Source organism: Neoarius graeffei, chromosome 26 (assembly GCF_027579695.1).
Source record: "Neoarius graeffei isolate fNeoGra1 chromosome 26, fNeoGra1.pri, whole genome shotgun sequence".
NCBI classification, from domain to species: Eukaryota; Metazoa; Chordata; class Actinopteri; order Siluriformes; family Ariidae; genus Neoarius; species Neoarius graeffei.
In genome coordinates, this window is record NC_083594.1 from 51,984,710 (window position 1) to 52,048,905 (window position 64,196).

Here is a 64,196-nt window from a genome sequence, read left to right on the forward strand (position 1 = left end):
TGCATGTCCCGTATTACCATATGTCCCATCGTACCCAAGGCCACCCTGTCTGATGACAGAGTGTCTCGACTGATACAGTAGATTAGATTTAATAGCTGCGTATCTGAGCTGCTTTAGAACATCTAAACATCTCAACGTCCTCTTACAAACCTCAGCGCTCAAAGACTAAAGATGTGTCTGAGTTTTCTATTTCAGCATGAATGTAACATGAAAACCAATCAAAAATCTGACTACACCTGAACACCGTGGGTTTTATACCTCGCCGACATGGGGCTTGTTTTCGTTTCAGGACCACGGACAGCAGCAGCCCAGTCACAAGTTCAACTTAATGACGATATTTCATGATATCATCACGCACTGCAGCAGGAGCATGTCTCTTTGGAGCGCTTGAACTGTTAAAAAACTTCACAGAGCTTCTCAGGCCTTTTGAACAGGTCCACGTTCTCCAATTTGAGAACCTTTGGTCTCGAACATCTGATTGATCAGATAAATTATAGGCTGAGTGGTGCATCTAGACTTAATGAGCAGGATTAGCGTGTTACAGCTGGGAAAAAAAATTCACTCATCTGTGTCGGATATTGGACGAAAGATGTCGAAGATCACAAATACACTTGGATGTTCTCAGAAGACTGCACAGTAAGTGTGATTGATCCTTTCTTCGGAAATTAATTGGCGTAAATCATTAATGTGAACAGCTCCAAGACGACCGTCGTGATTAACAGTGCAGCTTAATATCCTTTACATATAGACGTGTCATAATAAAAGCATTAGAAGAAGATGAAAGGGTCAGGCGGATGCTGAGAGGAAAGCACTGAAATCATTTTTATAAGTTTTGTCATGTTGGACAAGAAATAATTTCATTGCTGCATGATGCTCCTGAAACTGAAGACTGTTTAGTGGATTAAATCACATCCTGCATGTTTCTCTCATAAAAAGAGCGAAATAAACAGCCTGCAGTGTCGATCAGTCCAATCTTGCTGACCATCACGTGATTCATTGTTATGACATCATAACACTGCGCTTTCTTTCAAATCAGGAGGATGGAAGTTGTTAGAGCATTGATAAATCAGCCTCATTAAAGGCCACCAAAGGGAAAAAACTAAACCCAAGAAGCATTTGTTTGTTGATCTCAAATCAAATCAATATTTCCACATGTCTGAAAAGCGGATGTTTTTTCCACGCCGTGGCTCTGTAAGCCGAGCCCATGGGTTGAGCTGCTTGATTTTCCGCACGGCGCTGAAGAATATTCCTCTCTTTATGAAATGAGATTAGATGAAGGCGTGGATAAATACACACAGGATAACGCAGGATAGCATATGTTATTGCATAAATAGAAACACAATAAGGCAATAAGGCATGAGATGGAGAAGATGATGGTGGGGAATGAAGAGAAAGGAAAAAGTTAAATCAGCAGTGAACTTCAGATCAGCTAGAAATAATTTCTTCTCATATTGATACGCAGGCGGAGGATCAAAGTGAGCAAAGCTGAGTGGTTCAGTTAGGCCACAGAGAGAGACAGAGAGAGAGCGAGAGAGAGAGAGAGAAGACTGATGCGTCCTTTTTGACTGATTCGAGCAATAAAACAAGCTGCAGGTTTTATTCAGTACAGCATTGTAAAGCAGCGTCGTCCTCATGTCTCATCCTGGCAGCACACAGTAGGGACATTTATAATATTCAAAAACACATTTTGGGGAGATTTTGCCTTTTTTTATTATTATTTTTATTATTTTATCAGAACTCTGGGATGAGAAAAGATTTTTCAATAATAGATGATGCAGATGTAAAATTTAGGCTTGCCAACAAAACAGTAATGTCTGTTAAGACACTTTCTTAGCCATGAATTATTGAGTGAAAAATGACTCAGAAAGAGATTTGAACAGCCAAACTACTGCTGGACTGATGGCACTGGCAGAAACGATCTACAAAGGACTGTAATCTTCTTCAAAAATCGTACTGAGGTGTAATATATCATCATTTCAGGATCATCAAATTGTCCGACACTAAAGTGGATTTGCCAAGGGGTTTAAAATAATGGCACCCTTGACACGCATTTCTGGTATAAACACTCATTCATGAAAACATACTCTAATACAAAAACCAAAGAAAGATATAAATACAGGGTGTGTGTTTTATTGGGATGAAGGATGGAGTTTGTCATTCATTTTTACACAAAATTTTTCCATGAATTTTTTTATAAAGTTTTTCCATGAAGCTGACTGAGCTTAATAATGTTGAAAAAAAAAAATCACTAGTGCAAGTGTAACCTGAACACCAAACGGCTCTCAATATCAAATAAGTCTACTTGACTGAAAATAACATGGACACTATGCCCACAAAAAAAAAAAAGAGTCCAGGCAAAGTGTATAAATCAGCACGTCCTGTTCAGTGATTTTTCCCTCATACACATTTTAATATTTCTCCAACATTTTGTTTCAACATGAGTCTTAAATCAGACAATAAAACTGTCTGATCTCAGAGCTCACTCGTGGTCTTTGACTGCCATCTAGTGCACTAAGAGGGTCACAAGGGGGGAAAAAATCTAAAACTGAAGATAAAGGGGAAAAAATGGTGGCACATTTTTAAGGTCAGGCAGATTAATGATGGTGACAGTAAGGGCTGGACTGGTGCCCTTTGTGGTGCACTCATAGCTCATATCGAGCAGAGAAAGTAATGCGATGCCGAATGGGATTGCAAGCAGAAGCAGTCCAATTAATAATTTTAGAAATTACACACACACACACACACACACACACACGAAGCAGAAAACTTTTCTGCCTTGAGATCAGCTTGCTCTGTCTGAAAGTATTGATCTGCTCACTGGTAAACATTTTTCAAGGTGAGAAAATGAGTAAACAACAGAAACTCTTTTTTTTTTAAATAAGTTCATTTCAAGTTTTCAACACATTCATATGCATATTTTGCAAAAAAATTAAATATGGTTATCAAAGGAAAAGGTTTCAAGTTACATTCAGTCAAAAGAAATGTAAAATACTGACACTCTTTAAAAGGGAAAGCTGCAGTGTTTGGAAGCCAAGCAGCACAAAATCAAGTTTCTCATCAGGGATGTGAACACTATTTAAAGTCAATAATACTCCAGCATTTTTCAATATAATCTCCATCAACACTCTGAGAATTCAAGGCACCGGATTGTCCCTTTCGTTGCCGCTGATGTTTTGTACCTTTATTGTGCAAATATGAATTTTAAAAAGGTTCAGGTACATCACTAAAGCTTTAGTCTTTAAAAAAAAAAAGACACACACTAAAGGTACAAAACGAGGTAGTGTTGACAGCACGACCCCAGCAACAAGGAAAAGTCCCAAGTACGATTCCCACAGACACTAATTTTTCACACTTCGCTCAAAGAATTCACTTATGCACTGTAAATAAAGACCTTAATCAGTGAACGGAGCTTCAAGACAAAAAGTACTGAATATTTCTCATGATGAAATGATTTGAGAACCCGAACAGTCCTGTGCAAAAGTCTTCAGCACATCCAAAGAAATCCTGGAGAGCAAAGATGCCTTTGAAAATAATGAAATTAAATGTTTCTGTATTTTAAAAAAAAAATGATAAAGAACAGGAAAACGTAATAAATGAAATAAAATCTGCATTTTCTATAACGACACTTTGCTTAAAAATAGTCGTCTCAAGTAGAAAGAGTGCAGTTTTATGCAGAAATGATCTGTAGGTTTTACTGAGCATCTCGCAGAACCAGCCACAGTTCTTCTGGACACTTTGACCGTCACACTCACTTCTTCATTTTGCACCAAAAATTTTCCAGTCACCTTCATGATGTTTTCTTTTTTTTTAACCTAGACAGCTTTTCAGATTTTTCAAGTGTAGGTCATAAAAAGAATTTTCCCGACACCTAATTATTTTTGTTGAGTGACCTACTGAATTCGAATCAGAGACTTCCAATTTTATTAGTTTTTTTTAAATAGAACAATTAATGAATTTATCTCCACATGGCTCTGAATTCTCCGCTATTTTTTCCTGCTTCACCATGACGCAATACAAGATACTACATCACGCATCACGTGGTGGGCTTTCCCCGTTTGCACAAGGCAAACAATTGTGGGATACAAATTTGAAACAGGAGAGAAAAATGGAGGACGCGAGTGTGCGAATGAAACGTGAAAGAGCGACTACAGTAACAGAAAGAAAGCGAGAAGAAAAGACGTTATGTTATATACGAAGGAAAGGAAACGCAGGACCAAACTAATAAATATCGGCGCTCAGCGAGCACCTCGGTGTGATCAGCTGTTCGTTTAGCGACAGAATGATGGAACTGTCAGTGCACACTCAAAGGTAAATCTGCACACGCACACACACGGACTTCCTCTGTCTGCTTGACTGCGCGAAGCGAGCGATTTCATGCACATTATTTGCTTTAATCCCCTCAAATTAAATAACTTCCCAGCCACAGAATGGCCTGATATTTTTAGATCTTCCAAAAATAAACATATTTCTCAATGACCAAATTTCAGAGGGAACTAAATTTCACCGATTTTATGAACTCAAAAAGCCGTCTAGTTTTAATCTGAAAAGTGCTCCCTTATGGAATATACTGCTTTCTTTACTGACACTGAAACATTTTTTTTTCTGCAACACGTCTTTTTTTTTTTGCTAGAAAACGTCTCAAATATTTTTGACTCGACAATGTAGAAGTCATGAAATAACCATCGATAACAAAGTATATACGAAAAAAGTGTTTAAAAATGAAAAGGGTGCCAAGACTTTTGCACAGCACTCGAAGTCCATTCAGCCCATTTCTTCAGTTTACTCATTTCAAGTTTATTCTATGTGCTGGCAGATAGTTTTGTGTCCAAATAAAAGAAGAAAACTGATCTGCCAATTGAATAAGACCATTTCAAGCTTGAAACTGAAAATAATAAAAATAGGCTTAATAACCGAAGATTTGTTTCAAAACAAATTAATCACGAGGAAATGTTTGTTTAATTTGCCTGTATTTCAGACATTTTTATTGATATCTTTTTTTGCAGTGTAATAGAACTCAAAGTGAAGTCGTTGAACTCAAGATATTTATTTGATATTCATTTTTCAGTCAAACTTTCTTCAGTCAGAAGCAATAAAATCGGTCATGTGGATAATTTGTTTATCGATGGGGGAGTGTTTGAGAACAGGGTGACCTATAAGACAATCCAACCTGTTCATAGAACAGAAAATGACATTTCAAGGTCTCATGTTCAAGCTTGAAAGTGTCGTCTATTATTGGCAGTTTCTGGAACGAAGCAAATTAAAAGCCAAGATGATTTCAAGGATAAAAGTCAAAAAGGGAAGCTGTTTGTTGAATTGTGTCAATAAAATAAAACATATAACATATTTCTGTCGAGCGCGCATGAATTTTGCAAAGTGTTTGTAATCTCGGCAGTAAACCTTGTCTTCTCTGGGTGAAAAATACGAGCCCATGTCCATGTGTAAGCTTGACTAGAGCTACCGTAAAATAAATAATAACCATATTAAAACAAATCTACCTAATAAAATCGCAAAAAAAAAAGTCTCATTTCTGCATGACACAGCACAGACAAAATCATCCAGCTTGATGTGTGTATACACACGTACAGTATGCATGCAAACCCAACAGCACAATAATAACACAATAAATACACACACCTTCTTCTTCTTCTCCTTCTATTCCTAAATTGCACTCGCGGCTAAACACTCAGCACACGCTGCGTTTCATTTGCAGGTCCTGTCAAAATCCCTATCACGGATTGCAATACAGCTATATTTATATCGACGGCTAAAATATTCCTCGGTCGGAGGAGATTTAAAGCTGCGCACAGCTGTCAAACATAAAAACTTTCTTTTTTTTATCATCACAGGAGCACAAAACAAAAACACGAAAATACTGTTCCAGTGCGCGCACACACCTCTCTGCGATTACAAACACTAAATATGAAGCGGATGTGTCGATTCAGAAGAAATCAGATTCTCGAGAACAGCTTTCACACAAAAAAGTGAAAAAACAACAACAAAAAACCCCTAGAATTTAAGATTGTGTGTTTGAGATTGTCAAAACATACCACACAATGTGTCTAAAATATTCTTAGATTATATAATATACTTATGTTAATGATTTTTGCAATATTCGCCACTGATAATTAGATTTTTTTTACTCTTTCCATCGGCAAAATGTAGCTATTTTTTTTCTCGTTAAGAGACGCTAACAAAACAAATGTACGATTACGAAGCCTATCGTTCGGCCTTTTGTCTCTTTCCAACCTTCAAATTGTCTTCTTGTGTTGGCGGAGAAATTTACACAATTTCTAAATCAGCAAATCAAGCAAATTAAAAACAAATTTCCGACTCAAAATGAGACAAAATGTCTTAGAAATATCTAGAAACTCTATGTCGGAATGTCCATAAATAACCTCACATTCATCATCATGCGAAAAATCACTTCATGTTTCATTTCATCGAAGATGATGACGTCAGTGCTACTGAGAAGATGATCAGAGAACTTTCTGGAACATCTTGTCCTTTTTCAGTGAACGAACTCTGTGTGTTCTGATCACAGACCACAGCGAACCTTTTCAATCAAACCCTGTCTTCAACCACACAACTCCAAAATCCATCATATCGCTCCGAAATGAGGAATAAATAAGAGTTGTGTTTGGTTTGGTTTTGTTATCCGAGTCCTGATCTCAGATCAGTTCACAAGTCCATAGTATTATTAGGTGTGAAGGTGAAAAACTGATCCAGGGTCAGTATTCTGTAGTACGGCACTTTTTACAGTGTTTTGTTCTGAGTGTCTGAGTCTTTTGTGTGTGTGTGTGTGTGTGCGCGCGTGCGCACGCTACAGCTCATCTCGTCCCTGGGTGGAAGGCCACGCCCGGTGTCTCCTCACGTGATCTGCAGCCAGCATGACCAAGCGCATGAACTCCTCAGGGTCGAAGGTGTAGTTGGTGAATTTCGGGTGATCTCCGAGTGTCGGGTGATGTCCCTGCAACAGACACACACACACACACACACACACACACATATCTATCAATGAAATGACGTGTAAATATAATTACACTCTTAGTGAATCATTATCATAATATTTGGATAGATAAATATGCAAATGAGAGCTCTAACAAGACAAAACAAACCACATTATGTTTGAACAACCTCAGAGATGTAAATAAAATGTTCTATTAACTTGATACTTGAATAAATAATTAATGTTAGCCATCATACAATCCGAGTGATGCAACATTTATAATGATGACGTAAGACTGGGCAATGTCATGATAATATTGAAATCATGATAAATGATGTCACGGTACATGTTTAGAAAATATTGTGATTTCTTTTTATGACATATTTAAAATGTTTTAGTTTTTCAAATCATTACTGACTAGAAGCAGCTAATGTGGTGTTTGTTTTTTACTTAATTTTCTCTTTTCAGTTAAATAATTCTTTTTTATGAAAACAAAAAATGCTTAATAGAAAAAAACAAAAAATGTTAATATAAATACAAAAACTAAAATATTTTAAAAATACATATAAATAATTTTAAAAAGAAAATGAATGTATTGTATTTTTTGTCAGAATTTACAATTATTAATTTATTAATAACTACATATTTTTTAAAAAAACACACGTGTGTATTTTTTTTTACTGTATTTCAGCTGTCCAGAAGATACGGACGACAAAAAGAGTCATTGTAAATTGACATGACAGCAGGATTGACTGTGTGTGTGTGTGTGTGTGTGTGTGTGTGTGTGTGTGTGTGTGTGTGTGTGTGTGTGTGTCTCTCTCTCTCTCTGCATGATCATACCTTATCCTGAGGGAACACTTTGTCTGCTCTGTGCCAGGTCAGGTAGTGAACGCCCCGGAGCCGAGCCAGATCACGGTAGCAGCTTTCATCCTGACAGTTATAGCTGTGAGAAAGTGAGAGAGAAACACCGCAACGTCACCTCCTGAACCCAAGGAGCACTATATTCAAACATATTTCACTTTTCCCCACTTTTTTTTTTGACACGAGCCTTGCGACACCCTAAATGGTATCCGATGGTGTCAGTTATCACACCGTTTTTTGATCTAGTGTGTAATTACATATGCAATTCTGTTTAACATAATGTAAAGTGATAAGACATGTCTGTAAGTCCCATAGTTAAGAATTTCCAACACTCTGATTGATTTTTACTGGTTATTTCCCAGTATGTTACACTACATGTCGTGAACTGAAAGCAATTTTTGAAAGAAGCCAAAGAAGGCAGATTTTTTTTTTGTATCCAGGATCAATACAGGAAATGCAAAATTTAAAAAAATACATCAACACCATGAAGCAGTCATGTGTAAAATTTCACGTACAGCTCAAATATGACGGCCCAGTCCGGGAGGAAGAGCAGGTGGGTGAGGCCAGCTCCATGCATCCCAATAAAGATGTCCGAGTTATGGGTCACCCTGATCTGCTCCAGGAATGGCATCTCTCTGCAACACACACACACACACAGAAAGAAATACCCAGAAAGACGTGCAATCAATCAGCTGTCACTCAGCGTCACGACAGAGATGAGAAGCAGAAGGATTCTGTCACTCACTTGTACTTGTAATCCACCAGCTTGACCTCAAATAAAGCCACAGTCTTCAGGGCGTTTATGAGCTACACACACACACACACACACACACACACACACAGAGTAGAGGATCAGGAGGTGATTAATGAGAACTGACTGTCTTATGGACAGAAGCCAAACCAAATCAGGGATATATTCCAAGAGCCAACTGCAAATAAGTGTTTAAATGCACAGTTAAGGAACTGGAGTGATAAATCAATGAGAGCGAGACAGAGACAGATAGAGATCGTGTGTGTGTGTGTGTGTGTGTGTGTGTGTGTGTGTGTGCGTGCGTACTCTCTCTCTCTCACCTCCTGCTGGTTTAATATCCTGCGATAGTCCGTGCTCCGAGCCAGCAGTGTGACCCGGATTCGGTCCTCCTGCAACGCAACACAGTCAGGACAGAGTTTACTGACAATTTGAAATTATTATTATTTCTTTTTCTTTTTTACACAGTGGGTTAGTTCACAATTCAACAGTGTCAATCACTAAAAAGACATGGTTTTTTGTAATGTTTAACCAATTTGCAACAACTTTTGCCTGGTTCTAAACACCTGAATTATTAAAGGGGAAACTCTCGTATTAATCAGGAATGTTCCAGGACACTGTCTGATTGACGATGTTCACTCAGGGAAAGTGCGCCTCCATTTCTCAGAGTTACTCAAATCATGCTGCAGTCATGCCTGAGTGAATATCCTGCCTGGCTCAGTCAATGATGTGGCCCACTCGGGCTCACACCCGGAGTTTTGTTATCCAGTGCTGCCCTCTAGTGGCAATTTATTGATGATGCGATTAAATTAAACCATCACCATGAGATTTTCGACACCCACAGCTGTGGGATGTTTTAAGATTCGATGTTGATTTGTGTGTGTAATTATAGAGTTTGATGTGGTACAGAAAAGAAGATGATGTTTGCACAGGAAGAGCAGAAGCCTGAGAGAGCAGAGTTTCACAGTGTCTTTCATTCCAGAATATTCTACACTCTGCTTACAGACCAGGTCACAAGATAGCTGGATAGATAAATGAATGGGGGCGGCACGGTGGTGTAGTGGTTAGCGCTGTCGCCTCACAGCAAGAAGGTCCTGGGTTCGAGCCCCGGGGCCGGCGAGGGCCTTTCTGTGTGGAGTTTGCATGTTCTCCCCGTGTCCGCGTGGGTTTCCTCCGGGTGCTCCGGTTTCCCCCACAGTCCAAAGACATGCAGGTTAGGTTAACTGGTGACTCTAAATTGAGCGTAGGTGTGAATGTGAGTGTGAATGGTTGTCTGTGTCTATGTGTCAGCCCTGTGATGACCTGGCGACTTGTCCAGGGTGTACCCTGCCTTTCGCCCGTAATCAGCTGGGATAGGCTCCAGCTTGCCTGCAACCCTGTAGAAGGATAAAGCGGCTAGAGATAATGAGATGAGATGAGATAAATGAATGGGCAGGTGGATGGATGGACTCCAGTATGGTTGAATGGATTAATATCTGTATGGAATCTTGAGTCAAATCATGGATGGATGGATAGACGGATGGGCAGATGGACGGATGGACAAACAGCAACATTGAAAAAATGAATGTCTGAAGAGAAACTTGAGTCGACCAATGGATGGGTGGATGGATGGATGGATGGATTACAGAAACATGGAATGAATGAATGAATGAATGAATATCTGGATGGTCACTTGAGTCTACCAATGGATGGATGGATAGATAGATAGATAGATATATGGACAGATGGATGGATAGATGAAGGGATTACAGCAAGGTTGAATGGATGAATATCTGGATCAAAGCTTGAGTCTACCAATGGATGGATACATGACTAGATGGATGGATGGACTGACAACAGCACCATGGAATGAATGAATTTCTGAATGGAACTTTGAGTCAACCAATGGATGGATACATGGATGGATACATGGATGGATGGATGGATGGACGGACAGACAGACTACAACAAGACTGAATGAAATGAATATTTGAAGAGAAGCTTGAGTCAACCAATGGATGGGTGCATGGATGGATGGACTACAGAAACACTGAATAAATGAATATCTGGATAGAAACTTGAGTCTACCAATGGATGGATACATGGCTACATGGATGGATGGATGGATGGATGGATGGATGGATGGACTACAGTAACGTTGAATGAATGAATTTCTGGGTAGAAGCTTGAGTCAAACAATGGATGGATGGATGGATGGATGGATGGATGGATTACAGCAAGGTTGAATGGACAAATATCTGGATAGAAGCTTGAGTCTACCAATGGATGGATACATGGATGGATGGATGGATGGATGGATGGATGGATGGATGGATGGACTAACAGCAAAATGGAATGAATGAATATCTGAATGGAAGTTTGGATGGCTGGACGGACAGTTTGACAGACAGACTACAAGACTGAATGAATGAATATCTGAAGAGAAACTTGAGTCGACCAATGGATGGGTGCATGGATGGATGGATGGATGGATGGATGGGGTTACAGAAACACTGAATAAATGAATATCTGGATAGAAACTTGAGTCTACCAACGGATGGATAGATGGATGGAGTACACCAAGGTTGTCTGGATGACTATCTGGATGGAAGCACAAGTCGACCAACGGATGGATGGATGGATGGATGGATGGATGGATGGATGGTTTAAAGCTGTGTTAGAAAGATAGATGAGTGGATGGATGGTACCTCTTCCTGTCAGATCTTTTGAGGATCTGATTTTGTCATATATCATTCATTCCTTTCACTAAGCTCTCTCTCTCTGTGTGTGTGTGTGTGTGTGTGTGTGTGTGTGTGTGTGTGTGTGTGTTACTTTGGGTTCCTCCTGTGGGATGTTGAGTCGATGAAGGACATGCTGAGAAAATGCTCTGAACATCCCCTCACTGTGGCAGTTTGAGATCTGTCAATCACACACACACACACTAGCATAGTCTCTTCAACTCCTACACTGAAGTTTCAAACACATTACCTGTAAATTATTTGTAGCTTCAACTCTGATGCCCAGGGCCATGAATATAAAGACCCTTTTTGTCTGATCGAGACAGATCTATCAGGACATTTCACATGAGCGTGGTAAGAAAACACACATCTAAATTTTACGCTTCAAGGCACAAAAAGACTATACATCAACAAACAGCTGTGTATATGGAGAGCACACACAGACGAGAGCGAAGCGGAACAGCTCTCAAAGCCATGACTTTAATACATATCAAACAAACACGATTTATGATTCAGAATTTCCAGGTCATGTGACACCAAACCAGTCAGAAGATGAGATTTCTTTATGAAGGCATTTTTTAACAGGTTCTCACCAGGGGTGTGTTGTAGAAGAGGCCGTATCTCATCCGTGGTAGCAGAGAGAAAAATGCATCCCTGAAACACACCTGTGATGGAAAAAAGACATTAAAAACACCAGCAGCCTTCAACACAAACTGCTATAACCACTTTAAAGCTTCATGAGAGAATTTCTCTTGGTGATATTCACTGCCATACACACCCTGAGTTTCTTCTGTTTTATTACCTGTTTAATCATTGTTATTGCCTCAGACTGAACAGAATGAAAACGCTAAATCAGTGTGGAACTCCTCACTCTCAGATCCTAATGAGACTCGACATGATCACGGTATTAAAAGCAGGTGCACATTGACAGGAACGCCGTGAAACCTCCAGATAAAATAGTGAGAGTCACTAAACACTTCATAATCAATCGTTCTCAATTCACATTTGTCTTGTGAACATATGCAGTAAAAGGAGGTCACGGAAACAAAAATGCTGATGGATGGATGAACAGGCTGGGGTTAATGGATGAACAAGCTGGTTGATGGATGGATGGATGGATGGATGGATGGATGGATGGATGGATGGATGGATGGACAGCTTGGGTTGATGGATGGGCAGCTTGGTGGATGGATGGATGGATGGATGGATGGATGGATGGATGGATGGATGGATGGACAGCTTGGTTGATGGATGGACAGACGGATGGATGGATGATAGATGGATGGACAGCTTGGTTGATGGATGAACAGGCTGGTTGATGGATGGGCAGCTTGGTGGATGGATGGATGGATGGATGGATGGATGGATGGATGGATGGATGGATGGATGGATGGACAGCTTGGTTGATGGATGGACAGATGGATGGATGGATGATAGATGGATGGATGGACAGCTTGGTTGATGGATGAACAGGCTGGTTGATGGATGGATGGAACAATCGATGAATAGATGGGTGGATGGAAGGACCGATCGATAAATAGGTGGATAGATGGATGGATGGACAGCTTGGTTGATGGATGGATGGATGGATGGATGGATGGATGGATGGATGGATGGATAGCTTGGGTTGTTGGATAAACAGCTTGGGTTGATGGATGAACAGGCTGGTTGATGGATGGGCAGCTTGATGGATGGATGGATGGATGGATGGATGGATGGATGGATGGATGGATGGATGGATAGCTTGGGTTGATGGATGAACAGCTTGGGTTGATGGATGAACAGGCTGGTTGATGGATGGGCAGCTTGGTGGATGGATGGATGGATGGATGGATGGATGGATGGATGGATGGATGGATGGATGGATGGATGGATGGATGGACAGCTTGGTTGATGGATGGACAGACAGATGGACGGATGATAGATGGATGGACAGCTTGGTTGATGGATGAACAGGCTGGTTGATGGATGGGCAGCTTGGTGGATGGATGGATGGATGGATGGATGGATGGATGGATGGATGGATGGATGGATGGACAGCTTGGTTGATGGATGGATGGATGGATGGATGGATGGATGGATGATAGATGGATGGATGGACAGCTTGGTTGATGGATGAACAGGCTGGTTGATGGATGGATGGAACAATCGATGAATAGATGGGTGGATGGATGGACCGATCGATAAATAGGTGGATAGATGGATGGATGGACAGCTTGGTTGATGGATGGATGGATGGATGGATGGATGGATGGATGGATGGATGGATAGCTTGGGTTGATGGATGAACAGCTTGGGTTGATGGATGAACAGGCTGGTTGATGGATGGGCAGCTTGATGGATGGATGGATGGATGGATGGATGGATGGATGGATGGATGGACAGCTTGGTTGATGGATGGACAGATGGATGGATGGATGGATGGATGGATGGATGGATGATAGATGGATGGATGGACAGCTTGGTTGATGGATGAACAGGCTGGTTGATGGATGGATGGAACAATCGAATAGATGGGTGGATGGATGGACCGATCGATAAATAGGTGGATAGATGGATGGATGGACAGCTTGGTTGATGGATGGATGGATGGATGGATGGATGGATGGATGGATGGATGGACAGCTTGATTGATGCATAGACATGTTGGTTGATGGATGGATGGACAGATGGATGGATGGATGGATGGATGGATGGATGGATGGATGGACAGGTTGGTTGATGGATGGATGGATGCATGGATGGATGAACAGTTTGATTGATGGATGAATGGATGGATGGAGGGACAGTTTGATTGATGGATGAATGGATGGATGGAGGGACAGTTTGATGAATGCACAGGTTAGTTGATGGATGGATGGATGGATGAACAGGCTGGTTGATGGATGGAGGAATGAATAGATGAATGGACTGATGGACAAATCAAAAGCTGAATGGATGGATGGACAGGTTAGTTGAAGGATGGATGATGGATGATGGATGGATGGATGGATGGATGGATAGATAGATGGACAGTTTGATGAATGTACAGGTTAGTTGATGGATGGATGATGGATGGATGGACAGATGGATGGATGGATGGATGGATGGATGGATGGATGGACAGACAGCTTGGTTGATGAATGGGTGGATGAGGCGACAGCGCTAACCACTACACCACCATGCCGCCCATAATTGAATATAATAATAGAATTATAATTAATATAATACATAATTCAATTAAAGAAATATAATTCAATTAAAATAAATTTATTCTAATAAAAAAAAAGTCTTGTCAAAAACTCTACATCTATATTGTTTGGGGGTGTTTTTCTGAAATAAAAACCATGTGTCACAATTTTTGTCACCCCTTCATTGAGGATTTTGTGCAACCTTCCTTTCCCAACATAACAGTCTTCTTTTTTAATGCTTAGTGAAACTGAAAAGATTGAAAAGGAGCTAACAGTAGATGGATGGATGGACAGACAGACAAATTTGTACAGTAAAACACCACGTGTATTGAATTCTTCATTTTCTTTCGAGGCAGAAGGAATTCAACAGATTGAATCTTACAGTCCAGAGACTGCAGTTGATAATATCTTTATCCATGGATTTATCGTTATCCATGATTATGACGTGATTTATTAGATGTGATTAGTTTGTCAAGCACTGAAGGATCTTACTCTTTTTGTGTCGTAGGTTTTGAGGTGTATGATGTCGTAATCGGAGAAAGCTTGCCAGACTTCGCTGAACAGATCTCCATAACCATAAAAACTCTAAAATACAAAAACAAATAAATAAAATCACAAAAAAGAAAATTAAAAAGAGAGAGTGCTGAATGCAGGTGAACATTTCCATAGGCTTCATACTTTCATTTCATTTAATCAACTTATTTGCAGTGATTATAATCAACTATAAATTTATATAAAACTCGTTGTGCTTGAGTTCTAGAAGCTCAATTAATTAAATATGCATCTAATATGAAAAAAAGATCCCAGTTAGCTGTCACTTAGATTAGGATTAAAGCTACTCGTGTTGCATCGTGGAAACTATGTACATTTCACTTTTCCTTGAATATTCTTCCACTCATGATAGTATTATCAGTTGAGCAACAGTGTTTTGTTAGAAAGGAACTCTTTCCTCCTGATGATTCTTTAACCTCTTCCTCAAACAGCGAAAACAGCTTCAGGAAAAGCCGCCAGGATAAGGTTTCTCCATAAGTCATGTAGTTTTACGCCCCTTGTTTCCTCTCGACCCTTACAGCGACTCGAGATGAGGCTGAGATTCAGCACAAAGCTCAGAATCATATGCACAAGCCTGTTGTTTGCGACTCAAATATAAAGAATAATAAGTCTGATGAAAGACGGATTTCACTCAGAGGCGGCTGATCGGCCCGATTTCTGAACTGCGTCTCGGTTTCGTTTAGCACGTGACCATACTTTCATATTGAGGTTTTTCACCTGACGTCACAGGGTCACGTGACGCCCCGGTGTCTGCCATTTTGAAGGTCAACAACATCATAGCTGGTATGTTACTGTAGCAATGTTTACGTTCAGTCATTTGGACGACTGTTAAAACCTTTCAGTCTCAAGTTTTTCCTTTACTGTATTTACTAGTTTACTGTAATTATGATCCGGCAGCTATTTACACCGGATCCAGTGTAAATAGCTGCCGGCGCGCGCTCCGGCTTGCTCCCGGAGCGCGCTGCTTAATTTGAGGGGGAGCAAGCTGGAGCGCACTCCGGAACCTCGGCCGGAGCACTCCGGGAGCAAGCTGGAGCGCGCTGCTTAATTTGAGGGGGAGCAAGCCAGAGCGCGCTCCGGCAGCTATTTACACTGGATCCGGTGTAAATAGCTGCCGGATCATAATTACAGTAAACTAGTAAATACAGTAAAGGAAAAACTTGAGACTGAAAGGTTTTAACAGTCATCCAAATGACTGAACGTAAACATTGCTACAGTAACATACCAGCTATGATGTTGTTGACATTAGCTAGTGCTAACAGCTAGCTGCTAGTGCACTGCTACAACACAGACACCGACCCTAATAATACAGTTCTTGGTCATTGCCTGGTAACAGCAAATTTATAACGGGCCATGTCTCAACAGACTAAGAAGTTATTTCAATGACATTTAATAACATTTTGTTTATCCTGAGGACCGAAAGTAAATGAAAATGTGAACAAACCTTAGCTGTAATAAGATGGCGACCACCGGCTCCAGGGACGACCCGCTGATGTAGGCATGTTACCCAGCCTGACACAAAATATTTGTAGGTATCCAAACTCTTATACGCTTTCAGATCAATACCTGTGTATGGCGATGGGTTTTTAACGACATAGGTATACAGATCATGTGGGCCGAAGTCAGGTAAAGACGAGGGCTTCGTGTACTTCCGTACGTCACTGAACAATCCTGGTGGAAGCAGGTAAACGTCGTTCTCTAAGCCTGCTAACCTCAATTTTTGCAAATACCTCTCCCTCTGCTCGCCCTGTAAATGCCCTACGTCACTGGATAGTGAAGGTGTTTTCTGCATCTCGCTCCTTTTTCTTTTATGTTTTTCGTTTGTTGCCTTCCTCGCATTCAAACTGATTCGAGCCGTGACGTCCAAAATGGCAGCCTCACATGACTTGGTCAAGTGGGTGAAAAACCTCAATACCTGCTGAAATACTGGGCATACTTATAAATTCTGGGTTCTTCTTAATGGTTAAATGTTTTTCTTTCCTTTCAGCCAGCAAACTTCCATGACTACGAGAATAGCACACCTTCAAAGTATCAACATTTGGCTTCTGTTTCTATGTCACAAGCTGAGCACATTAAAATTATCCCACATCCTCATTTGCATATGTATAAGTATCTCCACTCATGGCTTGAGAACTGCCTTTTGCAAATGAATATTCATGAGTAAAGCACTGCCTGATTGCCTAACGGAAAAGGGGGTGGGGTGAGTAGAGTCTCATTATCATTTAAAGGAACAGGCACTCAAACCGGCCGTTTTGAACAGGGCTGTTGAGACAGGGAGAGAAAGGAGTTGTGGTGCTTTAATCCTTGTGGTATTTTCAACAAAGCATGTCATGGACATTTTATTATGACCTCAGGGAACTGTCAGCTTGTGGAACAGGAGTATAATACGTCACCTTTAATCCACAAGGTGTCATCAAAGATACACGATCAGTCTTTGCTAGTTAGTCAAGCTTTCTTTTTTTTTTAAACACTGTAAGGTTTTATTCATTTGTAAGGATAAATAATTGTAAGTATTTATTCTTGTCCAAGAAGGCAGTAATTTATTTTGTGACAAAATTGTAAGGATTTATTCTTAATATTGTTCTGTTCTGTTCTGTTCTGTTCTATTTTACTATTTCAGCTAGAAGGCATTGAATTCTTCTGTGACCTTCTGTTTCCTGTGTAACTGTGTACCAAGTTACTGTGTGACCTTCCTCCAGTGGAGAAGACACACACTTCTTTGCTAGACTAGACATAAACATGTCTTTGTTTAAAATTGTCGTAAAAAACATCTCGCGCTTTGACGTGCGTAAATGCTGAGTTGCTAAGAAACATCCGTTGATATGAAATATATTGCTTATGATTGATCCAAGGTTTCACTCACACACACACATATAAAACCCCTTGTATACTCTCGTCTCAGGGGGGACTTGCGAATAAAGATTGCGAACTACTTTGTGGGGTTCCTGTCTTTCTTTCGCGACTCACCCCCAGACGTCTGGGTGACACGGGGGGACTGATCTCGAGATGGTGAGGGCCAGAGGTGAAAAAACCTTTCAAACACTTTTTCCTTTCTTTTCGTCATGTTTTATGACAGTTTAATAAACCGTGTTCGTGCTTAAGACACACCGGTAAAGGCACCAAATTAAAGGAGAACTATTTAGCAGGTTTTGCATTCGAAGATCCAAATCTTTGTATTTAATAAGGACGTCTTAATTGGCTACTCTCACGTCCTAATGGGAATCTAAACAGTGATTAAACCTACAGGTAAAGACTCTTGAATCGTGCGAGAATTCGTGACAGGAAATCTACACTGTCTGGTCGCAACTTATGGTAGCTGAATTAGAGGGAAGTATGAGCTTTCTTTCATGAAATGTAGATTGTCTCCAATCAAAATAAATGCACCAATCAGAAAAAAAATCAGAATCAGAAAAAGCTTTATTGCCAAGTAATTATTGCAACTACAACCCCGATTCCAAAAAAGTTGGGACAAAGTACAAATTGTAAATAAAAATGGAATTCAATAATTTACAAATTTCAAAAACTGATATTGTATTTGCAATAGAACATAGACAACATATCAAATGTCGAAAGTGAGACATTTTGAAATTTCATGCCAAATATTGGCTCATTTGAAATTTCATGACAGCAACACATTTCAAAAAAGTTGGGACAGGGGCAATAAGAGGCTGGAAAAGTTAAAGGTACAAAAAAGGAACAGCTGGAGGACCAAATTGCAACTCATTAGGTCAATTGGCAATAGGTCATTAACATGACTGGGTATAAAAAGAGCATCTCGGAGTGGCAGCGGCTCTCAGAAGTAAAGATGGGAAGAGGATCACCAATCCCCCTAATTCTGCGCCGACAAATAGTGGAGCAATATCAGAAAGGAGTTCGACAGTGTAAAATTGCAAAGAGTTTGAACATGTCATCATCTACAGTGCATAATATCATCAAAAGATTCAGAGAACCTGGAAGAATCTCTGTGCGTAAGGGTCAAGGCCGGAAAACCATACCGGGTGCCCGTGATCTTCGGGCCCTTAGACGGCACTGCACCACATACAGGCATGCTTCTGTATTGGAAATCACAAAATGGGCTCAGGAATATTTCCAGAGAACATTATCTGTGAACACAATTCACCGTGCCATCTGCCGTTGCCAGCTAAAACTCTATAGTTCAAAGAAGAAGCCGTATCTAAACGTGATCCAGAAGCGCAGACGTCTTCTCTGGGCCAAGGCTCATTTAAAATGGACTGTGGCAAAGTAGAAAACTGCTCTGTGGTCAGACGAATCAAAACTTGAAGTTCTTTGTGGAAATCAGGGACGCCGTGTCATTCGGACTAAAGAGGAGAAGGACGACCCAAGTTGTTATCAGCGCTCAGTTCAGAAGCCTGCATCTCTGATGGTATGGGGTTGCATTAGTGCGTGTGGCATGGGCAGCTTACACATCTGGAAAGACACCATCAATGCTGAAAGGTATATCCAGGTTCTAGAGCAACATATGCTCCCATCCAGACGACGTCTCTTTCAGGGAAGACCTTGCATTTTCCAACATGACAATGCCAAACCACATACTGCATCAATTACAGCATCATGGCTGCGTAGAAGAAGGGTCCGGGTACTGAACTGGCCAGCCTGCAGTCCAGATCTTTCACCCATAGAAAACATTTGGCGCATCATAAAACGGAAGATACGACAAAAAAAGACCTAAGACAGTTGAGCAACTAGAATCCTAGATTAGACAAGAATGGGTTAACATTCCATTCCCTAAACTTGAGCAACTTGTCTCCTCAGTCCCCAGACGTTTACAGACTGTTGTAAAGAGAAAAGGGGATGTCTCACAGTGGTAAACATGGCCTTGTCCCAACTTTTTTGAGATGTGTTGTTGTCATGAAATTTAAAATCACCTAATTTTTCTCTTTAAATGATACATTTTCTCAGTTTAAACATTTGATATGTCATCTATGTTCTATTGTGAATAAAATATGGAATTTTGAAACTTCCACATCATTGCATTCCGTTTTTATTTACTATTTGTACTTTATCCCAACTTTTTTGGAATCGGGGTTGTACAAGGAATTTGGCTTGGAGTTAAGGTGCTCAATAAATGAACGCTAAATAAAGACAGTCTATTCTAATAAAGGAGCTACATAAAAATAGTCTATTCTGAGATATTAAGAAATAAGTAAACAAGATAAAAATAAGATAAAATAAATAAACAACTGCGCAGGTAAACAAATGTGTAAATTAGGTAAAAAAATATGTTGGACTCGGCATATAATTCACAATTCAGTTATATCTGGTTATCATGTCCATTTTTGAGGACATTTTAAAGTATTTCAAATGAGCTGTTTGTTTGAAAATACTAGAATATGATGCGTTTTTAACAGTTCTCACTTTGTGGGGACATTTGGCCAGTCCCAATGGGAAGAAAACTTTTATTTATTTTTACAAAACGGCACTAAAAGAGCCAAAAGATGTCCTTTTTACTGAAGTTAAGGTTGTAGCATACCTTTAATGTTCGGATATAAGAAGGTATAAGGGTATAAAAAAGTTTGTATGTATGTGTGTCTCGAATACCGTGTCCCACATGACGATGTTGATGTCTCTGCTGAACGAGTTGTTGACATGCTGAGAGATGTACAGGTTGACAAAATCGCAGAAGTGATGGTACATGTTCACTCCTGAAAAGAAAACAGATTTGAAGATTAAAGATTATTGATAAACTAAACATCATAACTGTTTAAAATTTAAATCATGTGTTAAATAGTGTGTTTATGGAATTCGGTCAATAAAGGTTTCTGTGAGAAGTATTTCAGAAATGAAACTCAAATCTGGATCGTTTGTGCTTCTCCTGAAGGACGAATTAGAGCCCTGCACTCCCGCAGGAGTCCCGCGGGACTCGCGGGACCCGCCGCAAAGCAGTGTGGCGCGGGACAAATTTTGAAAGCTCATTGCGGGCGCGGGCAGGACCGGAAGTGCACATATGCGCGCGGGCGGGAGCGGGAGTGCACATATGCGCGCGGGCGGGAGCGGGAGTGCACATATGCGGCGCGGGCGGGAGCGGTGATAAGCTGCAGTCCCGCTAACTAAAAACGTGTTTGAAATAAAATATATGAAACTATTAATTTATGTCTATCATATATAATTTGTGCTGGATATTTTATTTGGCATTAATAAAAACATTTTAAGATGCCTAAATTTGCAGAGAGAGTCAGATTGCCAGATTGAGTGAGGAATAGCATCTTAAATTTGCCATTGATCACCCTAACGGGAAATCCTTTGATCACTCTAATGACTCGCAGTTCACACCCAGCTAGCAAGAGAACCATGAGTGAAGTGATTTCCTGCTTGCGTTAAGGCCAATTTATGCTGACAACCCAGTCCTCGCAGACGGTGTCGCAGATAGCGTCTGCGTAGCCCCCCCACCTTCACAGACGCTCTGCGCGCACCTCCCAAAAATTGTGACCACCGCAGAAGCCTCGCAGACAGCGTCGCAGACAAGAGGGCTCTGATTGGTCCACTCTACATCCGCTGTACACGAACTTCCGCTTCCCTACTTTCCCGGTTTGTTTTGTTTTCACGACCGGCATTTTTAAAAACACGAGCGAAGATGGAGCAGCACGAAGAGCGGTTGATTGAGGAAGTGAGGAAGTACGTACATCTATACGACTCCGGTTCTAGTCATTATAAAAATTAAAAAAAAAGTTCTAGTCATTATAAGTAACCGGAGGATAAACACTCCACTAACCACACCCACCAACTACTCCTAGCGACTTCGCGCCCCCTTGCGTTGTGCCGAAGAATAACATCGCGCACGCATAAACTCCCTGCTCAAAAATAAATGACAACTGTCTGCGAAAAGCTATCTGCGAAAGCCTTGTCGCAAGAGCATGCAGAGGCCTTTAGTCTACAACTCTAATCAGAGAGACAGGTTACACAGTGACGGTAGGCTTGACTCAATGCTATCCCAGAAATCCTTCCTATAATATGCAAATTTGGCTGTCCAATCAGAGGCGGCCAAATTTGCATATTACAGGAAGGATTTCTGGGATAGCATTGAGTCAAGCCTACCGTCACTGTGTAACCTGTCTCTCTGATTAGAGTTGTAGACTAACTCAAGCAGTAAATCAATTCACTTCTCTTACTAGCTCTGCTTTGCAAAAAAAAAAACACCATTGGTACAAAGCAAGCCCATTCACTTTTTTATGCTGATCAGAGAATTACAATGGTTTCTCATGTGATAAAAATGTGCGATTCGCGATTAAATATTTTAATCACTTGACAGCACTAATTATTATTATTATTATTATTAGAGACACTACATGCTGAATTCAGAAATAAGGTAAATAATAACAAACGTGAACGTGAGCTGTAGATATTTATGCTCAAATCCACTCAAAGTAGGGGGCGGGGCACCATCACGCTGTGTCAAGACAAGAACCTTCCTGAGAAATAACGCGAACGTCTGCATCATGCAGGATTTGCGGGCGGGAGCGGGACAAAATATGGCAGGCGCGGGCGGGAGCGGGACTGAAAATCATAATTTTTTTGTAGGCGCGGGCGGGAGCGGGACTGAAAATCATAATTCTTTGCGGGCGCGGGTGGGAGCGGGACTGCACAATGTGGGCGGGAGCGGGACTGAAAAATCCGACCCGCGCAGGCCTCTAGGACGAATTGCCGGCTTTCCCAAAATCACCAGCATGTCTGTGTGGTAAACCTTCTGGAAAGGTCTGAGTCACTGGAACTACTTCTGACACCCATGTTAAAAGTCTCATTCTTACCTCCTTATTGATCCAGTGTAACGTCTGTAGTTTAAAATTCACTTTGTATTCACATCGTATGTTAAACAGTAATCAGATTATTCAGCGACACATACAGCAGGCAGACTTCATGTTGAAAATGTATCTCTTTAAACAATTCACAATACACATTGTGTTTCTGAGAATGCTGTAGAACATCGTTTCTAATCCTATCATGAAAACGACAAACCCCACCTGCATCCAGCTTCATGAAGACCGTGGGTCGCTCGATGATGACGTCACAGTGCCCATCGTCTATGGGGTGGAAGTCGAGCTCCGTGTATGTCTGCAGCTCGGCAAACCTGGGGAAAGAAGGTCAAGGGTCATCCAAGATGGCTGCCTGGGCTTGCACTAAGTAAATGGTAGAGCTTTATTCTACAATATATTTCTGAAGAGGATAACACTGGACTCGGTGTGGTGATTATATTTTGGACAGCATCATACTAACCAGGACTGCAGAGGGCTCTTGTGCTGCCCCTCTGCCCTCAACGCTCCGCTGTCCAGTCTGCAGTGACCCCCAACCTCCCCTTTCTGCAGGAAATCCTCAGAATATCTGCACACACACACACAGAGCAAGAATACGACAGATAGTTTATTATACTATAATTATCTTGTACTAAACAAGACTCAAATTGAGGAAAGGTTGGCATGGTGTTGGTTTTAGTCCCCTAAGGAGGTGTGGCCTGTGTCAGTCTCAGTAAAGGAGGTGTGGTCTTGGTATTTGTCAGTCTCGGTGAGGGGGGTGTGGCCTCTGTGTCTGTCTCAGTAAAGGAGGTGTGGTCTCTGTGTTGTCAGTATCAATTAAGTCAGTGTTACGTCTGTCACAGTCAGTCCCAATGAAGGAGGTGTGGCTTCTGTGTCTGTCTCAGTGAAGGAGGTGTGGCTTCTGTGACTGCCTCAGTAAAGGAGGTGTGGCCTCTGAGTTAGTTAGTCTGTGTAAAGGAGGCATGGTCTCTGTGTCTGTCTCAGTAAAGGAGGCGTGGTCTCTGTGTCTGTCTCAGTAAAGGAGGCGTGGTCTCTGTGTCTGTCTCAGTAAAGGAGGCGTGGTCTCTGTGTCTGTCTCAGTAAAGGAGGCGTGGTCTCTGTGTCTGTCTCAGTAAAGGAGGTGTGGTCTCTTAGTTTGTCTCAGTAAAGGGGGTGTGGCCTCTGTGTCTGTCTCAGTCAAGGAGGCGTGGTCTCTATGTCTGTCTCAGTAAATGAGGTGTGGACTCTGTCTGTCTCACTCAAGGAGGCGTGGTCTCTGAGTTAGTTAGTCTCAGTAAAGGGGGTGTGGCCTCTGTGTCTGTCTCAGTCAAGGAGGCATGGTCTCTGTGTCTGTCTCACTCAAGGAGGTGTGGTCTCTGAGTTAGTCTCAGTAAACGGGGTGTGGCCTCTGTGTCTGTCTCAGTAAAGGAGGCATGGTCTCTGTGTCTGTCTCAGTAAAGGAGGTGTGGTCTCTGTGTCTGTCTCAGTACAGGAGGTGTGGTCTCTGTGTCTGTCTCAGTAAAGGAGGTGTGGTCTCTGTGTCTGTCTCAGTAAAGGAGGTGTGGTCTCTGTGTCTGTCTCAGTAAGGGAGGTGTGGTCTCTGTGTCTGTCTCAGTAAGGGAGGTGTGGCCTCTAAGTTAGTTAGTCTTAGTAAACGAGGCATGGTCTCTGTGTCTGTCTCAGTAAAGGAATTGTGGTCTCTATGTGTATCTCAGTAAAGGAGGTGTGGCCTCTGCATGTGTCTCAGTAAAGGAGGTGCGGCCTCTGAGTTAGTTAGTCTCAGTAAAGGAGGCGTGGTCTCTGTGTCTGTCTCAGGAAAGGAGGCATGGTCTTTGTCAGTCTCAGTAAAGGAGGTGTGGTCTCTATGTGTATCTCAGTAAAGGAGGTGTGGCCTCTGCATGTGTCTCAGTAAAGGAGGTGTGGCCTCTGAGTTAGTTAGTCTCAGTAAAGGAGGCGTGGTCTCTGTGTCTGTCTCAGGAAAGGAGGCGTGGTCTCTGTGTCTGGCTCAGTAAAGGAGGTGTGGTCTCTGTGTCTGGCTCAGTAAAGGAGGTGTGGTCTCTGTGTCTGGCTCAGTAAAGGAGGTGTGGTCTCTGTGTCTGGCTCAGTAAAGGAGGTGTGGTCTGTCAGTCAGTCTCAGTAATGAAGGCGTGGCCTATGAGTTTGTCAGTTCCAATGAAGGAGGTGTCGGTCCTTCAAATTGTACTGCGTTTAATAGTTAGCTGCTTTAAATGCATCTTTTATGCAGCAGATATAAAGGATGCACATTGCATTGTCTTTCTGAGCTTTACAGACAGACAGACAGCTTCTTCACACTGTCCGTTTCCTTCTCACCACCTTGTTGACTCTCATTGTGGTCACTGACCTCTCATGACCCCTGCGGGGCTTCCGGAGGTCTAGATAGAGGTTGGTAGCTCTGCAGTAGCGCAGGTGACTCGTGCACTTCAGAGAGGATTCCCCCTGAGACAGGAAAAGAGCGAAGGACACAGAACTGTGTGTCACATTTCAGTCGAAATTCTACCGGCCGTAAGAAATAATAACAGTTTCTTCAGAGCCGAAGAAGAAGGAAATCACAAGACCACAGAACTGAGAATGAGAGGAAATCTGTTTACTGGAGTTAAAGGCTGGCAGAGAGTCTTAATCTCACTCAGACGCTCTTTAACATAGCCAAAGTCGGCCTGCTTCCAGAAGATTTCCTGAGCTGCTCGCACCGAGTGGGCCCTAACACACACACACACACACAAAGAAACAGACATCAGTAATAACATGCTTCACTACATGACTAATAATGGCATAGTTTATTCTGAGTTTCCTTCCATAAATGATCAAAAATGTAAAAAAATAAATAGATTCTCTCCTCAGGTCACTGTATTTTTGTGGGCTTCCCCCCAAGATGAAATAATTTCAGGAAATGTATTACACTGTCCAGCTGTTATTGCATCATAATATAAGAGCCAATCATATCCTAATATGCAAATATAAGCCATGTAACCCTGGTTTCCAATTTGAATATTCATATGAGCTACATTTCTGTGGTATAATGTAATTTTTGTAGAATTGCCAAGTCAAGCACTTTAGTCTTCAATATACACTCACCGGCCACTTTATTAGGAACACCCATCCACCTGCTGTTTGATGCAGTGCGCTGATCAGTCAATCCTTCGACAGCAGCACAATGCATCAAATCACGTAGATACAAACCAAGAGCTTCAGTTAATGTTCAGAATGTTCAAACAACAGAACAGGAAAAATTTTGATCTCACAGTGAAGTGTGACTTTCTTTCTTTCACTGTGGCATGGGTGTTGGTTTGAGCCAGATGAGTATTTTTGGTTTGAATATTTCAGAAACTGCTGATCTCTTCCTGGGGTTTTCACACACAACAGTCTCAACACAGAATGGTGCGAAAAACAAAAAACACTGAGTGAGTGAGGGACAGTTCTGTGGGTGGAAACAAACGCCTTGTTGAGAAGAGAGGTCAGAGGAAAATGGAAAGATTTGTGGTTGGAGCTTTTTTTGCCAGGAAGGATATAGTAACTCATATAATCACTTTTTACAACCGTGGTGAGCAGAAAAGCATCTCAGCATGCAACAGCAGAAGAACACGTTGGGTTCCAGTCCTGCAGCCAAGAACAGGGATCTTAGAATCAACAACAAGTTCCTGTTAAAGTGGCGGTGAGGGTAGAAAAAAGGTATGGTCTTCAAAACAAACCTTTTTGTCATCTCATCTCATCTCATTATCTCTAGCCGCTTTATCCTTCTACAGGGTCACAGGCAAGCTGGAGCCTATCCCAGCTGACTACGGGCGAAAGGCGGGGTACACCCTGTACAAGTCACCAGGTCATCACAGGGCTGACACATAGACACAGACAACCATTCACACTCACATTCACACCTACGCTCAATTTAGAGTCACCAGTTAACCTAACCTGCATGTCTTTGGACTGTGGGGGAAACCGGAGCACCCGGAGGAAACCCACGCGGACACGGGGAGAACATGCAAACTCCGCACAGAAAGGCCCTCGCCGGCCACGGGGCTCGAACCCAGGACCTTCTTGCTGTGAGGCGACAGCGCTAACCACTACACCACCGTGCCGCCCCCTTTTTGTCATATTCACCAATAATTATTTTATTTCAAGAAAGTTTGCGCAACATGAAATCGCCGGTTCTCGTGCTGTTCCTGTTCTGTTAAACTGTTTTCGTAGCATTTACGTATTTAGCTTTCAGAGTGTTAAATTATCTCCTGCTGTGTTCATGTGCATCAGTAGCATTGGAAGCCTCATGCACCCTGGCTGACTCAAAGGTAAAGACACAACCAGCAGGTTTCTCTCACCATGCCGAGTCCACGCTGGTGCAGATCGGGAAGCTGAACCTGTGCTCGGGAGAACAGTTCTTCTCGTAACCCCAACACGACTTTTGGGACAGAGCATCCTCCAGACAGCATGGAGAAAACACACAGTTACAAAGCCTCTGGGAAATATTCTGTTATTTATAATAATGTGTGAAAAAAAAGCACAAAGAATTTCATATAGGAGCTTTTCCGGGTGATGTTATTTCACAAGCTTTACACTAAGATCGACTGAGGAAGTTTAAGGTTTGTTGAAAAGTCAAACTGGAAAATTCTTCGGGTCTGTCGTGCCAAGTTACATCCAGGAGCTTTGTTGTGTTTTCTTCGACTTTAATCAGGATTATTGTTGCAGTCAGAATTAAAGCAGCTCATTGCTTAATTTTTTTTTAAAAAGGATAAAGTAGCTTTGAATATTTCTCTATTCCCTGGTTAGATATTTAAAAATTCGAGGACATTTAATAATACAAAAATGGTAAAATACAGTATAGAGGGTTCAAAAACTGTGCATGTACGAAAACTGTACACAAACAACAAGAAACATATAATGAGAGCGAGGAAAATTCCTTTATTTACCATTAAGGCTGGGCGATATGACGATATCAGATTGATATCATGATAAATCACATCACGATACACTTTTCTGAGATATCGTCGGTATAATGATTTAATTTAAATAATTATAAACTGAATGGAACTGAATAGAAGAAACTGATTTGATGGATTTTAATTAATCTTTCAAATTGTGCCCTTTTTACAGATTTCTTTATATTTTTAATGTGTCTTCAAACTTCAAAAGCTTTATTACTTTGTCATCAAAGATTTCGTAGTACAGGAACCCACAGTTTAGAATTTATTGAACTATCAAAGATTTAAAAAACACACACACACACACACACAGATACACAATTTCTTACTTTAAACGGGCAGAGCGGGTCGTCTTGGCAAACTCTGGCCACGTGTGTGTTGCTGTGCAGGAAGTAGGGGACGTGGAGATCCGGTAGTGTCAGAGAGCTATAGTTTAGCAGTGGCTGAGGATCACCGACAGCACCAGAGCAAGTGCAGAGAGTGAAAAGCAGCAATAACGGCATACTCACACACTCACACACAGACAGACACAAAGATCCAGCTGTCTGCACCACCACTGATTCTCTCTCCTTCCTGAGAGAGACAGAGACAGGTTTGAGAGACTCCAGGGTCCAACTCCAGCGAGGGTCTGAGTCGGGCTGCACCGTGGGAACCTGTGAATGAACGGATCTAACTCGCTCTGCTCATAACACAGGATGCATTAGTGACCTTTTTCCTACCATTGTTTAGATCTTCAGGGCTGCAACTCAGGGAAATTCATCAAAAAAAAAATTCTCTCACCAGATGTTCTGCATCCCAAACCCACACAGTACTACCTTCATAAATATTGTGTGTGTGTGATCAGGTACCGTACAGCAATGTTGCTGAGGTTTGAAACGCTGTCTCCATTCAATGTACCTTGAGACACCCTGACTTGCTCAGGTCACCCTGAAACACATCAAATACACATCAGTGACTTCATACAATGCTCATACAATGAGTATTTCAGAAAAACTCCTGAATTCCTGACACAGCGGTTTCTCGAGTTTATACACAGAGGAGAATATCCAGGGTACAGTAACTGAAATAATCACTATTTACAAACATGATGAGCAGAAAAGCATCTCACAAGGCAGACTCAAGAATCGAGACTTTTAGTGTCATTTGTGAAGCAGTGAAATTCTGACTTTGTCACCTGGACAGGTGAAGATTGGGTGGGGAGGAGGGACGTCACCTGGGCGTTTTCCTGTCGCAAAAGTGAGGTGTTTACAGACACTGCTATGTTTGTACTATGATTATGCCTGTTGTTCTTGGTATAATGGCCTTACTAGGTATTTCAAGAACAAGCTCCAGACCTCACAAAATAAATTAGTAAGGACCATTTTGGATCTGCCCCCAAGAACTCACCTTGATCCTCATCATTTTAAGAGGCTGGGATGGTTGAGGGTAGAGGACAGAGTCTCTCAAATTGAATTGAGCATGGTATATAAGATTGTAAATGGAGATGTCCCTAAATATTTAAATAATTTCTTTAGTAGAGTGATGGACGTTCATAGTTACTTCACGAGGGGGTCTTCCACAGATTTTGTTCCTCCAAGAGTGCAAACTAAAATAGGGAAGGACTCCTTTTTATATGTTGCAACTAGTCTGTGGAATAAGTTACCAGGTAATATTAAGGTAATCATTAGTTTGGATGGGTTTAAACGTGCTGTGAAAACATGGCTTAGAGATCAGATAGTGTAGGGCTTGTACTTATATAGTATGTATACAATGTTAATCTGATGTGTATACTGTCTATGTAATTTTGTTTTACAATTTTAGTAACGTCACAGCGCCACTCTTGTCATTTTTACATCTGCTGCCATCCAACATCAAAGGACCACAATGGAAATAAGCTTTCGAGCTTTATTGTGTTATCCTGACTCTCTGTTTTTAGTTTAAGTATGTGGTGTGGTTTATTTGAAACTAAATCATGTATTTATTTTTTTATACAAGAACTCATCTCATCTCATTATCTCTAGCCGCTTTATCCTTCTACAGGGTCGCAGGCGAGCTGGAGCCTATCCCAGCTGACTACGGGCGAAAGGCGGGGTACACCCTGGACAAGTCGCCAGGTCATCACAGGGCTGACACATAGATACAGACAACCATTCACACTCACATTCACACCTACGCTCAATTTAGAGTCACCAGTTAACCTAACCTGCATGTCTTTGGACTGTGGGGGAAACCGGAGCACCCGGAGGAAACCCACGCGGACACGGGGAGAACATGCAAACTCCGCACAGAAAGGCCCTCGCCGGCCCCGGGGCTCGAACCCAGGACCTTCTTGCTGTGAGGCGACAGCGCTAACCACTACACCACCGTGCCGCCCTTATACAAGAACTGAGAATGTTAAATAAAATCAATCAATCAATGCTGCTTCTTGATACACTCCTATCACTCACTCACACACTCACTCACACATGAGTGCCAGTGCTGTCCTGAGAATAAACCAACACTCAAATAACATCTGATTAGTGATGATGCTGTGGATGGATAGAAAGATGGAGTGATAGTGTCAGGGTTTATGTACATAGTCAGGATTTGTATCTCCTGCTTACACTGTGTCATGATGTGGTACATTGACATCATGTCTGTGTGTTAAATCATTGCACTGTCTATTAGGGAAGTGTGTGTTCCGTTTCTTCTTTTTTTTCAGTTGTAGCTTTCAATAAGGGAATAAAGAAGTTGCACAAGTTCCTACTGCAGTGTTGAAATTTCCTAAAAGCTTCTCTGGCAGCTCATTTTCCTCTCACAAGGAAAGCACCACTTGTTTTCCTTCAATCACTACTTGGATTACTACTATTCTTGTTATTGGTTTGCTGTCACTATTCCAATAACTCGATTTGTTTGCTATCTAGTGAACCTACTAGAGCATACAGTGTTATTTAGACGCCCTACATAGCACACTAGGGTGTCATTTTGGACGCGACCATTGTGTTCAAGTCAGTGCACGCGGGCTGGGTTTAAAAACCGCCACCATGGCGACGGTTGCCAGTAGCTGCGGCTCTCCACCACAACCGCCTGCTTTCCGGTTTAACTTCTCCACCGGGATATTTTATAACCTCCAACACAAAAACAGTCATTCGCGGGCTATAAATGTATTTAAAACATCACCAAAGCATAAAAAGGGATATAAACGGACAGGAATGAGCACTACACAAATAAAAACTTACCTCTTTTTACCCAAGAAACTTGAAGTCAAGCAAGCAGGTCGCCATCATACCGGAAGCAGCCGGCATGCAGGACGCTGGATTCACCACAGGGGGCGCCAGAGAGGCTTTTAATTTTTATTATTATTGAAAATCATTTATTGAGCACCTTCATGTCGAGTTTGGTTGTTTTTAGCTAAATATAAAGATGTAAAATCACCTCCAAATCACTTCTTGTCATTTAATATTAATTACCATCCAGATTGATGTTGCTTTATTTATAATTTGCTTAACAAACCAAATTTAAAAATACTCTTTATCTGAACAAACATCTCAATTTTTTTTTTTATTTGAACTGAAAATATTTTACCTTCAAAATCTGTTCCAGTCCTCAACCGTGGACATTTTTATCCGTCAAGAAGAATATCTTTCACAATAATTAAAAAAAAAAATCCTCTACATGAACAATTAATATAATACAAGCAGTATTTATTTTCTTTAAAAATAAATCTAAATTCATATGACATGGAGTTTTAAGTTCTTTTTTTTTTAATTCTAAAACCTCTGGGTGCATGAAGGGGGTATCAAGTTGTTGTTTTTTCCACTGTAAGTGAGCAAAAATAAATCCAACACAAACATGGCAATATTCATTTTATTTACAGATTTACACTAAAAGTGGATCCCTCTTATCCATGACTATTAACACACACCTACACAATATGTGAATTAAAAAAAAAAATCTACAAATTAAAATAAAAACAAAAAACAGGTAGCTCTGTTATTGTTATAATGAAAAGGGTAGGGGCATTTATTTTTGTTTCTGGCATGGCTTGAGTTCACGGAGTTCTTCTGTGATGAAATGTTTCTCTCCTCACGGGTGTGGTCACATCCAGGATGGCTCCACCCCTCTACACACAGGGTAGGAGGGGTTACAGAATGGTTTTGTGATGAAACATGATGGAAATCAGCTCCTTGAGCTTTCACACCCCCAGATGAACACCAGCGAGCGATGTTGGAGTGATGTACGAGACGTCAATACCAAAACACCAACCGAGGGATCGGTCTTTTAGAAGCACGCTGATCATCACTCCATTACATTTCCAGAAACATGCAGAATTAATGCCAAGGTGGATTGAAGCTGTTCTGGTGGGCCGCAAGTAAACGAGAAGAACAGGCAGGCGAAGAGTTTAGTGCAAGCGCTAACCTTCACCAATCTACTCGAGTTGACTGTAAACCCCACTCAGAGTTTTACTTCTTCACACTAGTGATCATTACATAGGAAGGTATTAATGAGACAGCAATTTTACTTCACATAAATATTATTATATATGCATTTTAAAAGCACAAAGCTTTTTTTTTATATAAAGAGGCTGCCAGTGTGTTTCTTCATTCCTTGAAATTAGCTGATTATGACTGAGCAGGGTATCATCTGAAGTGTTTAAAAGGTGCAGTATGGAATTCTTAAAGTGTTTCTTGGCCTGGAATAATCATCCAATTAAAAAAAAAAAACCTTCAAAAAACAAAGATTATCAACCTTATTGTGCAAAGAATCTAGCTCCAGTATTTATCTAAGGCTTCTTTTTTTTTTTTGTTTAGAGTTTTCTCTCCCAGAAAATAACTGCACCTCCAGACAAAAGAAGAAGTCTTTTGAAGATTAAAAAGATTAATTTTGCCCCCGGCGCATAGGGTCGGCTAAACTGAAAGTTTGTCCATATTTTCATTGCTTAATAAAAAATAACAAATTGCTCCTTTAACCGGGGTGGTATTCAATATTGAACATTGCAAGATGAAAAGGCTTAAAGGTTAAATCTTATCTTAAAAGTGCAAATCGATGTGCATCTCAGAGACAAACGCTTGTCCGTTTCAAGTCTGCAAATTTTGAGGAAAACAAAAATCACATTTAAGATGTCTGCTCCCACAACTCCATAAATAACTACAGATTAAACATTTGATCAAGAAAAACAGAGCACAAATGAGGAAAAACGTACATGTTCACGGACCAACCGTGAGTCTCTTGCACACCCCAGAGCTTCTGTTTTCCTGCACTATCAGCAAGTTTGTCTGTTTACAGTAAATGCACGTCGACGTCAGTCAGCAAGATCACGTGCGCGCGCACAGAGAGTATGAGAGAGAGGTTATTTCTTGTTCTTGAGCAGCTCATCGATTTGCGACTTGTACATGATCTTGACGTCCTCCAGGTCGAGCCGCAGCTCCTCGGCCTCTTCCGCTTTCTCTCCGTACATCTGCAGGATGGTGTTGTGTCTCTGCTCCAGGTCCTGAGGAGAGGAACGTGCCCAAGAACAGCACAAGTCTAATTATCGGAGGTATGACATTGAAAAATAAAATCACATCTTTGTGAGGTTACGAGTCAGAGACCATCACGATAAAAATCCTGCTGAGGAGGTGAGGACAGTATTTTGAGTTTCTAAGACTTGCACAATACATCTGAAACAGACAATCATTCTTCATTATGTGCCCTAAGAGTAAAGGGGTGTTCACACGGCAACTTTTACTCCGGTGTAGCACCGGGGCTGCCCCGGTAGAGCGTTCACACGGTACAAAGTTATACCGGTGTAGCCCCTGAAAGCTGCTTAAACCGGTGCAAATCTAACCCTGCTCGGGAGATGGTTTAAGAAATTTACTCCGGAGTAAATGCTAGTTTACGGGGCAGCACCGATATAAAATGGGACGTCTGAACGCTACAAGGGTAGACTCGCTTACATACGGGCATTGCATAATTTGCATCCTGGTATTTTGCGCTTCCAAAATGGCGAATATCAACAACAGAACTGCGTGTCTTCCAGTGTTGCCAGATTGGGTGGTTTTAAGTGCATTTTGGTGGATTTGAACATATTTTGGGCTGGAAAACGTCAGCAGTATCTGGCAACACTGGTGTCTTCATCCACGTTGTTTTCCCGGCGCTTGGTGATGCCATGACAACCGGGAAAAGGAAGTACATTTTCACGCATGCGCATATTTCATTTCCGCATTATTACTATCGTATAGCACGGTCGCAAAAACTGCCGCATGAACGCAAGTGGGGCTGCACCGGTGCTAACACGCTTCTCTCTAGTAAGCAGGTTTGTGACGTGTGAACGCTCCACAAAATTTACACCGGTGTAAGATATATCGCAACAAAATACAATCGATGCAGCATCGATGCAAATATGTGCCGTGTGAACACCCCTCAAGATTACGTGCACGTTTTAATTTCCAACAGGTACTAATTAGAGTTTCAGTCTCAAATACCGTTCTACTGAACACATGCACTATGTAGTGAACACATCGTGAATAAGGAGCCATTTGGGATGGAGCCTGTCTGTTTCAACTTCCTGCCATTCACATTCACATAAAGCCGTGTCGTTTTGCAGATCAGTGAAAAAAAAAAAACGGCTCAAACCCTCAAACTCTTCATACTTCTTCACTTCGAGCTCACCTTGAGCTGCACTCTGAGCCTCGGGATCTCCTTCACTTTGGTCTCCAGATCATCGTTCTGATTTGTCAGGCGCACCAGTTCTTCCGCCATCGCCGAGCGAGTCCGTTCCAGGTTTGAGATCTCCACCTACATCATGAGGAGGGTAAGGAAAAACATGGGATTCACACACAGTGAACAAATATCCAGGAATTTCTGTCAACGGGAAATTATACTTGAAGCACATATACAGGAAAAGCGTTTATGGCAACTGCTGTCAGAGAGAAAGAGTGAGAGTGTGTGTGTGTAGCTGGAGGTTACCTGGAGCTGTGCGATTTCTCCTTCCCGTAGTTTGAGCTGCGACTGTAGGTTCTCGATGATGCTGGAGCCTCCGCTGAGACGCGCCGCCTCGTACAGGCTGCTCCCACTGAGGGTCACGGAGGCAAACGAGTGATCTGGAGAGTCGTCCTACTTTCACAACAGCAAAGGAAAAAAATAAAATAATAAATAAAATGTGTGTGGGGGTGTTTTTAGAAAGGAAATGGCCCTATAACAGAGTTAAAGGTGAACTGATACTAACATGATGCTAACACTCCTTAGACTTAAAATAAAAGACAGCAAAATTGTCAGAAAATTGATTTTCCCTCGCTAACCATCTCTCTGCAACTGCATGTTTACTGCTTCCTGAAAATCTCTGCTCAACACTTATCACACAACAATGCTCGTCGTTAAAATGCTTCAAAAAAAAAAAAAAGGCTACTCTGTTCTATATAAAAATGAACAAATATATAAATATTGCTAAAAAACATGGCATGTGAATTAATTAGAAAATGCAAAAGGAAACAGGGATTTGCACTCCCACTTCCCTGGTCTGTGAAAATACAACTGTGAAGGTGTTGCAATGTGCGAAAAATGACAAAGTGTAACAGCTACACGAAAATTTCACTGTACTCCAAGATGCATCGACTATAAAAGTATTTGACAGGACAATATTCTCATTCGTGGAAGGAATGCTATCGCTATTAAAACATGGCAGAATTCGATCTGTTTCAACAGTGAAAATGAAACTGGTCACAAATTACTTCCGATCTTGTTTGAATTTGAGTAAAGTTGCTCCAAATAAATCAATCCAACACCACGTCTCGCTCCTTTCCGATTCATTATGTGCATTTTTTTTTTTAGACACGCCCCTTCACGTCTTCATAAATCATTACAAGGAGAGGTTACATGCTTCTATGCAGAGTTTTAACTTTACTTTCAAGCAGCTGAATGTCTGAGTGCATGTGAAAAGGATATGAGAGATAATGGTCAAGCTTTAAGGACACGGGGGGGGGGGGGGGGGGCATTCACATGTGACTCAACTCCATCCATTAACCAGAACCTCATCTTAACTAAACTAGCTACTGATGGTAGAGACGGCTCAATTTATTACACATGGATTAAAGTAAAAAAAAAAAAAATCAATCATCTGACTGAAAAAAAAAAGCTCCATGTCGTTGGCCCCTACCACGTCAGCGATGCGTCAAATTTTAAACACCGTGTTGTCCATTATCTCCTCGGCCCCTATTTATAGTACATTTACGTAATTTTAACAATGACTAAAGCTAAGGCAAGACTTTACCATTGTCATTACTGGCTATTCATAACGAAACATCAAGTTTTCAGCGCAAAGTGCAAATTTATTTCAACAATACTTTAGTAATGCACAACAGTGGTTCAGAGAAAAGTGCAAGTGCAGTCGAACTTGAACCATGCTTTCAAAAGAGAACAGAAAGAAAAATAAGAAAATCTGTTGAAATAAAGCCAGGAAACAAGAAAAGTAAAGTGAAAGAAAGTTCACTTTTTCTGCTTCTTCGCAGTGAAGCCAAAGGCATCTAGTTTGGCAACACCTGATGCCTGTTTGTTTCTTTTTCCTTGGCACAGCAGCAGGAGCTTGCCATTATCGCCCATTTCATTTCGCCAAGCCCATCTCCACTTATTCTTTACCGTTTTGTCGATGTCTGACACATCTGTGCCTTTATTTAAAAGAAGCGCGTCCATGCTGGCAAAACTGAAAGTAATTTGACGCACTCTAGTGATGGAAATCGAAGGGCCTATGTCAGGTGGCCTTATACGCAGTACTCGAGTTGAGGGGGATGTGGGGGGAGGCATCCCCCTTCTGAAATAAAAATCTCAAATCATCCCCCTTATAAAACGGCCATCCCCCCCCCCATCACATCCCTTGGGCCATTTTACCAATTAATGTGGAAATTAGCCTACTATTATTTTAACAAATATTACTACCATTTCAACATTAGAGGCTTTGCGCAGTGATAGCCTACATGTAACCGGATAAAAAAGACGCATATTTATTTATTCGGTTGCACCTCTCATTCACACCTACAGTACCAGTCAAAAGTTTGGAAACGCCTCTAATTCAGTGGTTTTTCATTATTTTAAAATTTTCTGAATCGTAGATTAATACTAAAGTCATGGACATTATGAAGAAATATATATATGGAATTATTTGGTAAACAAAAAAAAGTGTTAATCAAACCAGAATATGTTTTAGATTCTTCAAAGTAGGCACCTTCTGCTTAGATGACAGCTTTGCACATCTTGGCATTTTCTCAGTCAGCTTTACGAGGTAGTCACCTGGAATGGCTTTCAGTTTACAGCTGTGCCTTATCAAGAGTTAATTTCTTGACCTCTGAATGTGTTTGAGACCATCAGTTGTGTTGTGAAGAGGTAGAGTTGGTATACAGTGAATGGCCCTATTTGAGTCCTGCTCTAATCCATATTATGCCAAGAACTACTCAACTAAGTAAAGAAAAACAACAGTCCATCATTACTTTAAGAAATGAAGGTCAGTCAGTCCGAAAAAGTTTGGGACGAGTTGGACCGCAGAGTGAAGGCAAAGCAGCCAACGAGTGCTCAGCACCTCTGGGAACTCCTTCAAGACTGTTGGAAAACCATTTTGAGTGATGACCTCATGAAGCTGACTGAGAGAATGTCAAGAGTGTGCAAAGCTGTAATCAAAGCAAAAGGTGCCTACTTTAAGAATCTAAAATCTAAAACATATTTTGGTTTGATTAATATTTTAAAAAGTTTACTAATGGCCCTTTTCCACTACCCTTTTTCAGCTCACTTCAGCCCGACACGGCTCGCGTTTCGACTATCTAAGAACAGCACGACTCAGCTCGCTTCAGCCCTGCTCAGCCCCCAAAACTCGCATGGTTTTGGAGTAGGGCTGAAGCGAGCCAAACCGAGCCGATTGAGGCTGGGGGCGTGAGCAGACACTCCCCTGTGCACTGATTGGTGAGGAGGAGTGTCCTCACACTCCCACACACGCCCCGCGAGCACGCTGGGATCTGTAAACACCATAAACCCGGAAGAAGGAGAATTACGAGAATTTCTGAAGCCTTATGCGCCTCGCCTCATCTATACGCTCTTGCCAGTATCTGTTGACGTTGTCGGTGACAACAAGCCACAGCACCAAGACCAGCAACACTAACGACTCCATGTCCTCCATGTTTATTGTTTACTCTCCGGGTTGTGAGACTACCGCTTAAAAGGCCACTGATGTCACTGTTTGCGCCGCCTAACGACATCACCTGACGTCCACCCACTTTCGCTAACTCCACCCAACGTGTCCACCCACTTCCAGCCAGCACGGTTCAGCGCGATTGTAGTCGAAATGCAACTCCAACAGCCCCACTCAGCTCGACTCAGCCCAACTCAGCACGGCACGGCTCAGCCTGACTCAGCCGCGTTGGTAGTGGAAAAGCGGCATAAATTATTCCTTCCTTTGACTGGTACTGTATACGGAGGTTTCAGTCACTGAAAACAGCTACTTTCGCAAACTCTGGGCAGAGTGGAGATTTCTGAAAACTCCATCTTCAGACACTCGTGTAAATCGGGAAAACGAAGCAGCAGTGGGCGAGAGGGCGCGCGCGAATATAATGAGTCATAGGTGTGAATCTTTCACCGAATGCCAATTGTCCCGGTTCTTCATGAAATCGCACGCGCACGCACAAATTCATCAGGTTAACTTTCAAATAACTGTTCTTGTGCACTTGCGACACCGGAGCCACTTTCCTGAATTTTGAGCTTCGGAGTATTGGCTTCCACTGTTTTCTGACCTTTTGTGCTTAGTGAATGAGACACTTCATTACACTCCACTGACTGACTTCCAATTCCAGACTTTTTTGAAAATGTAAAATATAGGCCTACGAGATGGTTTTTTTTGGGACTTAATTCACGTTGGTCCTTCACTATTAATTTTTGAGACTGATGAGGCACTAAATACTGTGGAATTATTTTCTCCTGACTATGAAGCTTGGCATCTTAAACAAGTGTCAGGAAATCTTGCAGCCCGACTCTGCAGCCTCCAATGTTTAAGCGAACTGCTGAAACCATAATGTTTAAAGATTAAATCGTAGGCTAATCAAACCAAAGAAAAATATAGCCTTTCCAGAACGTTGTCTGCCGAAGCCTGTTTAACCTACAAAAGGCTTAATAGCATAGGTCTCGCTGCGGCTTCAACAGGGCTGTTTAGATTTTTCACCTGATCACCTTTCAATAGGCAAATCATTATTATTACTACTACAACAATAGGCCTAGTATTAGTAGTAGGCAAGTAGTTGCCTAGTAGTAGGACAGCCAGATTGTTTCATCAGTGGAGCCGCCGTTAAAAGGAAACTGATGCGGAGCGCCGCGGCTCGCCTCGGGGTGAATCGCGTCCCGAGGCGCGGGGCTGGCCCGCCCTGGCAGCGCTGGTTCGTTAGGGAGAGGGCAGAGGTCGCCGGCTGCCAAGTTTGGAGAGTCTGGGACCTCCCCTGGCTGAGTTACGAGCGTGCAAAGCCGGGCTGGAGCCACCGATAGAAACGAAACTCAAGCCAAGCACCGCGGCTCGCTGCCTACGCCGAGCCTCCCCGGGACTAGACAGTAGCGTAGGCTGTATTTATTTATTTATGCCTATCTAGCGCAACAACTTATTCCTTTACATATACTCAAACATAGCACAAAAAAGGGTTCAACAACAGGCAATCACAGCAGCTTGGTGAAGTTCTAAATCACATCTGTGTCAGACCTATGGGCCAACCCCTTTTTTTTCTTCCTCGGATCTGCATCACTCTCATTATTGACCTTTAGCGCTCCCAGTTGACGGAAATCCGTTGTAGCGACGGAAAACTTTATTCCATGTATTACAGATAAGAATCTCCGACTCCACATCATGATGCGTTTTGTTATGAATGTAAATAACATAAGGCTGTTCGTTAATATCAGTCTTTAAGGAACAGAGAGTCTTTAATTTACTGACGTGGGGGAACAGAGAGGTGTGTATGCCGCTGTGATCAGCCCCACTGATGGAGCTGGAGCGAGAGAGAGATGGAGTGGAGGATGCAGGAGGCTCGCTCAGCGATACACTCAGCGCCTTCCGCTCCTAAAACACACACACACACCATGATTAGAAATCCATGCAACAGAGCCACAACATAAACCATTCATGGTAGTGCAAATAGGATCATCTACACTACCGTTCAAAAGTTTGGGGTCACTTTGAAATGTCCTTATTTTTGAAAGAAAAGCACTGTTCTTTTCAATGAAGATCACTTTAAACTAATCAGAAATCCACTCTATACATTGCTAATGTGGTAAATGACTATTCTAGCTGCAAATGTCTGGTTTTTGGTGCAATATCTGCATAGGTGTATAGAGGCCCATTTCCAGCAACTCTCACTCCAGTGTTCTAATGGTACAATGTGTTTGCTCATTGCCTCAGAAGGCTAATGGATGATTAGAAAACCCTTGTACAATCATGTTAGCACAGCTGAAAACAGTTGAGCTCTTTAGAGAAGCTATAAAACTGACCTTCCTTTGAGCAGATTGAGTTTCTGGAGCATCACATTTGTGGGGTCGATTAAATGCTCAAAATGGCCAGAAAAATGTCTCGACTATATTTTCTATTCATTTTACAACTTATGGTGGTAAATAAAAGTGTGACTTTTCATGGAAAACACAAAATTGTCTGGGTGACCCCAAACTTTTGAACGGTAGTGTAGTTTGGAATATTTCTAAAAGGATCTTCGCTGTAGATTTAGAAATGAAATGAAGAACTCATGCTCTGCCCCGGTTTTATCCCAATTCAAACCCAAGATGGTATCCGAGCACGTTTATTAGCAATGCCTTTTCATCACCAAAATCTGTCGCACCAGTCAGATTTTTTTCCCCCTCCCCTCAGACATTACGTTTGTAATTTTTCACAAAGCAGTTTATTTATTCAGCACAGACCCATTTTAGGAAATATTACCCACGGGAAGATAAATATCAAATATCTATTTCACTGACAGGATGGCATCTGATTTTAGCCTTTATTAAAAATAAAACGAAGAATTCTCAATGCTTGTGGACTCCTCCAAAAATAACACTTATTCCCTCAAAATAAACAAATAAACATCGAACCTTTTCCTTTAAGGCCTCTTGTGCAAGGTAACATTTCTTTTTCTCCTGCTCCACCTTCACTTTCTCCATCTCAAGCTGGTTTGTTAGCAGCAGCTGCAAGATTGGGGGGGAAAGAAGGGAAAAAAAAAAAAAAACACTCGGTGAGTGTGAGAGTCAGAGTACATGTGCACATATTTAATGGTGAACAGAACAGACAGCACCTTTTCCTTTTTGGCCTCTTCCAGAGCTCGACTGTACTCGCCTTTGAGGTTCTCCAGCTCAACTCGCTCCCTACACACACACACACGGCAGTTGTAGTTGTCCATGCACAACACTTAAAGGCCCGGTCCCACTGGCCGATGGACACAAAACGTATGCAAAAAGGACACAGCGGACGAGCAAAATTTCGGGGGTGGCTCTATCCGTTTTCATCCGCTCCAGAAATGGACAAAATTGGCGAAAATTTGCGAAAACAGAACGGAAAAGAACGGACATGGGTAGTATATAGCGGGGATGTTAAACGCATGTTCATAGGAAGCCTAGCGGATGAAAGCGGATGGAAGTGGATGACAGCTCCGAAGGGGTTACCGGTGATAACGGAGAAGCGGACGCATAGCAGAAAGAGCGGATGCGTAGCGGATGAAGGGGATGCATCACGTACACCTAACGGAAACAAAGGGGATGTTGCGCGGATGTATATCGGATGCAGACCGTTCACTGCGCATGCGGGGGGTATGAATTGCGTCTGCTCCGCGGATATAAAGGGATGCAGCACGCACGCCGTCAGCATAAAGCGGAAAGACGTGCTGGCGGATACATCGATACATCCCTACTACTAGATGATTTTCTCCCCCTTTTTATACAAAATATCGATTGTCCGCTAGGTGTCCTTCTACATACTCTAGACATACTCCAGACATCCTAAATATACGAGATACATCCCAGATATAAAACGCTTTGTCCGTTTTGAATACTTTATATACGAGATGCATACGCTTACATCCTTTCTATTTCCGTGCTACTAACGATGAATAGACGTTTCATGTACCTTATCTTTCCTCCCTCTTTCCATTTTCAGCTGCAGCGGATGTGAGTTGCGAGGATGCCCAGAGGATGCAGAGAGGATACAGCAGACGTTTAACGGATGATAACGGACATAGAACGTTTGTTGCTCGTATATGTCGCGGATTTACATCGTACACGGCGGAAAGTTCATCCGTTCTAAAAGTTTTGCGCAGCTCAAAACTTTTTGCGCGGATGAAATCACAGTGGACGGATGCTCGATGGATAGAGCGTATGAAGCACGTATGCAATGAGTACACAACGGATGCATAGCGTTTTCCAACGGATGGCAAAGATTTTTTTACGTTTTATATCCTCTTTGCATCCGTAAGTGCAGTGGGACCGGGCCTTAATAACATGGTGATTCATGTGTACTCTACACAATCAAAAAAAGTAGAAAGAAATCCAGATAGTAACTGCGACCGTCACTTTTTTTTTGCTCTCGTCACTCAAGTTTGAAAAGAAATAGTGAGCTGAAAGCATTAACGAAACCCAATCACTAGGATTCCCTGCCTTCTCCTGACATCACAAATTCAACAGGATCTCTGATCAGTCGCTTATCGTAGAGTTTGAGTCTCTGAGAATCTGTTCAACCTGCTGCTGTCGTTCTCCAGCTTCTCACACCGAGTCTTCTCAATGTCCAACTGGCCCTGCAGCCGTCCCTTCTCCTGCCGCAGTGAGGAATTCTGAGACTCCAGAGAAGCCAGCTGAGCCCTGACAGCATGGATTTCCTCTGTCGCAGAGCGCTCCTTCTCTACCACAACAGCAAGCTGGGTCTGAGCCTCGGCTACTCCAGCCAAAAAAAAAAAGAGGGAAGAGAGACATACTTATTATTTTCCACATGTTTGAGCATGAAATTAAAACTGAAAGTGTCTCTGAACTAAGTAAGAGCAACTTTGCCCCTGATGTTTTTCACCTAAACGGTCGGAGATGTTCTTCTCCAGCTTTTCCCAGGATGCCGTCTGAGATCCCAGAGTCGACTGCAGATTCTCGATCTGCCTGAGGAGGGGCCTCGTTGCCGACGTAACGCTCTGACTGAGTTCCTGGTTTCTGGTCTCTGCATCCTGCAACCTCTAAACAGACAAATATTACAGAAAGAAATATACGTTATGATTAGCCAACAGATTGTTGTGTCATATTTTAAAAGAACACAAAAAATGGCAGTTTCTTCCACAGTTTGCAGACTTCAGAACACACGCGATGAATTCTCATAGAGGAAACAATGTGACTCTTATGATGGTTTGGTGGTGTGACGTACCTGCTGAAGCTCGCTGATCTCCTCTCGGAGGTAGTCCTCCTTCCTGGCCTGCTGCTGCTCAGCTCTCTGCAGAGCCAACCTCAGATCTGCCACCTAAAACAACAGGAAGACCAGTGTCAGAGACGTGTTCACGTGCAGAATTGCAGACAGTCACGTGGTTTGATGCCAGTCAGCATTTATTGAGTAGACGTGACGAGATGAGATGTATAAATACCACGCTTGATAATCCAATACACCTTTTGTACGAGCTGACAAGTATAATCAGTGTTTCTAGAAGACCACCTGACTTCATCGTTAAATTTTTTTGAAACCTTGATTCATGTTTCCTTCTTTTCCACATTATAAAACAAAAGCGCTCGGAGAGCACGATATCCCCCGCTGGCAACTCGGTCATAACTCTAGCAAAATGCAATTGAGTTGAACGAAATTGCAATATGCGTATTACCAACATATAACGAAGAATCCTGTCAAGTTTTGTGAAATTCCTCCAAAAATTGCAAGAGGAGTTGATTTCAGAAGGTGAGTACCCTTCCCAGGATGGACATCGCCACGACATAATCCCCCTTTGGGTCTTTCGGCCAGCGGGGGATAAAAATTTAACATTTAACAGTTGAATTAAAATCGCAACTTTGCATTGTTACCTCGTGATTATCAATTAGGAGAAAAACATAGGTAATTAAACTCCACTGTGCTAACATATAGGTGACTTGGATAAATTTGGAGTGCAGCAATAATACAGTCGCATAAAATACTTAATCTTATTGGCATTAATTGCTTAAACTTTTCTCCAATTTATTCACAAAATGTCACCTTAAAATTTTATGCACGTGTGCTTTTTCCTCCATATTGATAATTAACAGTTATTCCACGAAATAGAGTTGTAGATGAACTGATCGCCGGTGAGCCGCGTAGTAGAGGTCTGCGCGGGACAGAATTTTCAGTCCCGCTCCCGCATTGTGCAGTCCCGCTCCCGCCCGCTCCCGCAAAGAATTATGATTTTCAGTCCCGCTCCCACCCGCGCCTGCCACATTTTGTCCTGCTCCTGCCCGCAAATCCCACATGATGCGGACGTTCGCGTTATTTCTCACGAAAGTTCTTGTCATTGGCTTGGGGAATTAAACATGCTGAGCTTAGCTGAGCTCTCCACTGACCGATCCTTCATTTATTGTAAGTTTATTGTTTAGACTCTGACATTCTGCTGACACATTCCAAGTTGAGCGCTGCATGCACTCATGATTGACAGCTCTCCCTTTGCGCACTCACACTCCCACTTCCGAGTCTGTGGCGTTATGATTCCAACTGCGATTTCATTCTCCTCTCATATGAAGTGCTGCGCAACCACAACCAGCTCCTCAGATTATACACTGTCTATTTCTAGCTTTAAATTGAACAATCTGTGCGATACACAGTCCTTTTTAATACTAGTTAATACTTTTTTTTAAATACTTTTTAATACTTAGGACTAATACTCTTGACTTTTTAACGGTAAATGTACCTCTTTTTAAAGCAGCACTTACTTCTGAAGCACTGTGAGCTTCACTAGAGGAGCTCTGCTCTTCTGCCATGATCGGAGATCTCAAACACGGAAGAGCGGAAAGGAATCGGAAACGTGTACACGCAAGATTAGACCACATCCGCAAATTTAGGCATCTTAAAATGTTATTAATGCCAAATAAAATATCCAGCACAAATTATATACGATAGACATAAATTAATAATTTATACATTTTATTTTAAACACATTTTTAGTTAGTGGGACTGCAGCTTATCACCTCTCCCGCCCGCAATGAGCTTTCAAAATTTGTCCCGTGCCGCACTGCTTTGCATCGGGTCCCGCGGGACTCCCGCGGGAGTGCAGGGCTCTACCGCGTAGCACCGAGTCGGCTATAAGCCGTGTACGACAAGATTGAGTGGAATAACTTTTTTGTTCCATCCACAGTCTGGATTTTGAGAAACGGAGAATTTTTATTTTTTGCAAATTCAATCAATAAAAACTTTGTACAAAACATTTGACAAAATCATTTCCATTTGGAACGTAAACAAACCAGCGAAATGGCAGTAGCAATTTGTGAAAAATGCAATAATTCTTGAAAAATTAAAAATTAATTAAAAAAAAAAAGAAAAAAATAATGTTCGTACCATCAAATACTTTTATTCCATATTTTGTTGCTTTGTTTTTTTTTTATGGGTTTGTTTAAGTAGATTTTTTATTTCATCCTTGGTTGGTTCAGTAACACGCCCCACCATTTTCTTCTTCTTTAGGGTTTTTTGGTGGTTGGCAAACCATTACCGCCTCGGTGCATTACCGCCACCAACTGGGCTGGAGTGTGGAACAGGGGATTTTTTTTTTTTTTTGGGGGGGGGGGGGGGGGGGGCCCTATATCCTTTAAGCTATTTCTCATCTCATCTCATTATCTCTAGCCGCTTTATCCTGTTCTCCAGGGTCGCAGGCGAGCTGGAGCCTATCCCAGCTGACTACGGGCGAAAGGCGGGGTACACCCTGGACAAGTCGCCAGGTCATCACAGGGCTGACACATAGACACAGACAACCATTCACACTCACATTCACACCTACGCTCAATTTAGAGTCACCAGTTAACCTAACCTGCATGTCTTTGGACTGTGGGGGAAACCGGAGCACCCGGAGGAAACCCACGCGGACACGGGGAGAACATGCAAACTCCGCACAGAAAGGCTCTCGCCAGCCACGGGGCTCGAACCCGGACCTTCTTGCTGTGAGATGACAGCGCTAACCACTACACCACCGTGCCGCCCTAAGCTATTTCTGTTTCTTTTAAATACTGAAGTGATCTCTCTGACTTGATTCACTCTGCCATTTTGTTTTTCTACTCACAGTATATGAGCTGATATCCTAGTGGTACAGTAGCCTATCAGAGCACGTGATTGCGCATAGCCAGTGAATGTGGATAGAATAATACCTGTGAATTAATAATAAAAAGATGAATAAAATTGATTTAAAATGTACAGTAATTCCATCTAATTACCTGATTGACCAGAGCCTCCTGCTGAAGGCGGGCTTCTTCCTGGGCTTTGTCCAATGCCAGGCTGAGCTCCTCCTTGGCCTGGACCTCACGGCTGAGAGCCAGCTCCTGTGCCTCGCTGGCCTTCGTAGCGTTGGACTTGTGCAACTCGGCAAGCTCCCTAAACACACACACACAGTGCAAATAAAAAACAGGAGTGTTTTCACATTTATACAGAGCACTTGTGTCTGTCCAAACGGTGAGCTCATTCAGATTATTGCATGTTTGTGTTCCATCCCAAGTCAAAGCTCTCAGTTCAACATGAACAAACTTGTTAGAGACATGAACAAAAAGACTGAAATGATTCTCTCTCAGTGTGTATCCATTTATTTTTATATTTCTTCTTGCATTCAGCTTTAACCTTCTTTAGAAGCCACAAAAAAGCATTTACTTGTAAGAGGCGTCCAGGGCGGCCTGCAGGCTGCGGTTCTTCTCATGTACCTCATCGTTTTCAGTGTGCAGCTTGCTCAGGTCCTTCTCCTGACGCTCCACAGCAGCGTTCAGCTTCTTAATGCTCTCTCTGTGCTGCTTCTCCAGCTCCTCCTTCGCATCTAAAACCTGTTACACAACACACCATTTTTTTTAAAAATCTTCACTCTTGTTGGCACTCTGAAGCTGATCATTTTCCAATAACAGCATGTCCTAAAGTCTTTTGTCATTATGTAGAATATTAGAGTCAGCATTTCTGCAAGTAGGAAGACCTGCTGCAGCTGTTTGAGTTCGTCGTCTTGCTCTTTAAGTTTCTTGGCCTGCTTGGCGATCTTCGTGTCACTCTCCTTCTCCTTGGCCCTCAGCTTCTTGATGATGTTGGAGTGCTGCAGCTGCTGCTTGGACAGCTTCTCACCTGGTGAGAAATTAAATGTGCAACACAAGAGCTTATCAGTTAAACGGGTGAAGCAGAGACTATTAAACATGACTCATACGACTGCTTGCAAGTTACTTCTGAATCGTGACGTCATTTAAGGGTTCTGATTTGATAAGATCTGGTCTGTTGACTCGACTTGACAGATAAGTCGATATCAAGGTGAGCGAAAACAGAAATACAGAAGCCAGCTCAGAAGCAATGGACATTATAAATTATATTGTTATGAAAGAAAAATTATGAGAACCGACATGTTTCAGAATCTATTTGAATTTGGAAGATTAATGGCTCAAGTCCTTGATTATTTTCTGTTGGAAGCTGAATTATAATAAAAAAAATGTAGATGGTCTACAGAGCCAGAATCATCTGCACACCCAGGATTTACTCAGGATAACTGATGTTGGGACACCACAACCCTTTGGAGAGCGTTCATGAAAGGTGACCCTAAAACCCAAAAGTTCTGCAATCTAATTTCCAATAAAAAAATTGACAAAACTCCAAAAGGCCACTGAAGTGCTCGGAAATGATTCTCTCCAATCATGTAACTAGGCTTGAGGTCTGTCCTGGAAAAGTTACAGGATGCCTATGGTCTGTCCTGGAAATGTCTCTTCGAGAACTCCCGTGGATCATCATGTGCCGTGGGAGATGTTCTAGAACGCCCCCCCCCCAATCATCAGGTGCCGCGGGAGACGTTTTAGAACGCCCCCCCCCCCCATCATCATGTGCCGCGGGAGACGTTCTAGAACGCCCCCCCCATCATCGTGTGCCGCGGGAGACGTTCTAGAACGCCCCCCCATCATCGTGTCAGGGCTTGAAATTAACTTTTTTTCTTTGTGTCCCCCAGTGGTCCCGAATTCTGTGTTGTATTGTCCCGAATGGAAGCAATAGTGTCCCCATTTTTTTCCTCTCTGAAATAACCAGTGGTTAATATTATCATATGAAGTTACTATTATATTTGTAACTATGCGATTTTGAACCCTTTATATCATTTTTACAATAAGTCACAAGACACAAGCGACACATGTCCTATACATCATCTACTTCAAAATTACAGTTATTGCATTTTCAGTTTATTAAACTTTGGCGATCTCACTGTATGAATAGATACCCGTTTATTTAAAGGGGCCAACTAGCTCATTCAGAAAATGTTTCAACTCCCTACATCTGCAGTACACTTTAGTTGAAAATAAGACCCCTTTTATGTTCATTTCATCTACTTATACCTTGAATATCTGTTGGCACTTATAAGGCCAACTTATCATTTTCACCATTACCGTTATCCATTTTTATGAACTTTCCGTTATCCATTTTATGAACTTTCGCTGCCGAAACGTGGGTGCAAATGTTAGCAACATCAACATAGTGCCAGGTCCGAGCCTAGTTGTGCTGCTGACTGACTAAACTTTCTGAACTAGAAAGACACCAAGAAAACTCACTTATTCTGTTGAACGGTATCTTCCGTCAATATCATCCACATCATTCCTGTTGTATTTTATAACGTGTCTAACAGTGTTCATTAAGTTCATTCAGTTGCTAGCGTTGCCTGCAGACCAGGCGATGACACTTTGGATCCTGAAGGTCCCGGAGACGTTATGTCTGGGCTTTCAGTTTCTTCCCCGCGGTCGGTCCGCTTCAACCACTTAAGCATTTTTGTTCTGGCAAGAGTCGGCGCAGCGTGTGCGGTAGCAATTCCATTCCAAGTCCATATAATGCGGACACCGGCCGAAGATTCTAGAACAGAATGCGCTGCTCTGTAGCCTACGGATGCAGGTGCATCGAAAGTGTAGCTACTATGTATTTTTCGCTGTTAACGTTTTAAAATTAAAATTGACAAATTAGGTGAATGTCTACGTATGTGTTACGGCTTTGTAAATAATATTAATGTAGAACTTTTTTTCTAGATCTATTTTTTTCCATTGTCCCGGGATTGTCCCAGATATGATAATTTTGTGTCCCGATGACATTTTTTATGGTCCCCGGGACGTCGGGACACCGTTAGTTTCGAGCGCTGCATCGTGTGCCGCGAGAGACGTTCTAGAAGGCCCCCCCCCCCATCATCGTGTGCCGCGAGAGACGTTCTAGAACGCCCCCCCCAATCATCGTGTGCCGCGGGAGACGTTCTAGAACGCCCCCCCCCATCATCGTGTGCCGCGAGAGACGTTCTAGAATGCGCCCCCCCGATCATCGTGTGCCGCGGGAGACGTTCTAGAACGCCCCCCCCCCCCCCGATCATCGTGTGCCGCGGGAGACGTTCTAGAACGCCCCCCCCCCAATCATCGTGTGCCGCGGGAGACGTTCTAGAACGCCCCCCCCCCCGATCATCGTGTGCCGCGGGAGACGTTCTAGAACGCCCCCGGATCATCGTGTGCCGCGGGAGTTGTTCTCGAAGGCCACTGATCATCTGCTGCAGGAAACGTTCTAGAACACCCCTGACCTGTCCTGGAAATGTCCTTACCCTCTTCTAGAAGGCCTTTGATCTGTTCCTCCTTCTCTCTGATCAGCTCCAGGGTTTCGGTGGAGTTGAACCTGGTCGACAGCTCTTCTCTCAGACCCTTGATTTCCTGGACCAACAGCACATGAAATGAGAAATAACAATAGACAGAATTTACTCAGGCCTGTGAGCCTGTTCCTTGCGCTGCATCTTTAACCAGGATGATCAGACCATAAAAACATATGGGTTAAACAAAATAACAGTGCTTTGCTGGCGAAAGGAAAAGTCTTGAGAAGGCGTGTGTGCGTCTCTTCTCCACAATGAAGAAAAGCACTCGCCTTCTTTGCAATGTCCCGCTCCTTGCAGGCGAGCTGAGCTTTCCTCTCTGTGTCAGCGATGCGCTGTGTGAACTCGTCTTTGAGAGACTGCACACTGGCGCTCTCCTCCTTCAGACTGATCATTTCACTGCAGAAACACATTCAAACACTTCACACTGTGGATCAAAACAACTCGGATATCATAAGGAAAGCTGCAGGAATAATGATCCATGAACTAACACAAGAAATGGATTCCTCTCCTCGCAGCAGCATTGGTTTCAACTGGTTCAAACAAATGCTTGAACCAACAACCTGCAAATAAACTACTCTGGAGACACACACAGGCCATGATCAGTTTTAAATGCCTAGGTTTTCGGCAGTTTTCACAGATGGTTCACAATACCAGGCATTACGACAAAGCTGACAAATCAGCACTGATGTAAAACCCGAAGGAAAGGCGGAGCGTATAAAAATGCCAATGGCTTGCTCCAAGTGTCCTGGAGAATTCTTCTCATCTCACACAGAGGTTCAGAGAATCAAAGACACCAAAACCAAAAAAGGAAAACACCGGCAATAAAGGAGGTCTGTCTGGAGAGTTACAGTGGTGCTTGAAAATTTGTGAACCCTTTAGAATTTTCTATATTTCTGCATAAATATGACCTAAAACATCATCAGATTTTCACACAAGTCCTAAAAGTAGATAAAGAGAACCCAGTTAAACAAATGAGACAAAAATATTATGCTTGGTCATTTATTTAGTGAGGAAAGTGGTCCAATATTGTGAGTGGCAAAAGTATGTGAACCTTTGTTTCAGTATCTGGTGTGACCCCCTTGTGCAGCAATAACTGCAACTAAATGTTTCCGGTAACTGTTGATCAGTCCTGCACACCGGCTTGGAGGAATTTTAGCCCGTTCCTCCATACAGAACAGCTTCAACTCTGGGATGTTGGTGGGTTTCCTCACATGAACTGCTCGCTTCAGGTCCTTCCACAACATTTCCATTGGATTAAGGTCAGGACTTTGACTTGGCCATTCCAAAACATTCACTTTATTCTTCTTTAACCATTCTTTGGTAGAACAACTTGTGTGCTTAGGGTCGTTGTTTTGCTGCATGACTCACCTTCTCTTGAGATTCAGTTCATGGACAGATGTCCTGACATTTTCCTTTAGAATTCACTGGTATAATTCAGAATTCATGGTTCCATCAATGATGGCAAGTCGTCCTGGCCCAGATGCAGCAAAACAGACCCAAACCATGATACTACCACCACCATGTTTCACAGACGGGATAAGCTTCTTATGCTGGAAAGCAGTATTTTCCTTTCTCCAAACATGAGGTTTCTCATTTCAACCAAAAAGTTATATTTTGGTCTCATCCTTTACAAAACATTTTTCCAATAACCATCTGGCTTGTCCACGTGATCTTTAGCAAACTGCAGATGAGCAGCAATGTTATTTTTGGAGAGCAGTGGCTTTCTCCTTGCAACCCTGCCATGCACACCATTGTTGTTCAGTGTTCTCCTGATGGTGGACTCATGAACGTTAATATTAACCAATGTGAGAGAGGCCTTCAGTTGCTTAGAAATTACCCTGGAGTCCTTTGTGACCTCGCTGACTATTACATGCCTTGCTTTTGGAGTGATCTTTGTTGATCTACCACTCCTGGGAAGGGTAACAGTGGTCTTGAATTTCCTCCATTTGTACACAATCTGTCTGACTGTGGATTGGTGGAGTCCAAACTCTTTAGAGATGGTTTTGTAACCTTTTCCAGCCTGATGAGCATCAACAAGGCTTTTTCTGAGGTCCTCAGAAATCTCCTTTGTTCGTACTATAATACATTTCCACAAACATGTGTTGTGAAGATCAGACTTTGATAGATCCCTGTTCTTTGAATAAAACAGGGTGCCCACTCACACCTGATTGTCATCCCATTGATTGAAAACATCTGACTCTAATTTCACCTTCAAATTAACTGTTAATCCTAGAGGTTCGCATACTTTTGCCACTCACAGATATGTAATATTGGATCATTTTCCTCAATAAATAAATGACCAAGTATAATATTTTTGTCTCATTTGTTTAACTGGGTTCTCTTTATCTACTTTTAGGACTTGTGTGAAAATCTGATGATGTTTTAGGTCATATTTATGCAGAAATATAGAAAATTCTAAAGGGTTCACAAACTTTCAAGCACCACTGTAACATTAAAAGGTGTGCAATCTCAAAATTGCAAGCAGACGACATTTCTGACCCACCAAATTCGTTCATTTTATTTTATCTCCCTTCACTGCTGCAAGATGTCCTCCTGTTCCTTTAGATATCCCGCTAAACCAAGGCTGCCAAGGTCGCAACATGTCACCTAAAGGACAACTCGTCTCTCTTCCTACAGTATCTGCCGTTTACGCACATCAAGGCTTTTTCCTTCTCTTCACCTTCAACAATTTTCTGCATTCGGAATAAAATCAGGGATTTCAAATGCTACATCTGGTGCCTTCAGGGTTCTTCAAAAGGAGCTCTGCACTCGAGAAATCCTCTGCCATGAGGTGTTCCAGCAAACTGACACATACATCATGATATTTTTCTGCACTTAAATTGAACATTTAAGCTAATCCATCAGTTTGGTCTTTATAGTTACAATGCTATAAACGTCTCGAAAGCTGGTAAACCTTGTGCTTAAGATTTAAGTGTCAACCCGAGCGAGGTTCCGCTTTACTTTATCAGTTATTATTCATGTGGAATGTCACGTCGCACTTTCCTCAACCTAAACAAATATTATGACCACTTAATCTGTTTCTCTGACATTCAGAATTCAAGCACACACACACACACACAGACCGAAAGCTGGTTCTTCAATTCTCAAAAAATAATTAAGAGGTTCAGATCGGACCTCATGTCACAAAATCAAATTCTCAATCAACACACCGACTGTGATGGAATAAAAACACTGAACAACTCACTCTTTGAGATTATCACACTCCTCCTCCAGTCGAGCCTTGTCTTTACTCACAGCGAGCAGCTGGGCTTCTCGTTTCTCCAGCCTGCCTGTGAGCTCATCAACCATCTGGCGGGGAAAGGGAGAGAGAGAGAGAACATCAACGTCAACGCAATGAGAGTTTTGATGAGAGATTTATTCACATGTGCCTAACTTAAACCCCCTCTTCCATCAAGAAAAATTTCACTCCTGTTTCCTGGATGTTCAGTAAATCTCCTCATAGATCCATGCCAATTCAATTTAATCCATTTTAGAGCCAAAACCAAAAGCTCATTTCGCGGAAAAATCAGTCAGAAGTTAAACCTCAGGACACACAATTAATTCCATCGGATTGATTTTTGCTGTTTTCAATCAATTAAACCTAAAATCAAATTATGGATGCTGAAGCAGCGCCACTTCATCACAACCCTACTGTTGTGCATTTTCCTCGAACAATACAACCCTGGTGTTTTTAATGCGAAAAGTTTCACAACACAAATAACTGTGCCAAATTCAGACCTTCTGGAGTTCCAGGAGCTGGCAAGTGGAGGCTCCTTTCTGCTCCTCAGTTATGGGTGATGTCACCGAATCGCATGACTCTTCAGGTTCAGTTCTTTCATTAGTCAGCGTGAGATGTGACCCGGATTCCTGCTCCTCCTCCAGAAGCTCTTCTGGCTGTTCGGAGTTCACTGGAGTTGCGCTACGCCCGCTCTCCTCCATCTCGTCCATCGATTGGTCCTTTATGGAATCAGTTGTACCTCCCTCCACCTCTTCCTGTTCCTGTTCGGTCTGTGGTGCCGGTAAAGCTGAGAGCGGGCTGGTTCCGGCAGTAACCGACGCCAGAGTGCGGCTGCCGGGGATCTCGTCATCAGAGTTGACTTCGCTGACGCTGCGGCTGTCCAGAGAGTGTACGCTGAACGAGTCGATGCGCTCAAAGGCGTCAGACGAAGACCCACAGCTCTCCGTCAGCTTCGGGTAGTCGTCCAGACGCGGGAAATCGCTGCACGTGGAAGCGGAGAGGAGCTGGAAGGAGCCCTGCATGAGGTGCAGCCCCGCTTTGACCTCAGCTGTCTCCTGCCTGGAGCTGGCTGAGCTCTCGCTGAGGACACTCTCGTGGTCCAGCACCTCAATGTCACTGGTTGTGGAGGTACCGGAAGAAAACGCGCTCACAGGAGGAGACGGAGTGTCACTCTGCCGGTCTTCCGATTTCGCATCTTTGGATTCCAGCATGTCGTCTTTGGGTGGGTCTTTCCCCGGGCTCTTCAGCTCAGCAGAACCACAGCTTTCGGCTTTTTCTGTACATTTGGGCTCCGCAGGCATGTCCGCTTTTGCGACTTGCGGACTCGAAGTAGAATCCTGTGTCTCCGTTTTGCTCTCTGAGTCCTCTTTTTGCTCCAGAACAGATGCTTCATCTTTTGGCTTCACCTCCTCTGGCTGGCTCTCCGCGACTTGGGCACTGCTTTGTTCGCTCAGATCTTCTCGAGAAGCCGTGGAAGAGTCAACATCATCCTGAGCGGCGGGTTGCGTCTCTTCTTCTGATTTCTCCTGCAGCCGGCAGGAGGACTTGGCAGGCGCCACGGACACGACCGAAGTCTTCTTGACCGGCTGCCCGTCTCCAGGAGACAAGAAGGCACTGAAGAAACTCTCAGTTTCATCGACCACAGTGCGAGTGACGGGCTTGGTGATGGCTTCTGATGAAGGCACGAGGGTCTTCGGGCATTCCTCCGAAGGAGAATCCCACTGGTTCATCCCCCATCCTGTGGGCACTGGCTTGATCTCGACATCTGAGAACACCAAAGACAAAAAAAGAAGGGACACAAATCAAGCAAATGCCAACAAGTTCCAGACACATCTTGATTAAATAGACACCCCCCCATGTTCAATGATCCTAACATCAGAGCTTTCAGTACATCCTTCTAAACCCTCTGTTCATTTTAAACACTTTTGCTCCGACAGCCTCACAGCTCCAGGATCTCAATCTAGAGCTCAGGTTAGTGTCTGAGCAGAGTTCCACATGTTCTCGTTATACCGGTATCTCTGGTTTACTCCAGCCCCCCAAAAACATTCCATAGACAGCTATGACAAATTTCCCCTCGCTCTGACTGTCCGTTCACATTAAAACGCCGGGAAACGACTCCACAGGCGGAACAACTTGAATCCGCCAGGGCCCACGTATTCAACCCAGTTTGTATCTGATCCGGTGCTGTGTAAACATTGAGATACGAGGAAATGCAGTGCTGAGCTCTAGCTGACGTCATCATTGGACAACGTCACTGTGACATCCACCTTCCTGATTCGCTGGCGTTGTTCATGCCACGTTGGTCATGTGACGCGACTGCTGAAAAACGACACGGACTTCACTTCCTGCTATTGTTTCCGCCTTGTATCACCTTTTTGTTTTTCATTAAAAAGTATGAATATAATGCTTTGCCATTCTTAATGTTGTTCATGGTAAGATGCAAATACTGCCCATTGTGTAGTTATGATTGTCTTTAGGCTTGCCATCCTTCCACTTGCAAGTGGTGAGTGACTTGTGCATGCCCGATATGCACTGGGATCACACACACAGCGGCTCAGTCCCGAATCACTGCTCGTGCGCTTCACTCGTGCGCTCTGTGAGCTGCGCAGGGCCGGAGTGCGCACCCTCCAGAGGGCACTCGCTGTTCAGGGCGGAGTGATTTGGAGCGCAGCCGCTGAGGAGGAAGCGCTGAGCCGCACCGACACATTTCAACTTACGTGCCGTCTAATTAGTCATGTGATTAGTGTATCCGTGTATTGGCGTTGCTGTGTGCACGCGAATCGTTTTAAAAACGTTAATCTGATGATCCGCTGATACGGTCTAATGTAAACACCACCTGAACGTGCATCTGCACAGTGCCCTGAAATGCCCTGTTGTCCCATTCACATCCCGGGTTTTATTCCTGTCCTTCCTGCGAGGACGGTTGACTCAAGTATGCAGTACGAGTTAAGGTTTCAGCGTATAACCCCTCTGAAATGCACCCCAACAAGCCTGTCCTGGGACAGACCAGGGGTCCTCTGTGACCCTGACCAAGGTGACGCGCTTTCTGAAAAAACGTGTAGCGTGTAACGACAGACAAGTCAAGTCGAGAATGCAAGTTGTTACCAAATAAAATTTTGACTACAACACTCCATAAAAAAATAAAATAAAATAAAATAATTCACACCCACTTTCTATATTAGTCTTATTTTTAAGCAACCCAATCACCTGTGCAAATTTCCCTTCAAGGATGAATGAAGTGTATCCATCAATCAATGATTGTGTACACTGATATTCACGAAAATATTAACACCAAATCTTTGGACATGCTTTTCAGCAGATTAGGAAAATCTGCTCAGGCCACCTTGCTGAAAAAAAAGTAGTTTATTATGGGATCAAACGACATGATTTTCACTCTTTCACAATGGTCGCCATAAATTCTTGGTTGTGAGACCGGCAACACTACAAGTTGGACCCCAAACAATCATTATTCATGTTCTTGCATGTCGTTGTGGAGAAGGGTCAACAAATTCTCAATCGTGGCTCCAGAAGGAATGTGAAGCAACATATTGTAGGAGTTGTCCAACCACGTGACAAAACTCAAAAAATTCTGACATGCTCAACATTTGTCGAGGTGTCGTGGGACATCCAAGATGCTACATTACTGTTCTTTGATCACATCACACAACAAGACCCAGTCACTGTTCCTGACGTTCATATTCGAGCCCAATGCTGGAAATTTATCAGCCACTATTAAATCATGTCAAAATCGAGCTGAATTCAAGGAGTGTGATCCCAGCATAATTCTGATCAGCTGTCAGACATGAAAAAAGGAAAAGTTTCTGAATTATTGCGCATCATGGCACATTGTACACAAGACAAGAGGCATATAACAGTGAGGCATCTAGAACATCTCAAATAAGAAACTAAACAAGGTTCCTGGAGGCAATCTGTCAACTCCCAGTGTTCTGACAGCTTGTTCCCCCTCCTCCATCATCAGGGTAGATTTTCAAAGACTCAGCGGACAGCTGTCACCTGAGCAAACATCTGGCTTTCATGATGACCTAGATCTAGGCCTTAGGTCTACGTTGGAAATGTTACAGGATGCCTTTGACCTGCCCTGGAAACGTCTCTTTGAGAACCCCACTGATCCGACTGCTGCAGGGACAGTCTCAAACACCACTGATCCGTCTGCCGCGGGACGTTCTCGAACACCACTGATCCGTCTGCCCCGGGGACGTTCTCAAACACCACTGATCTGTCTGCCGTTGGGACGTTCTTGACCACTCCTGATCTATCTGCTGTGGAGATGATCTTGACTAATGACTGATCTATCTGCTGTGGAGATGATCTTGAACACTACTGATCTGTCTGCTGTCAGGACATTCTTGACCACTACTGATCTATCTGCTGTGGAGATGATCTTGAACACCACTGATCTGTCTGCCGTTGGGACGTTCTTGACCACTCCTGATCTATCTGCTGTGGAGATGATCTTGACTAATGACTGATCTATCTGCTGTGGAGATGATCTTGAACACTACTGATCTGTCTGCTGTCAGGACATTCTTGACCACTACTGATCTATCTGCTGTGGAGATGATCTTGAACACCACTGATCTATCTGCTGTGGAGATGATGTTGATTACCACTGATCTATCTGCTGTAGAGATGATCTTGACTACCACTGATCTATCTGCTGTAGAGATGATCTTGAACACCACTGATCTATCTGCTGTGGAGATGATCTTGACCATCACTGATCTATCTGCTGTGGAGATGATCTTGACTAATGACTGATCTATCTGCTGTAGAGATGATGTTGACTACCACTGATCTATCTGCTGTAGAGATTATCTTGAACACCACTGATCCATCTGCTGTGGAGATGATCTTGAACACCACTGATCTATCTGCTGTGGAGATGATCTTGACTAATGACTGATCTATCTGCTGTAGAGATGATCTTGACTACCACTGATCTATCTGCTGTAGAGATGATCTTGAACACCACTGATCCATCTGCTAGGGAGATGATCTTGAACACCACTGATCTATCTGCTGTAGAGATGATGTTGACTACCACTGATCTATCTGCTGTAGAGATGATCTTGAACACCACTGATCTATCTGCTGTGGAGATGATCTTGACCATCACTGATCTATCTGCTGTGGAGATGATCTTGACTAATGACTGATCTATCTGCTGTAGAGATGATGTTGACTACCACTGATCTATCTGCTGTAGAGATGATGTTGACTACCACTGATCTATCTGCTGTAGAGATGATGTTGACTACCACTGATCTATCTGCTGTGGAGATGATCTTGACCATCACTGATCTATCTGCTGTAGAGATGATCTTGACTAATGACTGATCTATCTGCTGTGGAGATGATCTTGACTAATGACTGATCTATCTGCTGTGGAGATGATCTTGACCACCACTGCTCTATCTGCTGTGGAGATGGTCTTGACTAATGACTGATCTATCTGCTGTGGAGATGATCTTGACTAATGACTGCTCTATCTGCTGTGGAGATGATCTTGATTAATGACTGATCTATCTGCTGTAGAGATGATCTTGACTAATGACTGATCTATCTGCTGTGGAGATGATCTTGACTAATGACTGCTCTATCTGCTGTGGAGATGATCTTGACTAATGACTGATCTATCTGCTGTGGAGATGATCTTGACTAATGACTGATCTATCTGCTGTGGAGATGATCTTGACTAATGACTGATCTATCTGCTGTGGAGATGATCTTGACTAATGACTGATCTATCTGCTGTGGAGATGATCTTGACTAATGACTGATCTATCTGCTGTGGAGATGATCTTGACTAATGACTGATCTATCTGCTGTGGAGATGATCTTGACTAATGACTGATCTATCTGCTGTGAGACGTCACCTGGGCAAACATCTGGCTTTCGTGATCACTGGGCTAAAGTGCCAGTTTCATTTTAAGCCCTTCATTAAACCAAGGCTGAAGATAAAACATCTAAACCCACCGTCTAAACTCGGTGTGATGGCGTCGCCCCACTGATCCTCTTCCTTTATGTCCAGAACTCGGTCGATGGATTTCTGTGCGGTGCTCAGAGCCTGTTTAGCGAAACTGGACAGCTGGGAAGCGTTAAACCAACTCATTTTACTCGCAGCTTAGCAGCAGAAGATCTTATTTAACAAAACATCCTCACTTTCTGCGGATAAACCTCAAGCTACAGCAAACTGTCACGTTTAGCTCAACGGCTAATACGTCACTAACTTAGTATTAGCTTGCTAGGCCGCTAACCGGCTAACAAAGTCAAGAAAATCGGATTTTCGCCATCAGTCCGATTCCTATCAAAAATCTCCTGTCAGACAAAATTAGACAAAACAACCAGGTGTCGTTCCGACACCCGGGACAGCGATGAGCTTTAAACTCTCCACCTGCGCTTTTGTTTTGGAGTGAACTCAGAAGTCTCGAGCTGGCGAATCGCGACGCTTCTACTTCCGGTCCACGTCGCACCAAACAACGACGTCAGCTCATAACTCCGCCCACAAAACAAAGACTTGTCAGTTCTAATAATTAAAATAATAATAATAATAATAATAATAATAATATTTTTGGTTGAGGGGCTATTGCAATGTATTGCTATGGAGAAACTGACTTACATAGTTAAGGGGAAATATAAAAGAGTGTTTATACTGTTTATATTGTGGGGGTTTTTCAATTATTCTATTTTTATTTATTGCATTGCCTGTTTGCACCGTGGGTCAGAGAGGACTGATATTTCATCTGTGCTGTATGTAGGGTGACCACCTGTCCCGCATAGCGCGTGCGCGTACAGCATTTGAAGCCGAATTTATGCGTCCCGCAAATTCAGAATGTGTCCCGCATAATCGATGCTTGCTGAGGGGGATGTCGCTCTCCCCGGGCCACCCAGGCAGCCAAACGAATATTACGAGTACTTGACATTTCAGCACACCACCGTCGCCACTATAGACTGTAGAACAAAACCACACACACACCCCTCACAACTGACTGGTTGTTGTCAACTTTTTGTTGTTGCCATGACACCGCACTCACGTGCACAGACAGTGACGAGGGACGCAGGTGCAACGCATGCATTGCTTTCATATTAAAAAATGGAGAAAGGTACCGGGGAGATGGCAGGTGAGGCACCGCCACCTCCAGTTAAAAAGAGAAGGTGTATGTACAGGAAAGAGTGGGAAAATGAATATTTGTGGCTGAAAGGGGTTGAGGGGGATACCGAGAGGGCTTTTTGTGACCTTTGCAAAACATCTTTCTCAATCGGACATGGTGGGGAATACGATGTGAAATGACACAGGCTCGCGGAGACTCACAAGAAACGTGTGCAACAGAAAGAAACGTCTATGGATGCTTTCCTCCGACCTAAAAACGACTCTCTAGCTGACAAAGTGACTGCGGCAGAGGTGACGAGTGTGTATCACACTGTCCAACACGCAATATCATATCGGGCAGGAGATTGTGGCACAAAGCTGTGGTTGTGAGTTAAGAGACTTTTTTTCTACTGTTTCTGTGGTGCTGAGCCACTACAATTCCTGTTAATCCACTGAAAACTAAATGGAGACTTGTCACTATTCCTGCTGTACTGATGCACTGCAAAGCCTCAGACTCAATATTATATTATGATTGATATAAAGTGAATAAATTGTAATGGAAAATAAATAAAATTGATTAGCTTCAGTAAATCATAAGTGGAAGTGTGTCTGTCAAGTCATTGAATTGTCAAAATATTATGAATGTTTATTTAAAAAAAACCACATTTGGTGGCCTGTTCATGACCATACATCACCAATAACAGCAGAATAGGGTATTATTGATATACCATGTAAGGTAGTATGTGCTAGAAATGGGTAAACCACTATCTGTGAGTCTTCCAGCGGCTGGCGCGGCGCAGTGGGGGTGGCGTCCCACATTGTCCCTCAAAAACATACCCCTTGTCCCCCTTTGGGCTTATGAGCAGGTGGTCACCCTAGCTGTATGTCGAGCATGTATAGCATATTTGACAATAAAGTTGACTTGACTTGATATAAGAGGTTTGTAAAGATGTGGGGATCATTTATGGAATTTCTGGAGGGAGATGATTTTACTGTAGCCCTGTAGCCTGCTGTCTCTGTGTGCATACACACTACATGCTTGTCTGCTGTCTGTTGGGTTGTTTTTTTTTTTGAATGTCACTCAATATTTCTTTTCCAATTTGGAATATTTTGTGCTTTAGCATGATAATGGATGTGCCCTTTTTATGTTCTATTTTATGTGAAGTTTTTGTATGTCTTTCCTATGTTAATTGAAAAAAGTTAGTTATTTGTCCAAAAAAAAAAAATTATTTTTAATCTATCTATCTATTTATCTTCTTTTTTCAAGGGAGCTCTTCTTTACCCAAATGTTTCCAGTTTATCAGCCAAGGCATGTTTGATTTTTGACATTTGCTTGATATTTGTCTTGATATTTCTTGATTTCTGCTTTCCATGCACACTTTGTTTTTGTTCACAAGCATGATAATTAGCCTCCTGATGTGCATGACTTCACTTCTTGTTTGGCTGGGTTTTCAATTTTGTGTTTCTGCTTCAAAACTCAGCAGGCAAGTACAAAAAGTATGATTCCACATACATCCACATGAACCACAGCACCTACAGAGCTCCACACAGAATACTTCATCAAGCTGTAATGATCAAGCTATTAAATATCTCACAAGTAATTAATAGTAATCTGTACAATCTGCATCTTGTATCCGGAGTAAAACAACACACTCGAACTGTTTCATTCTTGTTCAGCAGGAATTACAGTATCATTGTTCTTGAATCTTAACAGCACACCACACAATTACTCACTCAGTGAAATCATGTTTCATGAAATAAGACAGAACGTCCAGAGATAAACCACAGAAACTAAATTTTAAGACTTCCAAAGGATCAAACATTCTGTGATTGTTACCAGGGGAAGCCATGGCCTAATGGTTTGAGAAGCGGCTTTGGGACCAAAAGGTAGCTGGTTTAATTCCCTGGACCAGCAGGAAAGGCTGAAGTGCCCTTCAGCAAGGCACCTAACCCAAAACTGCTCCCCAGGCTACTCTGGGTATGTTGTACATCGCTCTGGATAAGAGCTGCTAAATACCAATCACATTAATGTAATGTAATATTTCCAGAGTTCCTCATGAAGAGTATTTATTTGAACAACAAAGATAAACTTATCATGTCATGAAATGTAAGTTCCTTTCTTATTTGGTTGTGTACATGACACACATGGCCTGCGTTTTTACTTTTTTATTTATTTTATTTTATGACTATTATTTAGACTTTTATTGCACTCTAGGTTTTTTTCTTTTCTTTTTTCTTTCTTGTGACTGTCTGTTCCTGACTCTTTCAATCTGTGAGCTGCTGGAACAAGTAAATTTCCCCACTGAGGGATGAATAAAGTTTATCTTATCTTATCTTAAATGTTTTCAAGGACAGTTCAAACTTTCCGGTGCAAAAAAAAAGCCCATAATGTACTGTGACTCTAAACGTCATCTAGGTTTAATCTAGGAGTAAATGTGAATTTACATTATGCTTGATTATTAAATTGAATAAATAAAAGTTTCTACGGAGGTTGGTTTGATTGGCTTATATAAACAAAACAGCATGAAACAATGGTTTACTCTACTAAACCTGACAGGCCTAACTTTGTCTCAACATAATGCATCTCATCTCATCATCTCTAGCCGCTTTATCCTTCTACAGGGTCGCAGGCAAGCTGGAGCCTATCCCAGCTGACTTCGGGCGAAAGGCAGGGTACACCCTGGACAAGTCGCCAGGTCATCACAGGGCTGACACATAGACACAGACAACCATTCACACTCACATTCACACCTACGGTCAATTTAGAGTCACCAGTTAACCTAACCTACATGTCTTTGGACTGTGGGGGAAACCGGAGCACCCGGAGGAAACCCACACGGACACGGGGAGAACATGCAAACTCCACACAGAAAGGCCCTCGCCGGCCCCGGGGCTCGAACCCAGGACCTTCTTGCTGTGAGGCGACAGCGCTAACCACTACACCACCGTGCCACCTCAACATAATGCATGATAGATTTAAAAAATAATACAGATTAAGACATTAATGTGAACAATGAGTTAATCTGCAGAACACTGGAGATTTCATTTGCAATATTCCACCTGTAGAGGACACTCGTTTGCCTTGTTTTATTTTTGGTCCTGGAGAACCTACTGTCCTGGATATTGAAATGTTTTTGCTGCTCTAACACACTCACTGCATCTCAGGAAGGATTGTTAATGAGCTGATTCATTGGATCAGGTGTGTTGATGAAGGGGAATGTGGTGTTGCATCTTATACAATGGCACTGGATTGGGGTGGGTTTCACAAAAGCCTCTTAACGCTAAGAGCATCTTAACTAGGAGAGAGAGAGTTCATTGTGATGCTCACTCTACCATTTAACGATGATCTTTGTGCTACGATGCTTTTGGGAAACCCACCCGTGACCAGTCAGAGTCAGTGTTCAGCTTCTAGTCTGAGGGGTTTAAAATATCTTGGTGATTAAAACCTCATTACAATCTGAAAGAATACGACTCTCTAAAATAAGAGAAATAAGCTTATCTCCAGCCTGGTACAAAGTTATCTTCACTCTAAAAATCATTTTTCATCAGGGAAAAGTCACAGTATATTGCATATGATGCCTAATTTTCTGATACCGGTTAACCTAGATGGTTTAAAACATAATCAGCCATCAAAACTTGACAGTATGACAGAATTAAACTTCATAAAATCAACATACACTGTGTGTCTTCACCCTTAAAAGTATCATAATATGTTAAATTCAGGCAGACAGACAGATAAACAGATTGTTCTTTCCTGTCAGCCTTTTTTTTAAATTACTGGAGTCTGTTGAAATGACTGCGCATGTGCACAGACTCACAAAAAATATATATATATATTTTTTGAATTTATTTAGCACAATTTAAAAAACACATTAACCAAAAAAGATAAAAATGAGCAATATAGTGCAAGGAGAAGCAGAAAGCCCAATAGGCTTATATGAAGCCTCCACCTATAACAAAATCTCATAATATTAAAAAAAAAAAATTGACTTTAACACGTTGAAAATAATAAAGATAAACTTCATAATAGTGATGGCAAACCATTAGTCGCAAAAAGTAATCACAAAAAAAGAACATACATGTATACATACATAAACAAAATATTTTTAAAAGAAATCAATTACAAAACAGCAATCAAGTGATCTTTTAAACATCACTTGAAACCTTTTTTCAGAGGAGCAGTTTTTGGCCAGATGGCAAATGCTGTTCCATAACTTGACAACCCAAAATCTTATAGAAAATTGTCCTCTGCTGGTTAGAAATTGAGGAGGATGAAAATCTGCAGACTGCCGAGTTAAATAAGAATGAACCTAAGAATTAACTTCAAAATAGCAAAATCTAAATAAATAAACAGCAAAATCTAAATAAATTCAAAATCTTAAACCCTCAGTCCAAAATCTATCTATCTATCTATCTATCTATCTATCTATCTATCTATCTATCTATCTA

At 42.3% G+C, this 64,196-nt stretch overlaps 2 protein-coding genes across 3 annotated transcripts; both read right to left on the reverse strand.

The window, feature by feature from the left end:
- Positions 1-2,208: 2,208 nt before the first annotated feature.
- eogt (EGF domain-specific O-linked N-acetylglucosamine (GlcNAc) transferase) lies at positions 2,209-30,931 on the reverse strand. 2 transcript variants are annotated; one of them, XM_060910267.1, is made up of 17 exons: positions 30,865-30,931; positions 28,521-28,594; positions 27,997-28,320; positions 27,068-27,165; positions 25,349-25,457; positions 25,102-25,196; positions 23,224-23,328; positions 22,971-23,077; positions 20,554-20,657; positions 14,935-15,027; positions 11,866-11,937; positions 11,367-11,453; positions 8,879-8,947; positions 8,553-8,614; positions 8,323-8,442; positions 7,787-7,889; positions 2,209-6,967 (listed from the first exon to the last, which is right to left on the reverse strand). In XM_060910267.1, exons 3-17 carry the CDS (start codon positions 28,168-28,170, stop codon positions 6,821-6,823), a joined length of 1,545 nt encoding a protein of 514 aa, XP_060766250.1. In that variant the 5' UTR covers positions 28,171-28,320; positions 28,521-28,594; positions 30,865-30,931; the 3' UTR covers positions 2,209-6,820. The 2 variants fall into 2 exon arrangements, with proteins under 2 accessions (XP_060766250.1, XP_060766249.1); XM_060910266.1 differs by having other exon boundaries at positions 27,997-28,594.
- A 547-nt stretch (positions 30,932-31,478) lies between these two features.
- Positions 31,479-59,118, reverse strand: tmf1 (TATA element modulatory factor 1). Its single transcript, XM_060910265.1, has 17 exons — positions 58,634-59,118; positions 53,137-54,401; positions 52,604-52,707; positions 49,668-49,794; positions 49,354-49,459; positions 46,738-46,880; positions 46,428-46,594; positions 46,001-46,157; positions 42,996-43,088; positions 42,654-42,810; positions 42,332-42,524; positions 40,897-40,966; positions 40,697-40,789; positions 39,555-39,677; positions 34,574-34,720; positions 34,277-34,402; positions 31,479-33,116 (listed from the first exon to the last, which is right to left on the reverse strand). Exons 1-17 carry the CDS (start codon positions 58,767-58,769, stop codon positions 32,976-32,978), a joined length of 3,348 nt encoding a protein of 1,115 aa, XP_060766248.1. The 5' UTR covers positions 58,770-59,118; the 3' UTR covers positions 31,479-32,975.
- Positions 59,119-64,196: the final 5,078 nt, after the last annotated feature.

Coding starts and splice junctions, on each gene's coding strand:
- eogt (XM_060910267.1), bottom strand. CDS start 28,170: ATGCCGTTATTGCTGCTTTTCACTCTCTGCACTTGCTCTGGTGCTGTC. Junction 27,166..27,996: donor ACCCGCTCTGCCCGTTTAAA/GTAAGAAATTGT, acceptor TGCTGTCTGGAG/GATGCTCTGTCCCAAAAGTC. Junction 25,197..25,348: donor TCTGCCAGCCTTTAACTCCA/GTAAACAGATTT, acceptor TTCCTGTCTCAG/GGGGAATCCTCTCTGAAGTG.
- tmf1 (XM_060910265.1), bottom strand. CDS start 58,769: ATGAGTTGGTTTAACGCTTCCCAGCTGTCCAGTTTCGCTAAACAGGCT. Junction 54,402..58,633: donor CATCACACCGAGTTTAGACG/GTGGGTTTAGAT, acceptor TGGTGTTCTCAG/ATGTCGAGATCAAGCCAGTG. Junction 34,403..34,573: donor GAGAAATCGCACAGCTCCAG/GTAACCTCCAGC, acceptor CTCATGATGTAG/GTGGAGATCTCAAACCTGGA.